The sequence below is a fragment of the Meriones unguiculatus genome, chromosome X (assembly GCF_030254825.1).
Source record: "Meriones unguiculatus strain TT.TT164.6M chromosome X, Bangor_MerUng_6.1, whole genome shotgun sequence".
NCBI classification, from domain to species: domain Eukaryota; kingdom Metazoa; phylum Chordata; class Mammalia; order Rodentia; family Muridae; genus Meriones; species Meriones unguiculatus.
In genome coordinates, this window is record NC_083369.1 from 102433347 (window position 1) to 102505435 (window position 72089).

The following is a 72089-nucleotide window of genomic DNA, read 5'->3' on the forward strand; positions in this document are numbered from 1 at the left end:
ACTTCTCTTCTGGGTGGCATCAATTCTTAACTATGATTGCTACAATTCTACACTGAACAGCAGCTGATTGGTGTGTCTTCACTTCTGGTTGGTGCAAATACTTCATACCACTTTTGCCAAACCCACATCCATATCCTTCATCTAGGACCTTCTTCTCCCTTGTGTATGATTTCCCCCATACCTGCAAGGTTTCTCCTCCCCACCACCTGCACTCTTGTCTACAAAATCCTAGCTAGGTAAACTGTGTCTACTACGGGCAATTGTGCCCTTGGTCTCTGACTACCAATAATGAGCTGTTGGAACAGATTGTATCATACTACTGTGAGTCAAACCTTGCTCTTGGGATGCCTTGACAGGTCACTGACTCCCACCTGCTCAATGGGAATAGTCCATTCATCCGTTCTTCCAGATTCTTCTCTGGGATGTCTTCTGGAGAATTTCAGATTTCTACACTTAGTGACAACTTTAAGGGCCTCTAATCTCACACACTTCTGTAACAAACTTAGCCTCAATTTCCTTAGATGACAGATCCAAAGCAAAACATATTTAATTACTGCCCGTGATTGGGTAAATGGAGGTTTCCTCAGGTAAATGGAGGTTACCATGATCAAGTCTCTTTGATCCAAACCTTCTACCTCTGTTTGCTCTCCTAAAAGTTTTAAATGTACATCTAAAGAAAATTTCTCTATAACCTATTTAACTTTGTCTTCTGCTTATATATATGTTCGAGTATCTTGCCAGACCCAGGTGTTTCCTACATCCATGACAGTGCCAAAGCAGCTACCATAGGTGTTCCAGTCTGACCTCACAGACTTCCATCAGTCTGGACCTGCATTTTCCCTCCCAGCCATGGGTGTTCTCATAGTCCCTTGACACCATCAAAACACCCTGTTTTTCCTAGACTTGGCCAACATTTCAGTCTTTTGACCTCCATATATCACCCTAGTTTCAGGAGGAAGTAGCCAGAAGAGGATCTCTTCCCATTATTCACTTATTATTAACAAAAGGCTGGAATGGTGTGCTTCAGGTCCTGGAAAAGTAGCTCCAGGTTCTCCTGAGAGAGCAAGAGCAGAACTAACTCCATCTTGTTTTTCAGATACCATTTTGAATGGCCCTGTCAGGAACTTGGCAAGTAAAAAAACAACAGAAGGAATTTGGCTGGAGCAGATAGGCCCACAGGAGGAACTTGGCAAGAATAATTAAGCCCTGTACCTGGAGCCAACCAATGAAATAAAAGTACAGACACTTCCCCAGGCCAAAATGTTTTCTTTAGATATCCTGTTTCCTCCTTGAGGTTTGGCCAACTAGCCTGAACCAACCAACTTAAAGGTTGCTTCACTTGCTGAACCCTGACCCAATCCTCTAATGACAAGAATTAGAATTTCCTGTTTGTGGTTTTTCCTTTTAAAAACTCTGCCCTCCTGAGGCTTGGGGGCACTCTTTCTGAACTGCTGCATCAGAGACAATTAACTGCCCAACCTCAAGCTTGAATAAAAACCTTCTTGTGTTTGCATCAGATTCGTGTTCCTGGTGGTCTTTCAAAAGTCTCACGATTTGGGCATAACATTTGGGTGCTTGTCCTGGATCCCCCAGAGTCCCCTCCCCCAGGACCCCAATCCAGAGGTTCTTGGTCTGGCTTGTAAGTGTTCTTTTTGTTGTTTGTGCATCTTCTGTTTTTGTTTTCAATTTAAAGCCTCGAGGTGTCTGAAAAGTGGCAATAAGTGGCTAAGAGTGGATACGCTGGAGGGTCACAGCTACGGGGATCGAGAATGTTAGAGGTCTAGGAGATATTCTTGATCCTGGGGAGAGGATGGAGAGCCTTTCAGTGGAGGACAGAGAGCCCACATTCAGTTACTCTTAACCCCCTGTTGGTCTGACCAACTCTGGGGGCTTGTGCTGAGCGATTGTTTTTGGTTTTATTTTCAGTTGCGTTTTTTGCTATAGAATCCATTTTTGTCTTTCTGTTTTGCTTGTTAGTGTCTTGTGTGGTGTTGTCTTTTTGACGGTGATGGACGTTATGGGACAGATTTCCTCTAACTCCCTAAACTTGGTCCTGACCCACTTCAAGGAAGTCAGGACCCAAGCCCACAATTTGTCAGATGTTAAGAAAGGTAAAATGATGACTTATTGCAGCTTGGAATGACCAGCATTCGGCATTGGCTTGTCTCCAGAGGGGACTTTCCATCTCCCCATTGTGTTAGCTGTGGAAGACCAGGTATTTCAGAGGGCATATGGACATCCAGATCAAGTGCCCTACATTACTGTTTGGAGAAACTTGATTACCACACAGTCCCTGTTTGGGTGAAACCTTTCCTTCTTCCTCCTTTGACTGACCAGTTTTCCCCTTCAGGAGACGTGCAAGCTTTGGTAACTGAAGATAAAGAGACCCCGAAGCTGTCTGCTTCTATATATCCTGTCCTGTAGGACTCAACACTGGAGGAGAGTATTTTTTTCTTCCCCCTCCATATAGACCCCCTACAGCTCTGCCACCTCCAACAGCTCCAGAGCCAGAACCTGCTCCTGCCTTGCTGTTCCTGCCCCTGCTCCCTCACAGGTGCCAGATGTCCAGCCCAGGGAACTAAAAGCCAAAGAGCTGTCCCCCCCTACCCCCTGTGACCTCAACACCGGGGACCAGGAGGCAGATTCTACAGTTCTTCCCCTCAGGGTCACAGGTCCCATCGATGGTAATGGAAACCAGCCTCACCATTACTGGCCCTTTGCCACTGCAGAACCCAAAATGCCTCATTCTCAGAAAATCCCAAGGACCTGATCAGCCTCTTAGAAACAGTTCTTTTTACTCATCAGCCCACTTGGAATGACTGTCAACAGTGTTTGCACATATATATATATATTTTTTTATGACTGAAGAAAGGGAGCACATTCTTTTGGAAGCCCGGAAAAATGTGCCTGGAGCCACTGACATCCCAACTCAGAATCCAGTTGACATAGATGCTGCCTTTTCCCTTAGAAGACCCAACTGGGACTATAACACAGGTAGAGGTAAGGGACACCTTCAGATCTACCTCCAGGCTCTGTTTTCAGGTCTTAAAGCAGCCTCTAGACACTTCACTAATTTCACTGGAGTGAATGATGTTAGGCAGGAACCTAATGAGAGCCCAGCAACATTTCTGGAGAGGATTATGGAGGCCTTTTGGCAATTCACACCCTATGATCCAGAGCATTCAGACAATAAATCCTCAGTGGCCCTGGCTTTCATTAATCAACCGACACCAGATATTAAAAAGAAGTTGCAGAAACAAGAAAGACTAGAAAAAAAGTCTCTCAGAGATTTGGTCCAGACAGCTGAGAAGGTTTTTAATAATAGAGAAAGTCCAAGAGCAAAGCAGATTAAGGCTGAAAAGAGACAGAATAAAGATTTGGCCAGTACTTTTAGCCATAATGGCTGAACCTGGAGAAGAAGGTGACAACTTAAGCAGACAGCAGAAGGAAAGAATCTGCGAGGAAGAAGCAGGACAATATTAGGTAAGAATCAATGTGCCTATTGTAATGAGGAAAGGCATTGGGCTAAGAAATATCCTAACAAAAAGCCTAAGCCCAAGATCATGTTTGCTGAAGGAGACAGGGTCAGAAGGGGACAGGGTTTGGACCCCTTCCCTGAACCCAGGGTAATGCTTAAGGTAGAGGGGAAACCCATGAACTTTTTGATGGACACTGGAGCCCAACACTTGATGCTCCTAGAAGCCAGCAGCCCTTAGCTTCAAAGAATTCCTGGGTCCAAGGAGCCACAGGGACTAAATAATACCGCTTGTTTCCCCTTTAAGTAAAAGAAACTATTTGTAAACAAAAATGAATACCTTATAACCACAGCTGAAAGGCATAACTATAAATGTAACAAAATGTGAAGAAGGATCTATATGCAGAAGACTAAAATTCTGATGAAAAAATTTTTAAATTATTTATATGTATGGAGAGATATGGTTTGTTCATAGAGTAAAAGACTCAGTGTTGCCTGGTCTACAAAGAAAGTCCAGGATAGCCAAGACTACACAGAGAAACCCTGCCTCGAAAAACAAACAAGCAAACATTCAGTGTTGTTCAGAGGTTGCTTCTTCTCACCTTCCCCGGTAGCTTCAGTGCAATCCTAATTGGAATTCCAACTATTGTTGCTATTTACTGACTTATTCTAAAACTGACATACACCTTAAATCACAAACAGTCCTGAAGAAGAACAGAACTGCAACACTTAGACTATGCCTGTGATTTCAAGACTTACTATAAAGTGACAGAAAACAAGATATTATAAAATTAATGTATGAATAGATAAACCAGGGGAACAGTTGTTCAGAAATGAACTTAAACAAATATGGGCAGTTAATTGTTGGCAAGGAGCAAAGTCAATTTTGGAGGAAGTGCTAGAACTATTGGATCTCTACATGAAAAATTAACCTGAGTTTGGCATGCTTATAATATCATGCTTGTAATAGCAGCACTTGGGAGGTGAAGAAAGGACAGACAAATTTGAGTTCGAGGTCATGTTTGGTTACATAGTGAGTTCATAACCACCCTGGGCTTTTTGCGTCCATATCAGAAAACTAAATTCACAAAAAAACTGCAACAATAAAAAATGTGGATAAAGACTTTTTTTTTTGAGGGGGTGTGGCTTTCTTTTTAGTTCTTATCATACTGAGGTTCTGGGTCTCAGAGAAGGCACTTAATTGGGAAAGTCATCTGATCCAGTCCATCCATATCCTCTCTCCCTTCACCATCTCCCTTGGCTCTTGTTTGTGGGTCTACTTAACCCTCAAGTTCTGGGGAGAAAGCACAAAGGCTTTAACTTCAGGCTCAACAGGTATAAGGAGGAGCTTTAGAAGCAGAAGTCAAAGTTGGCAGAGTGACCTTGGAGCTGCCCCAGCGAGCAGGGGACCTTGGAGGATGCTTCAGGGTAGATGGAGAGGGGATGAATACTGTATAAAGACTTTTTGTCTTTCAGGCAACTGCTGGTTTCTGAGAGAGGAGGAGTCTGAGAGTGAGCCATGTGTGGTCCTATAGGAGACATGGAGTAAATGCCTGGATAGCTAACTGGGTGAGTACTCTTTGAGAATGTCTGTTCACAAAAAGATACGGCCTTGATAGTAGAGAGATTCTAGGTCTAGACGGATGCCTGTTTTCTCTTTACAGAGTGTAAAAAGCTAGTCATAAACCATGGCTGTCCCTTCAGAAAATGAAGTTTTCAAAGGAAGCTGTAAAGGAGTCTTCAAGATGAGAAAAATATTCCTGTGCCCCCTCTGCTGGCCATACTGGAGAATAACAGGTGAGGAAATGACCAGACTGATCTTAAGAAAAATGCAGACGTTCCTAGGGGCAATTACAGAGCTCAGACAGCCATATGTCCTCACCTATTCTTGCACATAAAGCACATACAAGTACATTCTAAGCATAAGAAATGCCTACATTAGCACAAGGTCGTTAACAGTACCTGCTGTGGCCTTACACAGACCAACTATATGTATCATATTTAGGGTGTTATAATCCTGAACAGATTTCTTTTTTGTTGTTGTTGTTTTTAAATTTAATTTCATTTTGCTAATTTTAATTTTTGAGGAAGGGTTTTACCATACAACCCTGGCTGTCCTGGAACTCACTATTTAGACCAGGCTGGCCTTCCTTTTACTAACAGAGATTCTCCTGCATCTGTCTCCTATTAAAGGCATATAGTACCATACCTAGAATGTTTATTATTTTCAAATGTATGCCTATAAGGACATAGGCATATGAATATCTAGATATCTATCTCTTATCATAATGAATAAAAGCCTATTTTTGTTTTTGTTTGGTTTGGTTTGGTTTTTCGAGACAGGGATTCTGTGTAGCCTTGGCTGTCCTGGACTCACTTTGTAGAGAAGGATGGCCCCGAACTCATATCACTCTGCTTCTGCCTCTTCAAGTGCTGGAACTAAAGGTGTGCAGCACCATGCCAAGCTAAAAAAGGCCTAATTAACATGAATTAGGCCCACAGTGAATGGGAGCTATTGTCCTTCTATTATCATTGATGCTTTACCAGATTCAGAGTCACAGCTCACTTATACATAATTGGGGAGTGATTGATTGAATCAAATGAAATGAGCTAATAGCAAGATGAAGCTATATTATATCAATGTAGATTTCCTAGGAACAGAGGGGGAGGGGGAGGGGAAAGGAGAAAAACACGAAAGGTGCTTGCAGAGAGAAGGGAGAAGAGGAGAGACACAGAAAGAGGGAGAGAAAGAGAGAACAGAAGAGAGGGGAAGACAGAGGAAAGGGGAAGGGAGAGAGGGGAAAGGGCAATGGCAAAGGGCAAAAAAGGGTGAGAGGATTGTTCTGGATGCAGCAGGTAGAGACTTAACAGGGAGTATTAGCGAATATTACAACAACTCTATGAAGTAGGACTTATTGGGTTTTTGTTGTTATTCAGTAGGAGGAAAATAAGTATCTAAGGGGAGGAGGTATGATACTTATTCTTGGTCATACAACTAGGAATTGGAAGAATTGGGAAACACAGACAGTCTGGTTATATGGTATTCTTAACAGCACACTACTTCTGCCACATGGAGTGGATTAAATATGTTTCTTGCAAAGTGCTCAGTACAATAGTATTCATACCATAAGCACACAACAAAAGCCCATGCAAATGTCAACTATGTCCCTTGCTACACACATGCAAGCATTATGCATCTATCTATGGGTACACATATGAACAGATAGTTTAATATTAGCTAAGCATGTGTATGTAAACATATACATACCTAAGTCTTCACATAAGGAATATTGTACAAATTGCATCCCATGCCATTTGTTGAGCACACGTTATATTATGTTACTGAGAATTTTCTAGGCAGTACAGATGAAGCATTTAGCAAAGAGTTAAAAATCTCTGGTTCTGTGGATCTCACATCATAGTAAGTGAAAAGATGATGTAAGTAAAAAACATATAATTGGTTAGATAGTGCTATGTTTATAACAAAGTACAGATAGCAAAATGAAAGATGAAATGCTAGGTAAGTAACTGATATTTGACTAAGAGTGGCCAGGAAAGGTGCAATTAAATAGGTCTTTTAAAATATTATTATTAAAAGGGTAGAAATGTGAGACATACAGCTGCTTGTATCAAAATATTCCTGGGCTAAGGAGACAGCAAGGTGAGTTGCCCTGGGACAGGACAATGTTGCATATTAAAGCAACAGTGAGGAAGCCAGTGTGTCTGGTAGGCAGCTATCTGAAGGGAGAGAATTGTGATGGACAACAAGTTATTGGTCTTTTTAGTTGCTTTTTAGTCACCACAAATTCAAGGCCAGTCTGGGCTACACAGTGATTGATGTAAACCTTAGCTATAGTCAGACCTTGTTTCAAAAATCAAAGCAAATGAAACAATAATACAAGTAAATAGTGAAAGTAAAAAACAAACCTCAAAATATCTGAGTTTTGCTGTGAAGGGAAGCAAAAAATGCAACAAAAGCTGCAGGGAAATTTGGGAATGTATGTGTTTGTGATGCTGGGATGATTCCTGTGGCCTTGTACATAATAGGCAAGTGCTCTACATTGGGCTATTCCCTAGCCTGTAATAATTTGTTTTTTACAATGGAGACAAATCCTGGTGTAGCTAATGATTGGGATGTTCTACTGTATCCCCAAGATAGGAGCTAATTGATAGTGCTGAGGATAGTCTATTAGCTATCCTGCAATAAGAGGAAGGAGTGAGATTTAACTCACAGGCAAAGTTTGATCTTAACTAAGAATCTTGGATTTCTATCTGTAATGAAAGTAACATCTATTGGAAAAAAGGCTGAAATATTCTTAAAGAAACAGGAGGCAAAGTCATTTGCTGAGTATGGGAGTAGCTGCCAGAGATTGGAAGGAGAAGAGAGTGTGAAATGTTCTTCAAGGAATGTCAGAATCAATAAACTAGGAGACTATAATAAGATTAGTACTCCTGGGGTTGAAATATGGTGCTTAACAATGTAAAGTTCAAACCACTGTGTGTTCCCTCAGGTCATTCATGCATATAGGTGCAAATGCCGAAGAGATGGAGAGCTTCAGTTACCCAGGAAAATAGCCACAAGAAATTCTAAGGAGTGACTAAAATAGTTGAAAATGTGTAAGGAGAGGTATGTAAACAGTGAAAAGGTGGAAAGATTAATAAAATGATGGTCAGTGGGTAGAAGGGCTGATTGCTTGGTTTGTAATGTAAATTAGTACATTGTAAAAGTAGGTAGGGATGGTTTGGATAATTAGGAATTTGAGATGTGGAAAAAGGACAGATATTGCTTACAGCAAAGCATTGGTATAGGTGATTAGAAAGGATCACATGTTCTCTGCAAGACAAAAATCACTCTCAAGAACCTTGGTACTATCGCTGGACATTAACGCCAGTTATGTCAGATGTATACTCCACAGCCTGTTTCCTCCCAGAACTTGGGCTATTCCTGTAACTTATTTTTATCAAGAGAAAGAGGTTGATGTAGAGCTGTAAGATTTTGAATATTGATCTGAGAGCCTGGTATTTTCTGTTTTGTGTTTCATGGTATGCTGTCACCTAGTTCACATCACAAGCCAACTGGAAACAAAACGAACAACACCCATTGAAATGAACCGACAACACAGTCCCCTAGCTAGCCTACTACTACAGGCATGGATATGCCTGGGGGTATACAAGCAAATTTGCTGCTAAACAGTTGAGAGTTGCAGAAATAATACATTTCCTTGTTGTTTTAAGCTGTTGAGTTTTGGGATATTTTGTTATGCAGCTATGAGTAAATAACACAGGAAAGTGTGACTGAAGTGGTGAGTGAGATTGGTTCAAGGAACCAAGAAAACAGAATTGGGAAGATCATCATCCCTCACCATGACTGAGGCCATTGTGTTGGAGTGTATGATAAAATGCCAGGGTGGAAAATATTCAAGACATGAACTGATTACCAATATGGTCTAACAAAATGAGATTCTAAGCAAGAGATTTTAATGTAGCTTGGTATTTTTAAAAATTTATGTGTATGTATGTATTTTTTTAGCATTATAATATGTATGTGTGGGCATCAGCTAAGACCAGAAGAGGGTTGTCAGATCCTTTGGAGCTGTAATTATAGGAAGTTTTGGGTCATTTAATCTGAACTCAAGTCGTCTTCATGAGCAGCAAGTGCTCTTAACTTATGAGCCACCTCTTTAATCTTTTGTTGGGTATTTTTTATAAGCATACACAAACATGCATAAATTCCACATGAATTAGGTTCCCCCAAACAGAATGTATATTGCTGTTATACAGATATGTCCTATAGTTCTGCAGATATAAATAAAGCAAAGAATCACATATACAAAAACTTACTTCAATATACATACTTGAATAATTATATATGAGCACTTAAACTCAAATTACAAATGCATCAACATTCACACACACATGCTACACAGAAATGCCCCCAAGCACATACAAACATATATGCAAATGTACAAACACATAATTGCATAGATGACTACTGATTACATAGGCACATAGCACACATAGAGACAAACAGATAATACATTTAAGTACACTTGGACTCACACTGATGTCCAGTGACTTGGACAGAGTCAAATGCACACATGTACCTCAACATACAATACAGCTTCACCTATGTATAACAATAGAATATTTACGTATGAACCTAAACACAAGATACATGTTAATTTTTTTCTGTACATCACCATGACAGGAAAATGCATGTGTACATAAAAATATAACCACCGAAACATTTGTGTCCAAATGCAAATACGTTTTGTGGGACTCTGCTAGATAAGATTCAAGTCCCATCATCTCTGGAGGTCTTTGATGATAGCCTCCTTTTTCTCAGCAGAGTTCTCTGCTCTGCTCTGCTCTGCATAATTTCAGGTCTTGTAAGGAGGTCACATAGGCCTCAGGGCAGATTACAGGCCAGACCCTTCCCGTAGATAAGGAAACTGCTCTAGCAAGCATCTAGGAATTCCTAAAAACACCCCACCCTGCTACTGATCTTAGTCCAGCAGTGACCTTCAATTTTACTTGGAGATCCCCTTCCCCCATAGGATAATTAATTGCTGTATTTTCCTTCTTGTGATAGGACCATTTAAGTATCCCTAACTCCCTGACCCCATGGAATCAAACACATTCACCCTTGGTATTTATCCCTCTGCCCAGGGTTTATATTGTCCTTGATTTCACCTGAATAAAGGTATGCAGGTTTTTGCTTTCTCGCTTCAAGACTGTCAGAGATTCATCATTCATCACCCCTCCTCCGTCCCCTGCCACTGTAAACATCTCACAGGGTATGTGAGAACAAGATTGTTTTATGTGTGTGTGTGTGTGTTTTGTTTTGTATTGTTTGCCTCTTTGTGTCATCAGTGCCTAACTCAGAAGATGACTCAGAGTAAGACCTCAATAGAGATGTACTAAACATTGTTATCAATCACACTGACGACCACTTTCTCTCCTTGTTGACATTTGTGATATTTGTTGTCTAGACCACACATTGTGTCACAATTTTGGCACTAAGCCATATTCCTCCTGGTGTTGATGGCTCTCAAATTGTTTCATACTTGTAACTATGGGATTCCCCAAATGATTAGGTTGCATAAAAGCAGGGCATGTTGGATCTATTTCTCATTCTGTGGGATTCTTGGACCTATAATAAGTTTTCAACCACCTCAGTTTGATTGTGAAATGGCACTGTGCTATTGGGATGCCATCATTTCAATGCCTTTGTATTGACAGCAATTTGCCAAAAAAAAATATAGGAAACCAAGCTGTGGTGGAAATGATGTCGCCTATGCTTGGGGATTCTCTCATCTCTTCAGCTGCTTTCAGTGGATTCATGAACACCAGCAAAATTGAACTTGCTGGATATTTGGACTTTTGCCCAATGCTGATTCTACTTTGTAGGCATTAACGTCTTGATTATACAAGCAATTATTTCAGACATTGTGAAGTTCAGTATGGACAGGAAGATATTAGAATATGTAGTAATTCATTAAGAAGCCAGTCCATAGAGTAGTTGGGTGATTTAAACATGTAATGAATGAGAAGTTATATAGATTATTCAATGAAAGAATCAAAAGGTATTCTGCATATTTATGCATTTATAAATATTTACAGATTTTTTTTCAGCTGTTAGGAACTTTTTTTTTCCTTCTACCCTTTTTCCCTTCGCTCAGGTGTCTGCAGAGGAGTTTAGGACCACACTGTGGTGGTTCCAACCCACTTGGTGGCCTGCACTGTGGGAGCTGCTGACCAGCCCTTAGTAGCTGGCTGGGCACTTCCGTCTTAAGTAGAGAAGTGCTGGATGGGTACAGAGGGTACCTGCAACACCCTCAGACCAGTCTGCCACCTCTGGCTGAGCAGCAGTGAACTTAGGAGCTGGCACAGTCCATTCTCCCTGGAAGTCTTCCTTGGTTACAGCCTCCTCAGCTGCAGCCTGCTCCTCCTTCTCAATATCCTCTGAGTCTCTGTAGAAGATCAGCACTCCCATGGGTGTTCACGGGAGATAGTGCCATGCATTCAGAGTACTTTCCCGGACCAAAATCCACACATCAGACCCACTGAGTGAGCTCCCTTGTTGTTGCACAAGACGGCAATGTCCATAAGACACAGGAAAATCTGTGTTGCACAAAATGATGGTGGGCAGGTTGATGTAAGAGGCCTCTGTGAGGGGCTGGTGGTCAGCTCTGGGATCAGTCACTGCTAGAGGCCTTGGCTCCCTGAAGGCTGCTTGGATCTGGTTAGTGAAGTTTCTAGGCAAGAAGCAGGCAGCAATTGAAGTGGCTCCTGTGGCAGCAGCAAACTTCAGCACAGCCCATGGCCAGTGTGTCTGGAGTAGATGAGGTATCAGCAGGGTTCTCAATGGCAACAATAGCCCAAGCCACAAGCAACAACTTCCTCCAGGTCCTCTTCAGATTCATGATGTAGACACCTTTTGATACCTTGCAACTTCCAGCATGTATTCTACTCCCAAATAAAAAGAACATGGATCATTGCCCCAGAAAGTAACATTTCTCACATTCATACCTAAATAAATGTTTTTGTTTTCCTTTTCCTTTTAAAAGACAGTAGGGATAAGGGAAGTTGCAACAGTATTAAAATGCAGGTCACATTTGCACTAATAATAAAACCAACTTTTGGCTACAAGTACTACCATTAATGCTAACTGTAATAATAACTAATTGGATGAACTCTGTGAAGCTGTACAGATGAAGAGCGAGACAGTAAGAATGAAAAAGGGAAATCTAATGAAAGTTTAACTACAAATATAAGCATACCATGCTTGCCATTGCAACTTCATGAAAAGAATTGGCGAGCCCAGTTATATTTCTTACAATGAAAACTGGCAGAAACTTGTTTTATGCTTTATATTACATCATTTGAAATCCAGCTTTATCCTTTTACATTTTAGTGCATTCTCTTTGAGCTAAGATCTCACTGTATAGCACAAGCTAGCTTAGAAATTACTGTCACGCAGGCTGACCTTGAGCCTATGATTTTCATGCCACAGCCTCCAAAATAGTAGGATTACATTTATGTGCCACCATATTTGGCAGTATTTGCTGGTGCATTCTTGTCTATGTGTTATATGTATGTGCGCACGTGTGTGTATATGTGTGTGCAAGCCAAAGGTCAATATCAGCTGTCTTAATTTGTTAGTCTCTACCTGATATTTTGAGACAGGATCTCTCACTGAACCTGGAGCACACAGATTCTGCAGGGTTGATGACCAGTTGAGCTTCCAGGATACTACTGTCTCTATTTCCTCAGTTCTAGAATTACAAATGGATGCTACTGTGCTTGGAATTTTAAAGTGTGTTTCAGGGACCCACACTCAGGTTTCATTTATTTATTTATTTATTTATTTATTTATTTATTTATTTATTTATTATGAACTACAATTTACCCACTTTGCATCCCAGCTATAGTCCCCTTCCTCATTCCCTCCTAATCCCACCCTCCCTCATCTCCTCCCTTCCCCTCTCCAAGTCCACTGATAGGGGAGGTCCTCCTCCCCTTCCCTCTGACCCTCACTTATCAGGTCTCATCAGGAGTGGCTGCATTGTCCTCCTCTGTGGCCTGGCAAGGCTGCACCCCCAAGGGAAGGTGATCAGAGAGAGTCTGTCACTGAGTTCATGTCAGAGATGGCCCCTGCTAGGGAACCTACTTGGAGACTGAGTCTATACATCTGACCCTGGGTTTCAGGCCCTTGGTTGGGGTATCAGTCTCTGTAGGGTCCCTAGGACCCAGTTTTGTTTTGTCTTGTTTTTGTTGTTGTTGTTTGTTTGTTTGGCTCTGTTGGGCTCCTTTTAGAGCTCCTGTCCCTCTTCTTTCATAAAATTCCATGCACTCTGCCCAAAGTTTGCCTATGAGTCTCAGTATCTGCTTCGATACCTTGATCAGTAGAGTCTTTCAGAGGCTGTCTGTGGTAAGCTCCTGTCTTGTTCCCTGTTTTCTGCTTCCAATGTCTATCACATTTGCCCATCTGAATTGAGCATCTTCCCTGAGGTCTTCCTTGTTGTTTAGCTTCTTTACAACTATAGATTTTAGTATGTTTATCCTATACTATGTTTAATATCCACTTATAAATGAGTATATACCATGTCACACACAGTTTTTTAATAATTTTTATTTTTTTTATATTAATCACAGGTTATTTATTTTGTGTACCAGCCATAGCCCCCTCCTTCATTCCCTCCCAATCCCACCCTCCCTCCTTCATCTCCTCCCTGCCCCTTTCCAAGTCCACTGACAGGGGAGGTCCTCCTCCCCTTATATTCAGTTTTTAATGCTTGGCTGGCAATCACTTTACCACTGAGCCATATCTTTATATCCTGTCTAAAAATTCTTTTTACTGATTTGTTTGTTTTTAAAGACTTATTTATTTTTATCTTATATGTATCTGCATATGTATGTATGTACTGTGTGTGTGCCGGGTACCTGTGCAGTCCAGAAGAGTCCAGCATTAGGGCCAGATCCCCTAATGCTGGATTTGTGAATTGCCAGGCAGATGCTAGGAAATGAACCCTGCTCCTCTCCAAGAGCAGCAAGTGCTCTTAACAGCTGAGCCACCTCTGTAGTTTCCCTGCTACATTATTAATGACAGCAATTCATCTTTAATAATCATGAACATTTTTTTCCCAATCTGCTTTATATGAGTAAGACTAACTGAGCTTTGTTCTTAGATCAGTATCTGGAACATGCATATTTTGATTTACCACACTTATGTAGTACTCATTACGTTCTTTTTAAAAGGAAAAGTGAATGCTATAGAGTGACTGACACCTGTAATCAAAGGTGTAGTTCTCCTTATGAACTACACTGTAAGTATGCACACACATATATGTATATATATGTAAGTATACATATATATATGCAAATACACATGTATATAGTATGTATATATACATATAATGTCTCCATATTTACTGACTTGAAGTTAGGCTGAGCTGAACATCAGTGTTATAGATTACTGCATTCTCTTCCCTAGAACTGCTTAGGTGTATAATATTGTGGGCATCTCACAAGACATGTGCCCCTATGAGCTGACTTTCTAGTGCTTATATGGTGTACCTGGGTGAATGGTATGATACTTCTGAGACAGTACAAAATCACACTGTATGGAGTCTGAACAAAACAGTGCACTGTGAAATTCCACCAATCAGATCTCCTAAATGGACAAATTTACAGGTTTTGACAAAGGGTTTTAATTCTAGTCACTCAAACACATCTGGATAAAAGACTATAATGGTGGAAATTATAATCTCTAGGTGTCTCACACATGGCAGAAATTTAATGAGTAGTGGAATGAAATAAAACTTTGGATAAAGCAGTATGCTTTTGCTCAGCAGTTCTAACATGATCCATGAAAGGTGGGGGTCCCTCAAATCATTCCAAGGAGGTTATGAGGCCAGAATTATTTTACACTAGTAGTGATATTATATTTGCCTTTTCACTGTTATTTGCACTGAAGGTACAGAAGCAATGGTGGCTAATGCTGCTGTCTTGTCAGCATAAAACTAGATAGTAGCACCAAGCTGTTCCAGCAGCCATTATATTCTTTACTGCTGGCACTCACAGACAATAAAGGAGGCAGTTCTAATAAGGATGTCCTTGAGTAGGCAGTAAAAAAATAGTAATTTTATTGAATCTCGACCCTTAAGTACTTGTGCATAAATCACCTCTGCAAATTGAAGTGTGAGGGTTGTCTTGAGAAAAAGTACTTCTGCTGTTGTTTGAAATGCATGCTAATCTAGCCACTTCTTTTCATGGAAAAGCTGCCCGGCTCGTACTAACTAAAAAGACAACTGGCAGACTGTGGTTATTCAGATTTGGGCACCTGACAAACGTTTTCTCAAATTTGAGTAAACGTTGAGCCTGTCACTTCAAGGAAAATAGCTGGCAAGTATTTGTTGCCAATAATGGAATTTGAGTTTTCAAGCTAAAATTGGAAGTTTAGAAAAATGTGTATCCATCTCCATGAGCTTGCTAGTTTCCTAACACTTGCAGACTTTCCTAATGAGTCTAGTGGCAGATACCATTAACAAATGTGACGCCTAAAACAAAGGAAAGTTAAAAGTGTAAATATTTGGAAGATTTTTACTACTCGGAAATGGATATGCATTTTAAATTATTATAGCATATTGAGCTGTACACATTAACATCAAATTGATTTGAAGTATGCATTTTAGCTTTTAAAGTGTTTGCACACAAACATTCAGTAATCATTACAGTAATAAAGAAACCCATGTGCTTTCCCTTGTCTTTGCATCTCCCTCTCTCAGTCCACAGTCCTGGTTAACTGTAATCTGTGTCATAAGATATTTAGATCTCCCTATTGCAGACTTCATATGAATGGAATTCAACACTATAAGTTTTTCAAAGACCACCCATGCTAGATAGCATGTATCACTACTTAATTGCTCTCGTGGTGAAATTATATTGCATTATATGATTATTACTGATTTTCTTTTTTCTTTTCAGCCAGTGATAGATTACAGTTGTCACTTTGTATACTCCGATTTTTCATCAGAAGTTTTAATTTACCTGAAATTGTACATTATATTACTAGGCTTGTGATTGTTGTCTCATGGACTATGTACACACTTTTCTTTTCGTTATTCTATAAACAATACAGTAATGTAAAGCAAGTATGTATATACCATTTACTGTATAGGAGATATTGGAAGTAAACTACAGATTATTTCAAGAACATAAGAAGAGACATCCCAATTCAGTGTTTTTTGAAATGATCAATACATAGTGTTAGTATGTCACTCCTGAATCAATGATCAGTTCAAAACACAAGATAAAATCAATGAACTTTGGCATTACATTATAGGGGTCTAACACCACATTGCAGCTTACTACCGTTTGTAGAGTTTGTGCTCAAAATTAAAACAAGATATCTGCTATTATCTGAAAATTCAATTAAAATAAACCTCCCTTTTCCAAACATATATACATGTAAATAAACTTTTTAAAACATATACATCATATTGCAACCAATTGAAATCAAAAGTAGATATGAGAACCCAGCAGCTTTAAATTAAGCTAGACATTTTTTTTAAAGACACATTTTTTTGAAACACAAACAAAGTTTATAGTGAGCCCCTTCTTACTTTTTCATACGAGAATATCTTCCTCTGTAACCTAGGCTTGCCTCGAACTTGCAAGTATTCTGTTTTAGCCTTTTGAGCATGGGAATTGTAGGAATGTACCAGCACAACAGGCTGGTTTTCTTACCTTTTTAAAAAGAAAAAAAATATTGATTTTCAAAAAACATTACATGTGAACATGCAATAGTGTTATTATTATTTTGAGAAAATTAAATGTATTTCAAATTTTCTGGTTTTCATTTTAATATGGTACACAGATGTGTACTATAGCAAAATAATCAGTAATCATGATTATTGTGAATGAATCCAGAGACTAAAACTTTTGAGTATTGTTGTCTGTGTCCAGTGTTTTCAAAGAGGGATATGTAGATCACTACCATTGCCACCACCACAACTACCTGGATCATATTAAAAACATCAATTCTCAGACTTTATTCCAAAGCTCTTGAATACTTGTCTGTCTGGGGCTCAGCGTGCTCCATTTTTAAACACATATTTATTTTAATTTTTAAAGATTAAAATATAACTACATAATAGCCTCTCTTTCATTTTCTCTCTCCAACCCCTTGCTTGTTCCTTCCCCTTGCTCCCCCTCAAATTTGTGTTCTCTTTTCCATTAAATGTTACTGTTACACACACACACACACACACACACACACACACACACACACAAATACAACCTGCTGAGTCTTTTTAGTATTACTTGTATATATATGATTTCAGAGGCTACCACTTGGTATTGGATAACCTATTAGCAAGCTCATGTCTGGGGAAGTCTAATTTTCAAGATCTCAGTATTCCTTAGTTTCCTGTAGGGTTTTTTTTTTTTTTTTTTTTTTTTTGTCTAAGTGGTAGGGCCCATGAGATATTCTTCCCTTTACACCTGAGCATCTTTATTGGTGTTGTTCTTGCCTGGGTCTCATTTAACCAGCCATATTTTTGAGGTATAGTGAAAGAAGCTTCTCTGTCATTTCTAGGATATGCAATTGCACAGCAGATTTCCTGGTTCTCTAGCTCTTACAATTTTTCTGTCTCCTCTTCTGCAATGTATTCACAATCTCTGCATTTTCATTGATTGTAATTTTCTGAAATGGTTTCAATCTATTGCAAAGGCCCTTGGTTTCTTCAGCTGTAAAGGAAACAAGATTGTCATATTAACGCTAATGTTACATAATCTATAAAATTGTTTCAGTATCTTGTTTATTTATTTGTTTGTTTGTTTTTGATCCAGGGTCTAATGTAACTAAGGCTACTCACAAACTCATTGTGCATCCAGGATGACCTTTCATTCCTAACCTTACTGCCTATACCTCTGGAAGTACTGCTATTATAGGCATACACCACCATTCCTTCTGCCTTGTAAAACTGTTAGTATATATACTTAAAAAAAAGAAAGAAGAGAGATGCGTAGCATTGTCTGAACTATTCATTTCATTCTAGGTTGTACTCATTGTGCTCAAAAGTACAGCTTCAAACAGGCATTAGTTCAGGCTCCAGTTGTCTTTTTGGTTGTTTGGTGGATTTCTCACTTTGCTGCCATCTCCTCCTCTCCCTCTTTTTCCTTCTCTCTCTCTCTACCTCACTCTGTGTGTTTATGTTTGTGTATGCTTGTGTGTTCTAGTGTGTGCATTTTCTACCACATTCTCTATCTTTGCAAACAAGGAATCTTTGCTGATTGATCAAATCACATTGTTCTCTTGACTAAAACTCTTCAGTTCTTTCACAGTGCCTAGAGAACAAAGTTCAGACTCTATGCCGTGGCTTGTTATGAAGAGACAGCCTTTTCCTCAGTAATTCTTCATTTAGACTAGATGCCCTGGCTGTACTGAGTTGTTTTAGAATATCCTGCACAGTGTTCTCAAATTTTTCCATCCTAATACCTTTACTGCACTAATAAGTCTTTTTCAAGATTTATTTTTCTTTATGTAGTGTGTGGGGGAGACAGAGAAAGAGAAATGTGTGTTTGTGGTTTGTGTGTGTGTGTACACATGCCTATGAGGCCAAACGATGGCACTGAGTCTGTTAGAGCTCTGATAGCCTGAAGCTGGAGGTATAGGTGGCTGTGAACAGCCCCAGGACAACAATGCATTACTCTCTTTGCATACCTGGCTCTCCAAATAAATTCTTTTTTACACTTTTTTTACATATTACTTACAGTTTATTAACTCTGTATCCCAGCTGTATCCTGCTCCCTCATTCCCTCCCAATCCACCTTCCCTCCCTTATCTCCTCCCTGCCCCTTTCCAAGTCCACTGAGAGGGGAGGTCCTCCTCTCCTTTCATCTGACCCTGGTTTATCTATCTTCAAATTTTATACCTTCATTTTTCTTAATATTTGAATAATATTCTGTTGTATACATGTGCCACATTTTCATTATCCAATCATTGGTTAGTGGACATCTAGGTATTTCTAGTTTCTGGCTACTATGACTAGTGCAGCAATGAACATGATGAACAGGTATAAAAATTGGTTCCTGATGTAATGTTGAAGATTAGTTTCTGATGTAATGTTGAGTTTGACTTCAAATGGGCTTCATAGTCCAATTCTGCTGTGGATTATGAGGCTGTGATCAATTGATTTTGACACAGCACATTATATGTCAGATCCTGAGGGTCCCACGTTCTTGGTAAGTCCTATAATAGTAATATGTGTGGCAATCCAGGCAGGTTCATAGACGAGAGCAGAATATATGGGGTGGCCCCTGTGATTAGTCCTTTAGTCTCATCAGCAATGTACATCATGAAGGAGTTTAGTATATTGTCAGCTGTGTTTGTTAGTTTTGTTTTTGTTTGGGTTGGTTTTTGTCAATTTGACACAAGCTGTGGTCATGTAGGAAGGGTTAACTTCAAAGGAGAAAAATATATCAATCAGGTTGCCTGTAGACAAACCTGTAGGGGCATTTTCTTGATTAATGTTTGATGTGGATGTCCATGTGACTGGGGTCAGCACCAGTGCCTGGATAGGTGTTCCTGAGTTGTACAAAAAAGGAAGATGAGAAAGCTATGGGAGGCTAGCTAGTAAGAGCTCTTCAGTGGAGTCTGCTTCAGTTCTTGCCTCCAGTTTCCTGCTTTGACTTCCCCTGATGATGATAGACTATAACCTGTAATCCAAACATACCCTTTACTACCCGTTACTTTTGATTATAGTCTATCACAGCAATAGAAAACCTAACTAGGATATGACTAATGTGCATGCTGAAAAAGGTTTAGGAATAATCTATACTGAGATTGGTGGTAGGGTCTGTGTCTTCAGAAGTAGTGCTATTTCTATCTATTATTGATAATGGAGTATCTAAGAGCATACTATAAGATTATCCTACCCTTGCTTGGTCATCTGCTACCTTCTTGGTGGGTTTGTTGTTCCCTCTATTCTTTAATTTGAATTATCTGCCAAGGTTTGAGTGGTTTAGTATGTCTAAAGTACGGTGCAATTTTTCTCACCTGGGCTGAGAATTTGGCTCAGCAGCAAAATACCCACCCTACATGCTCAAAATACTTCCTAGTAAGGAAAAGAAAACCATAGTACCACTGTGACCACAGGGGAAAAAAGAAAAAGAAACACAGCATCTTTCAATTGCAAATAATAACAGTAACAACAGAGATGAAAGGGGCTAGTACAATGTGGAATAAACTAAAAAAAAAATGAGTAAAAGTGAAATTATTAACAGTCAACATGGAAGACAACAATGAAAAAAGGGAAACTGAGAAGTAAAAAAAGATTAAAATATGTTTCAAGAATAAAATAATTTATCAGAAGAGGGCACCAGATCTCATTATAAATGGTTGAGAGCCACCTTGCTGGGAATTGAACTCAGGACCTTTGGTAGAACAGCCAATTCTCTCAACCTCTGAGCCAGGAGTCTACTGAGCGCATCTGAAAGACTCTAACTAGCAGTGTTTTCAAAGCAAAGACTCATGACCAAAGCTTTGGCAGAGTACAGGGAATCATAAGAAAGAAGGGGAGTTAGTCTGATGGGGAAAGGATAGGAGCTCCACAAGGACCAAATATATCTGGGCACAGGGTCTTTTCTGAGACTGACATTCAACCAAGGACCATGTATGGATATAACCTAGAACCTCTGCTCAGAGGTAGCCTGTGGTAGCTCAGTAACTAATTGGTTTCCCAAAGTGAGGGGAACAAGGACTATTTCTAACAGGAACTCAATGACTGGCTCTTTGGCCTCCCCACCTCCCAAGGGAGGAGCAGTCCTGTTAGGCCACAGAGGAGGGCTTTGCAGCCAGTCCTGAAGATACCTGATAAAACAGGATCAGATGAATGGGGAGGAGGTCCCCCCCATCAGTGGACTTGGAAAGGAGCAGAGAGGCAATGAGGGAGGGAGGGAGGGACTGGGAGGGAATGAGAGAGCAGGATACAGCTGGGATACAGAGTTAATAAAATGTAACTGATAAGAAAAAAATAAAATTAAAAAAAGAATAAAAATAATTAAATAAAATTATATAAAGAAAGAAAAAATATCACCCTAGGCAATTTATTTGGGTTCGAAAAACTTTTTTCTGGTTTCTCTCTTCTCTTTTATTAAAACCTATCACATATGGGGGCAGCAGCAGGTTGCAGGTGAGGTCTTTTGTATTCTTCTCAACTCCCATCAATCAGACTTGTCAAAGACTAAATCCCAAGTTTGTTCCCACCAGGTCTGTTAATGGTAGTGTGTTGGACACTCTTGCTCCAGAGGCCCTCAAACTGTGAGCATAGATGTACATCTGAATGGAAGCTGCCATTAGGCACAGGATATTCAGGGGCCTATGGATTGGGCAATTTCTCATTTGCTGCAGAGGCTCTCCATCTGTGCACCAAGAAGCATGGCAAATGTCCATGCTAAATGATTATCAGAGAGCAAAAGGAACAAATAGGGTATGGCAATCTAGAAAATTATCAACCCCTGCTTGGTGATAAAGCACAGTTATGACTGCTTCCATTCTTCCTCATGGGATGCATGGCTCCTGACCATTGCACCAATCACTATTCATTCTCTCCCTGCCTAAACTTCTTAGTGTGTCCTTGCTCAAGCTCTTCCCCTCTTTATGTCTTTTGTGGCTCTCTCCCAACCAGTTATTTTACCAGGGTGCCTCTGGATCTCTGACTTGTGATAATTCCTTGTTTTGGGGGCCTCAAAATAGTTTCACCTGGAAAAATAAGGCCCTTTCTCAAGATGACTTCTCACTATAGCAATCCATGGATTTCTTCTCTAGTGCTGGCCTGCTAAATAGGAGGAGTCATTGTCATACCACATCTACCCACTGGATTTCAGGTTTGTGTAGGTTTCTTCTGCAGCTGGAACTGCTGGTCTATTGGTTTTGTCCTTAATGTGCTCGTTTACCAGGGATTTGTGGGATTGGGGCGTGACTGTTCTTGTTCTTCTAAGACAAAGTCTCATTTGGCCCCAGTGGGCAAGGACCTGGGTCTGACCAAGGATGACCTTGAACTTCTGATCCTCTCCTAGTGCTGAAATTCCAGTCCTGTGGGCTACCACCTAGGTTTATTAAGTTCTAGGTATTGAAACCCAAATCGCTGACATACTAAGCTGGCACTCCATCAACTGAGCTGCATCCTCAGCCTGAGGTTTGGTTTTAACTGGTTTGAGGACACTTTTTTGCAGGCCTATGGAAAGGCAGTTTGGCCCAGTGTATTGAAAACTGAACAGGAGGCCGGATTGCCTCCTACCTTTGTCACTAACAAGTTGTATGATCAAGGCAAATCAATTCATTGCCTTGGTTCTGCCTTTCTTCAGTCAGGAAGTGGACATAATTAGGCCTGTCTTGCTTAATGGGCAAGATTCCTATTTAGATAACATATTTATTCTTTCCAAGCCAACCACAGTGTCTTGCCTGTAGCAATGGCACCAATCATTGCTTAGAGATGAATAAATGGAACTGTTTCAGACATGAGAAAGTATTCTATTAAAGTAAGTAATAATAAATTCAAAAGCTGGCTACTCCAGTCATTTGGACTTAATAGTAACTTGATTCAAACTGGTTTTTTTTTTTTACAGGAAAGACCAAATCACCTTGAGAGATCTTTGTTTTCAAATGTAAGAAAAGGACAACTTTCAGCGACCAGTCATGTCTGCAAGATATCAAAAGAGGCAGCTAATTTGGTTGATTCATAGAAAAAGCAAAGCCAACAATATTGGACATTGTGCATCAAAGGAAGCTAAGTGGCTCAGAGCCCTTTGCATTGCTGCTCATTGGCTTGGTGTTATGTACACACAGCCATCCTTTCACTTTTAACAAAATAGCTTATTTTCATTTTTGAAATGGCAGCCACGTGGGAGCCTCTGATTGCTGTAGAGAAGACAGGGAGAGGCCCAGCTGGTTGATAGCCACTGCGCTCCTTGAGCCCTCCTCTTTGCCTTGGCTGCTGTTGAGAGGCAAGAGTCTTAGGGGTTTTCAGTTCTTCTTTCGAATTAGTGCCCACAGACTCTACAGCTATGAACATGCAATTAGTCTTTGTTTGTGAACAAAAGGTAGCTTGACCCTTACCCGTCTTTGATTGGCATATACAACTCTTATAGCTACTTACCTAAGGCCCTCTTTAAGGAGTGCAGCGTCTTGTTCCTGCACCTGCCTTCAGCTTTTCTCTTTTGTGACTTGTTCCACATAATATTCAGACCAACTCGCAGCAAGATTGCAGGGAGGTAGGCATCATGCAGGCACAGTAAGATTTCCTGTTTTTTTCAGGGAGCTGGGGTGGGGGGAGTGGAAAAGAAGGAGGCAGGCTGTGAGGGAGGTTTGAATCTATAATCTGAGTTTGGGGTAATTGCTGAGCCCCAAAACACTTAGCAGGAGCCAAAAGAACTACTTTTTTCTTAATAAACTAATGCTTTGCTTGCTTTCAAAAGCAGACCTCCCCTGTCATGGAAAACAAGCTGCAAGCACAAAGCTTTACATCTCTTTTCCACCTCACCTGCTTTCTCACCAACACAGAAACTTGCTAGTTTTTTGAAAGACAATAGCTGTGAAAGACACGTAATTATTATAGTCTGATTTTTTTTCTCTAAACCATGTTTCCTGAGAAGAGCATTTATTAACAGCCTGAATGAGTTAAATACTGGGGTATTAGATTTGGGTTTTCAAGAAACGTTTTTGAGGAGTTGGTTTTGTTTTTGAAATACCCTCCTTTCCAATTACTCATACCTAATATGCACCATGTTATGTTAGTATAAGCCACCCAGATATGATTCTTGGGGCAAAACTCCAAAACATGTACAGTTTGAAATAAAATCCATCTCAAACTCCCAATTCTAGAAAGAACAAGTAATAAATTATTCAAAATAATAAGTTTCCTTTTGGGAAATGCCCATTAGGTTTGGAGGTGTTATTGGTTACTTTATACATTTTATTTTCTTTTTGTCAAAATGTAATCTTCTATGTTGTGATTTATTTAATTCATGAGAAAAACTGATGTTGAGAGACTCAAAGGACTTAATGATGTCCAGTTGCTGAAAGACAGAGGAAATAAAGGAAATAAATAAAAAGTGGTCTGTTTGTTCTTTCATGGTACTGAAACCTTAATTTTGAAATATGCATATTAAAGTTTACATAATCAAGAATTTTTGTCCTTCGATGAAGTCATCTTAGGAGCACAGATGTACCTTCCAGAGCTTGTTATCATTGTCTTTGGGATACTATTTCTGACCGAAGTCATGTATTTCATGGGAGCATGTGTATCACACCATAGTCACACTATCTTGTTGACCATCTTTACTTACCTACCTCAGTCATTACCTTTTTATCTGATCTGAATTTCAGATTTAAAAAAAAAAAAATCACCAAGCTCTGAACAAACAATATCTTACCAGTTCTGGAGATGATACATAAAGAATTCTTTCTTCTTAAAATAGTGTGACAGCATGATCAGCATATGTGTACACTTTTTTAAAATTTATTTTTATTTTCTGTGCGTTGGTGTTTTGCCTGCATGTGTCTGTGTGAGGGAGTCAGATTCCCTGGAACTGGAGTTACAGACAGTTGTGATTTGCCATGTGGGTGCTAGGAACCAAATCCAAGTCCTCTGGAAGAACAGCCAATGCTCTTAACCACTGAGCCATCTCTCCAGCCCTGGTGTGTACATTTTCAAAATGACAATCTTCCATGGGCCTTCTGTTCAATAGACATCTGAGTTCTGCAGTATGGAACACGGCATAGAATGCTAACAGGGATTTACAATTTTGTATCACACTTCCTGTGTTTGAATCCTGGCTCTACTTTATAAACAGCATGCATTTGAGAAAGCTATTTAACCTCTCTAACCTCTTTCCATAAAATTAGGGATAATACCATCTACCTCCCTCCCCCTAAAGGTTGCTACACAAGTTATATAGGAGTATGTTCAGTACCCTCGGCATAAAATAACTGTTCAGTAAATATTAGTTTCCTATACTCACTGCTTCTGTTTGCTGAGTATGGTTCCAAAAACAAAAATTTTACTTTATCAAAAAAAAAAAAAAAGAAAGAAAGAAAAGGAAAAATTCCAGTCTCCATCGATTTATGTCATCCTGTCTGATGTGTTTTCCCAATTTCTTAAGCTATTAGTCACTCTCATCCCTCTCTTGTCTTTTTTTCCCTGTCAAGTAAAGAAAGAGTATGTGTGTGTGTGTGTGGGGGGGCTTCTTTCACATAGTTAATAACTCAGAATATGCAAACATTAAAAAACCTTTAGATTAGGTAGTAATAACATCTGTCTGGTAAAAAAATGCAGAGAAGCTGGTAAATTTTGGTGACCATACTGTTTATTTTTTAAAAGTCATCTGGAGAAGCTAGCATTAAGAACTTATATCTAGAGTCATAGAAATACTATAATTTATAAAGAGGTATAATTGAAGGAAAATATTCTCAAAAGGTTTTGAGAATATATTGGGTCAAATCCAAATGAGAACAAACAACAGAACATAGCAGGAAAATGTAAGAAGTCTGGGCCAATCTTTTTCCTGCCTTTTGAGAGAGCATTATTATGTATGTGTGTTTGAATAGCTCATTACCAAGTCCAGGAAGTTAGAAAGGGGATAGTCATCAAATGAAGTAGTACTGTCACATGAGCATTTTCAAGTAGCTAGAGATTAACATGTTAAACTTGCTATATTATTAAAAAAGCATTTAAGCTCTACAGAAAGTGTTATTTTGAATTCTAAGTAGGATGTGTGGATTACTAATGTACATTAGTCCTTTATATGTGATTATGGTCCATGAATGACTATTAGAGATGAGACTGGAAAGGCTTTTATTTGCTCTGAGATCTGATGGGGTTAACCTTTGGAGGACTGAGTTTCACTATATTTGTCTTTTCAAACATCAGACCTACTGGCTCATAATCAGTCTATACTCAGTATTTAACTGATAATAAAGAAGAGATTGTATAGCTTCTTGATGGCAGCAGACCTCAAGTTTTGGATCTAGGTAAACTGGTAAAAAAAGCTGGAGTGCCTTTCATCTTGATCAAAGAAAAGCTTTGAGTCTTTTGAGCTTTGTAGAAGAAGTCTCAAGGAATAACAGAATGACACATTCTATACAAACAAGGCTTGGCTCCTCATTTGAAGAGGGAATGGTTTGTAACACTTGTGCACAGAGCAAAGCTTCTGATGGGGAAAAAAAGCAGATATATATATTTTTTGAAGGCAGCAACAAAGATCATAGCATATTTTGTTAATGCTTATTTCTACTAGTGGAACACTTGTGATGGTTAAGGAGGGAAACATTTTACTTGAACAAAACTTTTGAAGTATTAATCATTTTTTCTACAAGATATTTTCAAAGATTCCTGGGTGAATTACTTTCATAAAGTCTACACTTCAGTAGTGTTCTATTCCCTCTAGATTTATGACAACAAATATGAAGAGAAATTGAAAATCTCTGTGAGAAGGAGCTGTAATATATTTATTAAATAAAAAACAATTTTATTGGGTTGGTTTCCATGTGAACATGTGATCTGCTAAACTTTATCTTACATCATATCACTTACTTTTCTCATTGTTTTGACAAAAGCAACTTTCTCTTTTTGTTTTTGTTTTGTTTTAAAAAGAATATGTTTATTCAAATTTTTTTTTTACAAATTCCTTATTGTTCTTAATGTTCCCTCACTACTTTTTCATCATCTTATCCTAATCTAACGGAATACAATTCTTTTTATTAATTTTCATTTTTGTAATGATTCATTCTGAAATCCAAAGATATATGTAATAACTCAAGTCTCAAAATATTTTGAGTACCCATCTATTTTGGTTTTCTAGAAAGTCAATTTTCTTGAAAGAAAATTTCCACACTCTCTCAGTAGTATGCTGCAAGCTATCTTAAATGCACTGTGATATTAGATATTATTAATTAAAAATGTCTCAAATTGGGACTAAGAAGAATCAACATGACATTCTGCATTACATCTCTTAGCTGTCTTCACTTTCATTCTCTCTAATATAACTGTCTGTGAAGTGTTGGAGACATAATCTGGTAAAAGCAACTTTCAAAAGAGCTTCTTTTGAGGACAGGACAGAGTCCATCATGGTGGGAAACTCACTGTGGTAAGAGTATGAAGAGTGTGGGTCATATCTCACCCACACTTTGGAAGGAGAAGATAAGAATGCTGAAGTCTAGATAGCTTCTACTTTTTATTCAGTCTGAGGCCCCAGCCAATAGGGTGCTACCCACATTCAGAATGTGTATTAACTATTCTTTTTTTTTTTTTTTTTTTTGAGACAGTCTTGCTATGTAGTCCTGGCTGTCTAGAACTCAGTATACTGACTGGACTGGCCTTGAACTCACAGAAATCCACCTATCTCTGCTTCCTTAAAAGCTCACCATGCCCAGCTTTCTACTCATTTAAACCTTCCTGGAAAAAACCTTCATAGAAACACCAGAGGTATGTTACCACCTTGATTCTAAATCTCATTAGTTTGACAAACAAGATCAACCATGTATATGTGTACATATGTATGTATATATCACATACACAAATACATATATACATATATATATATATATATATATATATATATATGCACACATACTATGTATGGATACTTTAAAAACAAGTTTGGCGCTCTGGTTCTTTTTCAGAAATATGACCTCCTTGAGTGTCACTGTTTCTCGCTTGCAGTGTGACTTATCTTTAGTATATTGCATTGGTTTGTAGTTGGGCTGTAAGCAACTTGTTACTACTACTATGGATCTGAAATATGTTAGTGATTGACTGTTTTAATAAATTATACCTAATTCAAGCTCATTCTTAGGACAATGTTACTCTCATTCACTTTGCATCCTGAACTCTTGGCTGTTTGGGAGAGAACAAGGGCACACTTGTATAACTTCTGTGAGCTGGCCTGTTCGTTATGTGAGCTTCTTCTGTCATGTGCATTAGCTGATACTAGAGGGTGCCCATGCTATTTCATGAAAAATTCCAATGTGAATTAGAAGCTACTTCCAGGATGGGCATTTTTTCAATGAACGTTTCACAGGAGTCACCTAAGTCCATCAGAAAACAGATTTTACTTTACAATTCATAGCAGTAGCAAAATTACTGTTATGAAGTACCAAAGAAAATAATTTTATGGTTACAGGTTGCCACAACATGGGGAACTGTATTAAAGGGTCACAGCATTAGTAAAATTGAGAACCACTGTCTTAAAGAGTTGAATTGCCATAGCTATTTACTTGTTCAGTTGTTCAGGAAAAACTCACTAGGCCAGTTCTAGGTATTTGAAAGCACTATTCCACATGAAAGAGAATTTGCACCTACTACACTTTGAAGTTAAATCTTAGGTTTAGTGGAGGACTCAGCATGAACAAAGATGAGTGCAAAAAAAAAAAAAAACACGTTTTTATAGAAGAAATAATCGCTCTTTCAGCAGAAGCTGCAGTGGCAGATGCCTGTGGAGCAGAAAGCAGATTCCTAGTTGGGGAAGCATTAGCTCCTCTTGGGGCAGGAAGGAGGAGGATACTCAGGTGCAGTAGTTCTAGTGGCTTTTCTGTTCTGTTCTGAGACCCAGCAGCTGTCATTGGTGAACTACTTGGAGGGTGAATTCTAAGAGCTTGTAGGAGCTTGAAACCTTCACAGTCTGCTCCATCTCTTTTTTAAATATATATATATATATTTATTTATTACAATTTATTCACTTTGTGTCTCAGCTGTAGCCCCACCCTCATCCCCTTTCAATTCTTCCCTCCCTCTCACATCTCCTCCCATGCCCCTCCCCAAGTGCTCCAATAGGGGAGGCCTTCCTCCTCTTCCATCTGAGCCTAGCCTATCAGGTCTCATCAGGACTGTCTTTTGTAGTCTTCCTCTGTGGCCTGGTCACATCCTTACTCCTCAGGCAAATGCAAATTAAAACAACCCTGAGATTTCACCTTACACCTATCAGAATGGCTAAGATAAAAAACTCAAGTGACAACACATGCTGGAGAGGTTGTGGAGAAAGGGGAATGCTCCTCCATTGCTGGTAGGAATGTAAACTTGTACAACCACTTTGGAAATCAATCTGGTGCTTTCTCGGAAAATTAGGAATAGTGCTACCCCAGAGTTCAGCTATACCACTCCTAGGCAAACATCCAAAATATGCTCAAGTATACAACAAGGACATTTGCTAAGCCATGTTCATAGCAGCTTTATTTGTAATAGCCAGAATCTGTAAACAACCCAGATATCCCTCAATTGAGGAATGGATACAGAAATTGTGGTGCATTTACACAATGGAATACAATTAAAAACAAGGAAATCATGAAATTTGCAGGCTACTCAGACTCTTACCAGCTGGAAGAAAAGATGGTTGAGGCAGATCACCCAGGAAAGCTCTTCTTTGGTGGGCTTAATACAGGAACAAATGAGAAAACCCTTGAAGCACTATTTGACAAGTATGGACAAATAGTGAAAATACTTTCGATGAAAGACTGTCAAACCAACAAATCAAAAAGATTGGCTTTTGTTACTTTTGAAAGCCCAGCAAATGCTAAAGATGTAGCTAGAGATATGAATGGAAAGTCCTTAGATGGAAAAGCCATCAAAGTGGAGCAAGCTACCAAACTATAGTTTGAAAGTGGCAGACATGGACCACCTTGACCTCCAAGAAGCAGAGGCCCTCCCAGAGGTCTCTAAGGAGGAAGTGGAGAAATGAGGGGACCCCCTTCACATGGATAATGGTGGTTATTCCATGATCTTTAGCATGAGTTCTTCCAGAGGACCACTTCCAGTAAAAAGAGGACCACCACCATGAAACAAGGGTCCTCCTCCTAAAAGATCAACCCCTTCAGGAGCAGTTAGAAGCAGCAGTGGAATAGGAGGAAGAGCCCCAGTGTCAAGTAGAAGGGATAGCTATGGAGGTCCATCACGAAGGGAGCGGCTACCATTGCATAGAGATACTTATTTTTTTCCCAAGAGATGATGGATATTCTACAAAAGACAGCGACTCAAGCAGAGATTACCCAAGCTCTCATAATACCAGAGATTATTCACCACTGCCAAGAGATTATACTTACCATGATTACAGTCATTCCAGTTTCCGTGATAACTATCCATCCAGGGGGCTATGGTGATAGAGATGGATATGTTCAGGATGGTGACTATTCAGATCATCCAAGTGGAGATCCCTACAGAGATTCATATGAGAGCTATGGTAACTCATGTAGTGGTCCACCTACATGAGGGTCCCAGTTATCTTATGGGGGAAACAGTCACTCTGATGATTACAGCAGCTCAAGTGACAGCTATGGTGGAAGTCAAGACAATTACTCAAGCAGCAGAAGTGATCTCTACTCCAGTGCCTGAGATCGCGTTGATAGACAAGAACAGGGTTTTCCCCCTTCTATGGAAAGGGGGTACCCTCCTCCACGTGATTCCTACAGCAGTTCAAGCCTTGGAGCACCAAGAGATGGTGGCCATGGAATAAACCAATCTGACAGAGGGTGAGGCAGAAGCAGATACTAAGAACAAACAAATCTTTGGATCAAGTTCTTCATTTAAAAAAAAAAAAAAGGAAAGTCTTCTGCTGTAACTACCCAAACACTAAGAAGAGAAAAGTTGTGTTACCTTTTTAATTTTTTTGATTTTAAGGTCCCTTCCCTCAGTTTTGTTTTCTTGTAAAGAAAAAGTAAAACATGATTCATTTTAATATTATGAATTGCTTTCAACAAGCAAATGCTAAATGTGTAAGACTTGTACTAGTGTTGTAATTTTCCAAGAAAAAGTGACCTAAAGGAAAAAAAGAAAAAAAGAAAAGAAATCAATGTCTGAAAGTCAGAGGATATGAATAGGTCTTGGTGTATGCTGTTGTATATACTGTTATTGCTGTAAATGTGTTTTTTATTAGTCTGATGTAATTGTTGTCTTGGAGACATACTGCCTCTGTCTGCTAACCTAGGCATAGCCCTGGAAGCTCCTAGCCTCTGTACAATCTAATCTAGGCCTAGAATATTTTCAGCCTCTAAGATTTACTGCAGAGACTCCAAGATGGTGGCGACTAGTAAGCACCTTATCTGATGGGCAGAAGATCAGAAACTCCGAAACTGGTGAGTGGAGGGGCAGCTGAAGCCAGACCATCGATTGGAGGTTTCCCAGGCTAGAGGTGACAACCCTTGAGCTGGGACAGATTGGAACCCTGTGGACATCTCCAGGATCTGAGAGTGACTGACTATCAACCCCTTTCACTTTTGGCTACACCTTCACTGGCTCCAGCAGCAACAGCTCCTGTGACAGCAGGGAGTGAATGACCCCAGGTAAGGGACCTCCTTACTCTAAGGGCCAAACAGGGGAGCGAAATCTGAGAGTAGAAAACTGTGGGCCCTCTGAGTTTACTGCATATGTCTGCAAGTGGCCTCCAATGTGTTTATTCTGTGGGGTGGAGCCTGGGAAGGCTGATAGAACTGGTAAAATTGGCATAAAGCCACTGAGGACCAAATGGCAAAATATATTGAAAGGACAAATGCTTTCTAAGTCTAGGAATACCATTTCCTTTTATTTTGAGAATTCCTCTTTGATTCCTCTCTTCACAGAGAATTCCTCTGTGAAGTGAACATACACAAGAGGATATTCATTGTTATATTGTTTTTATTTTTAAGAGTTTGGGCAATGACACATTACTCCCTACTAATGTGCTTATCCTGTGTACAGCACTGGCTACAAACAGCAATGACAAAACAAACAAACAAACAAACAAAAAACATAGATTGAAAGGAGGTCAATGGGGATTAGGGATTAGTTTGAGTCTAAATTTCAGAGCATTATATAGTTGCATAAAAGAAAGAGATCTCTGTGATAGGGGTGTGAGAAGATGACCAAGATACATTGCCAGACAAGAAAAAGAAAAATTTTGTAGTGTGCATAATACATTTTTCTATTTAAATAATAATATACAAAGAGGGACAAACAGCTCTCTCTCTCTCTGTATACTCTGTGTATTCTGACAATGCCCAGAAAAAATACTGGAAAAAGATACAAAATCTAGTTGAGAAACACATGCAATTACAAATACTGTTAGTCTAGATCCTATAAAGGTTATCGTATATTGTCAACTTGAAAGGATCTAGAATCACCCAGAAGACATATCTCTGGGCATTCCTAAGGGGTTATTTAGATAAAGTTATATCTGTGGAGAGACCCCCCCAACCTCAACTGTGGGCTGCACCTTTCTACAGGGCTCTGTCCTGGAGTGAAGAGGGAGAAGAAAGTGGAGCTGAACACCGAGCTTCCTATCTCTCTGCTTCCTATGGCCAGCAAGATGTAACCAGCTGCCTCAATCACCTCACCATCATGGTGAACTCTGGGCCAAAGTCATTTCCCCCTAAGTTGCTTCTTGTCAGGTATTTTGTCACAGTAGCAACAACAACAGTAACAACTAATTAATACAGATACTAAGAAATGAAAATACAAGTGAGTATTCAGATGAACTTGACTTTGCTTTTTATTCTTTGACTATTCCTTCTCTTCTCTGAAATTACCTTGCCTAACCATACGGTTTGATTGTTCATTATAGGAAATTTCCCACAAACTCACTAATTTCATTGGAAGGTATACTGAGTTTATGATGGAGTTCTTTGACTCTCTTGGTCTCAAATACTTATCTTGATGATTCCACCAATCTTGGGCTGTTGTATCACAGTCTTTCTTCATCCTTATGAGGCACCTTCATTGATAGATCAGTCTTAAATCATACTTTAAATCTTCAGTAAAGTTTTACTTCATTTTATACTCTCTAAGATGCTACAAGTTTTGTGGTGTGATGTTTTCTAGTAAGGCATTACCCAACTCATTTTGTTAGTCTTTTGAAGCAAAATAAAATGATTATTTTGAGGGTGTGTGTGCATGTAAGTTTCAAGATAGATGATGGAAGAGACATGAGAAGAGGTATAATTTCTTTTTCCTTTTTCTTCATGGAACATTTTTTTTTATATTCTGGAATAATGCAAATAAATATATTATCTATTAAAATAAAGTGAAGTAAAAAATATAACGTAAAATAAATTAGGGGTTATGATTAAATCATCAGATTTCCTTAAATTTTCCTAAACTGATACCTGTGGTTCTATTATAATTTCATATTGTACACTGGGAAAATAATTTCCAAAAGTGGTGCACTATTGAAAGTTGCTGTTCAAGTTTTTATACTCACTCTATTGCAATACCTTTCACACACCCAGTTCATTGACCATAGGTATTTCTAGTGCTGCTTTTTTTTATTAATTTTTTATTTTTTACTATTAATTACACTTTATTCATTTTGTATTCACCCATAAGCTCCTCCCTCATCCCCTCCCGATCCCATCCTCCCTTCCCCTTCCTCATGCATGCCCCTCCCCAAGTCCACTGATAGGGGAAGTCCTCCTCTCCTTCCTTCTGATCTTAGTCTATCAGATCACCTCAGGAGTAATATTGTCATCTTCTGTGGCCTGATAAGGCTGCTCCCCCCTCAGGGGAAGGAGAGCACCTGCATTTGTAAATGAAACATTATTAAATATCAAATCACACACTGATCCCAACACCTTAATAGTGGGAGAATTCAACAGTCTACTCTCAGCAAGGGACAGATCATCTACACAGAAGCTAAATAGGGAAATATCAACACTTACAGAGGTCCTAAATCAAATGGACCTAATAGATGTCTACAGAACCTTTCATACATACTCAAGAGTATAACTTCTTCTCAGCACCCCAAAGAAACCTTCTCCAAAATTGACCATATAGTCAGACACAAACCAAGCCTCAACAGATACAAGAAGATTGAAATAATCTATTGTATCCTATCAGACCACCATGGCCTAAAACTAAACCTCAACAACAACAGAAATAACAAAAATCCTAAATACACATGGAAACTAAACCACTCTCTACTCAACGACAGCTGGATCAGGGAAGAAATAAAAAGAGAAATTAAAGATTTCCTAAAATTCAATGAAAATAACTTATACAAACTTATGGCACACAATGAAAGCAGTGCTAAGCGGAAAGGTCATAGCACTAAGTGCCTTCAGAAAGAAGTTTGAGAAAGGGGAGCCCACCTCCATTATTGATGGGAATGCAAACTTGTACAACCACTTTGGAAATCTAGTGTTTTCTCAGACAAAAGGAATAGTCCTTCTTCAAGATCCATCTATAGCACTTCTAGACATATATCCAAATCATGCTCAAGTACACAACAAGGGCATTTGCTCAACCATGTTCGTAGCAGCTTTATTTGTAATAACCAGAAACTGGAAACAACCCAGATGTCCCTCAACTGAGGAATGGATACAAAAATTGTAGTACATTTACAAAATGGAATACTACTCAGCAATTAAAAACAAGGAAATCATGAAATTTCCAGACAAATTGGGGGAACTAGAAAAGATCATCTTGAGTGTGGTATCTCAGAAGCAGAAAGATACACATGATATATACTCACTTATAAATGGATATTAGATATATAATATAGAATAAACATACTAAAATCTATACACCTAAAGAGGCCAAGCAAGAAGGAGGACCCTGGGTAACATGAACAATCCTCATTCAAAAAGGCAAATGGGACAGACATCAGAAGAGGGAGAAAACAGGCAACAAGACAGGAGCCTACCACAGAGGGCCTTTGAAAGACTCTACCCAGCAGCGTATCAAAGCAGATGCTGAGACTCATACCCAAACTTTGGGCAGAGTGCAGGGAATCTTATGAAAGAAGGTAGAGATAGAAAGACCTGCAAGAGACAGAAGCTCCATAAGTAGAGGAGGGCAACAGAATCAAGAAATCTGGGCCCAGGGGTCTTTCCTGAGACTGATACTCCAACCAAGGTCCATGCATGGATATAACCTAGAACCCCTTCACAGATGTAGCCCATGACAGCTCAGTGTCCAAGTGGGTTCCCTAGTAATGGGAACAAGGACTGTCTCTGACATGAACTCTTTTTTATTACCTCCACCTGATAGGGGTAGGTACCAGGGCACAGAGGAAAACAATGCAGCAAGTTCTGATGAGACATGATAGGCTAGGGTCAGAGGGAAGGGGAGGAGGACCTCTCCTATCATTAAACATGGGGAGGGGCATGGTAGGAGATGAAAGAGGCTGGGATTGGGAGGGGGCCACAACTGGTATACAAAGTGAATAAACTGTAATTTGTAAATAAATAAATAAAATAAAATAAATAAATAGACTTTGGGACATCTCATACAAGCAAATTAACAGCACATCTGAAAGCCCTGGGGGCAGGGTGGGGGGAGAAGAAGCAGACATACCCGAGAGGAGTAGATGGCTGGAGATCAAACTCAGGACTGAAATCAATAAATTATAAATAAAGAAATCAGTTCAAAGACTCAATGAAACCAAGAGCTTGTCCTCTGAGAAAATCAACAGGACAACAAACCCTTAGTCAAACTAAAAGGCAGAGAGAAACTATCCAAATCGGCAAAATCAGATACCAAAAGAGGGACATAACAACAGACACTGAGGAAATCCAAGGAATTATTAGGTCCTACTTTAAAGCCTATATGCAACAAAATTTGAAAACCTAAATGGAATAATTTTTGTGATAGATTCCATTTACCAAATGTGAATCAAGACCAGATAAATTGACTAGTCCTATAACCCTTAAGGAAATAGAGGCTGTCATCAAAATCTCCCAAAAAAAAAATAAAAAATAAAAAGCCCGGGATAGGACCGTTTCAATGCAGAATTCTACCAGACCTTCAAAGAAGAGGTGACACCAATATTCTTCAAACTCTTCCACAAAATAGAAACAGAAGGAACATTACCAAACTCATTCTATGAGGCTACAGTCACTTAGATACCTAAAGTACAGAAAAACCCAACCAAAAAAGGGAACTTCTGACCTACTCCTCTTATTAACATTGATGCAAAAAAAAAAAAAAAACAAAAAACTCTCAAACACTAAATACTAAATACTAAAACACTTGCAAACTGAATCCAAGAGCACATAAACGATATCATCCACCATGACAAAGTAGGCTTCATCCCAGGCTTGCAGGGGTGGTTCAATCCATCGATGCAATCAACCACAAAAAACTAACAAAAGGAAAAAAAAAACAACACATGATCATCTCCTTAAATCCTGAAAAAGCACTGGACAAAATTCATCACCCATTCATGTTTAAAGTTTTAGAGAGATCAGGAATACACAGAACATACCTAAACATAGTAAAGACAATAAAAACAAGCCTATATACAATATCAAACTAAATGGAGAGAAACTTAAATCAATCCCACTGAAATCAGGGACAAGACAAGGCTTTTCACTCTTTCCACATAATTCTTGAAGTCCTAACTACAGCAATAAGATGGCTAAAAGAGATCAAGCCAATGCAAAATGGCAAGGAAGAAGTCAAAGTATCACTATTCACAGATGATATGATAGTTTACATGAGTGACCACAAAAATGCTACCAGAGAACTCATTCAGTAGATAAACACCTTCAGCAAAGTGGCTGGATACAAAATTAACTCAAAATATCAGTAGCCCTCCAATATACAAAAGACAAGAGGCTGAGAAAGAAATTAGGGAAACAACACTCTTTACAATAGCCACAAATATCACAAAGTACCTTGTTGTGACTCTAACCAAGTAAGTGAAAGACCTGTATGAAAACAACAACAACAACAACAACAACAACAACAACAACAACAAAAAACCTTCAAGTCCCAAAAGAAAAAAGTGAAGAAGATATCAGAAGACGGAAAGATCTGCCATGCTCATGGCTTGGCAGGATTAACATAGTGAAAATGGCCATCCTACCAAAAGAAAACTACAGGTTCAATACAATTGCCATCAAAATACCAACACAATTCTTTTCAGACCTTGAAAGAATAATTTAATTCTCAATTTCACATGGAAACACACACACACACACACACACACACACAAAAAAAAAAAAACAAAAAAAAAAACAGAATTGCTAAAGCAATCCTGTACAATACAAGATCTTCTGGAGGTATCTCTGTCCCTGATCTCAAGCTGTATTGTAGAGCAACAGTAATAAAAACTGCATGGTACTGGCAGAGAAACAGTCTGGAGGAACAGTAGAATTCAATAGAAAACACAGAAATAAACCTACATACCTATGGACACCTGATTTTTCACAAAGAAATCAAAATAATACAATAGAAAATAAGATAGGATCTTCAACAAATGGTGATAGTCTAACTGTACGTCTACATGTAGAAAAATGCAAATAGACCCATATTTACCACCCTGTACTAAACTACAGTCTATGTGGATCAAAGACCTCAACATAAAACCAGACACACTAAACCTGTTAGAAGGAAAAGTTGGGAAGAGCCTTGAAATCATTGGCACTGGAAACAACTTCCTGAACAGAACACCAACAGCACAGGCTCTAAGAACAACAATCAATAAATGGAGTTTCTGTAAAGCAAAGGACACTGTTGTCAGAATGAAACGACAGCCTATAGATTGGGAAAGGATCTTCACCAATCCTATATCTGACAGAGGGTTGATATCCAGAATATGTAAAGAACTAAAGAAGTTAAAAAGCAACAAATCAAGCAATCCAATTAAAAAGTGGGGTATAGAGCTAAACAGAGAATTCTCTGTAGAGGAATATAGAATAGCAGAGAAACACTTAAAGAAATGCTCAATGTACTTAGGCATCAGGGAAATGCAAATCAAAACAACCCTGAGGTTTCACCTTACATCTACCGAAATGGCTAAGATAAAAAACTCAAGTGACAACACATGCTGGAGAGAATGTGGAGATAGGGGAACCCTCCTCCATTGCCTGTGGGAATGTAACATGGTACAACCACTTTGGAAATCAATCTGGCACTTCCAGAGAAAAGTAGGTATAGTGCTACCTCAAGATCCAGCTAAGCCACTCCTAGGCATATATACCCGAAATATGCTCAACTCTACCCCTGGGGGGTAGGGTACAGCCTTACCAGGCCACAGAGGAAGACAATGCAACTAGTCCTGAGACTTGATTAGCTAGGGTCAGAGAGAAGGGGAGGAGGACCTCCCCTATCAGTGGAGTATGGGAGGGGCATCGGGGGAGAAGAGGTATGGATGGTGCCATTGGGAGTAGATGTGGGAGGGGGCTACAGCCAGGATACAAATTGAATGAATTGTAATAAATGGTAATAATAATAAAGAAAATTTTTAAAAAGACTGCTGAATATGCTCACCCTTTTTAGCTCTTTCTGTACTCTGGCTAGCTGGTTCCACTCAGATCTTCTGGCTCTAACTCCTCTCTTAGCTGGCTAATTCAATCCAACTTCTCTCTTGATCTCTAACTGATTTTTTCTGGTTTTCCTCATAGTACCTTTGGCAATGTGTCCTAATCTTCTGGCTCATTTTCATTCTCTCACTCATTCTGTCTTCACTTGATTCTAGCTTGTTCTCTTTCAAACTGTCTTTGTAAAACTCTCCCGGTTAAACTGTCTCCTCTCTCTTTCTCTTCTCTATGCTGCTCTTCATTAAGTCCTCTCTCTTCTTATGAGATTTGGGAATATCCTATTCTAGTAAATCTTTCTCTGATTAGTCACTTTGTCTGTCTCTCAATTAGATATTACTTTCAAACAAGAGTGCTGTCTTCCACAAACTAACTTTACCTTCATCGTTTGGATGTGTCTATATTACAACCAGAGAGATTAAAGGTGTTTGCTAAGGATTTGTCTGTAGTCTAGTCAGAGTAGCCATGTTGTTGGATTAAAATCCATCTACAAATTACAACTCAGAAACACCTTTATTTTTGTTGTTGGGTGTGCATGTGGGGAGATCAAAGGACAGCTTTACAGTTGGTTGTCTATTTTCACCTTTAAGTAGAATCTGGGATTAGGATTTAGGTCATTAGCCTTTTGAGTCAAGTGTTTTACCTGGTGAGCCATCTAGCTGGCCTTAGAAGTACCTATTCTTGTTTCAGCTTTTAAAATACACATTAACCTTTCATAGTATGTACTAAGAAGATCTCAACCAAATATTCATCATTAATAACTTAGGACAAAGTAAAGAAAATATTATTGGCTAAAATTTAATAGAGTGCATTTCATATCATAGATGATGCATTGGATCGTTTTGGATAGTACCTAAGGTATTGCCTGGCTTCACATCTAGCAGGTGAAATCAGGCGAGATTTATGAAACTGGTCCTAAGAGGTAGAGCTAGACTTTGAACGTAGAAACGTTGTTGTCGTTGTCTATCACAAGGCTACACAAAGGCAGCAGTTTTATTTTCAGTACCTCTAGGCAGTCTATGTCATGGTCAAAAATAAAATCCTATTAGGCAAAATAACCCAAATGCTAATTAAAACTTCTGGAAGTCTGTTGGAATATGTTGGGTTATAATAAATCAACACATATCAAATAGACCTTGAATTTAGCAAACAGGTGAAAACTGGCTCTCACTGGAAAAGGACCTACCTGTATAAGAACAAAAATCTTTCAGAAAAGATTGTGAGATAGAAACTTTGTATTTATGAGAAACCATACAGTCCTGCAATGTTTTCAGAAAAATGTAATTCCTTTCTTGCCAAAGTAAACAGAGAACCACAAGTCAGGTTCTAATAGTAGTAGGGAGTTTCTTTATCATATCATCATTTTTTGTAGCCATCAACGGACAACTTCTTCCCTGATATGCATTGTGCTACTTAGCCTAGGCTGTATCTAGCTGTACTCCCTTGAGACTCGGGAGGACGGTTCCATGACTTTGGTTGTGCCCCAGGTCTTCGTCTTCAATTACATATACATATGGGGCTTACCTCGGACTCTAACAATGATTTGTTGTATGGTTTATAGGTAAGTCCCCTTAACCTCTAAAAATGTTTGGCCAACCATGTAGAAATATCAGTGCTCCCCTTGCCTACCTCAACAGATGGGAAAAGAATGAAATATTCCAATACAAAGGCTAGGGCTTTGAAAAAGCAAAAAACATAAAATAAATATAAAGGGTTATTATTATTCCCTGTTCTTTTGCCTTATTGCCCACAATGACATTTCTAAGCCCATTAAGGACAAGAATTACTATGTCTTACCTTTTGGAAACCTAAGAATCTTTTAGCTCCAATGAGCTTTTGTAGAGAGAGTGGGGGGCCATCTTTATGCTTCTAGCAGCTTCTTTATTAGGCCTTAGCAACTGCGTATTTCTTTTATATTATTATAATTTCATTTTGTCTAATTTCTGGAGAGTGCTTTGCCTCCCTTCTTTTGAGAACAGAGGCTCTTGGTTGTTGTCAGAACTCTTACATAGTGAAAAGCAAAGGCCCCAAGTGGGCTTGAGCAGACTCCTTTCACTTGTGTGGGCAAAGGCACTAACGACAGTAATTGACAGGGGTGGAGAGAGGCTTTGTAAACTGAGGACAAGTGTACGATTCATGGGACACATGCTGACCTCCTCACCTGGTCAGCTTCTGAGGACACCTGCCTAGGATCATTAAGGCTTCTTGCCCAATTGACATAGTGTGACTGCCTCTGCTCGTGGAGATGAACAAAGCCAAGCATTTACTGACTGGAGTGCAGAGATGAATACAATTTGCCTCTTTGGCCAAGCCAGGCACAAACAGCTGCTCATGCAAAAGGGTTTCAAATAAACGTGTTTCTATTTAGAATGTCCATGTTTTGATTGAATTTGAAGAAAAGCATGAGGTGGCTCCCCTTTGGAAAACAAATTAATTATGTACTCCTATGTTGTCTAATGGTTGGAAGCCAGACATGTCCACAACAGCACTTCATAGAAAAACTTTTCTTCCCAGATGAGTGTGAGACTCTTCTGTAGGACAACAGCTGGTGTTTTTGCAAAGTCACATGGCTGCTGGCCCAAAAAGGATTTTTTTAAGGGAAACTGGGAACAATATAAATATTCTTTTTATATTGGGTACAGCTACCCCATGATTTGTTGCTGTTGTTTTCTTCATTTTGGATGGTGCATTTAGATTTTTCCCTGGAGTACTTTGGAGTTTGGATACAGGCTCTAAGGATGGTGATTTGCTGTTGAGTTTGCAGTTAAAAAGGTCCCAGGGAGGTAAGAACTGGTAGACCAAGTGACAACCCCAAACAGTTATTGGACTGAACCATTTGCATTTCCATTCAGGTCATGCTGTCTCAGCCAAGCTGTTGACTTAGCGCTGTTGTGACTTGGGTGGCTTTGACTCTTCCATTCAGGCTTTAGAAACATCATTGAGTTAACAGGCCACACACCAATTCACCCTTTTCCCTCCCTACTCTTCAGCTCCTTTGTGTTAGATAAGGAGGCCTTTCCCTGGTACAAAAAGGTAGTGAACCTAAGGTTCCATGAGCAATGTGCCCCTTATACCACCCCCAATTTGGTCTTTGTGTGTTGCAGCTTTTGTTTCCCTCTAAGAATTAAAAGTTAATTGATACCTCAAATGGACGTTGTTCACAATGCATTTCACCATCCAATGCAGTCCTGCATCCCATTAGATTAACCCTCTTCTGCAGTTCATTGTAAATAAACATCTCACAATGAAAAAGCTTACCTACCTGAAGCATTGTATTCCCTTGGATTCTGCAGTGAAGCTAAAATTCTATGACAATGTCACTGGGTTAATTAATTTAGATTAATGACTCTTGGAGCCCAGTTTTTCTTTGCTTTTTCTATTTGTCACAGACTGCTGAACAAGTATTTCCAAATGTCCGAATGTACCAGCCTATCCATCTCAACCCTAGAGCTCTAACTACAGTACTGCAAATTCTTCCAAATGAATCCAGTGTTACAACCCAAGTGGTAATCTAGTGTCAGTGGACTGTATGTTCATCTCATTCTTATGATTAGAATTTATTTTCATAGAAGAGAAATGTAAGTTTTCCTAGCCATGGCATAAAAACAAAAACATTCCATGGGGTCAACTGAAAGCTCAATTAAGTTGAGAAATAAAGAATATATCAAAGTTAGACTTTTACTGTTACCTTGAGGTGGGGGAGATGTTAGAAAGATCTGACATGCTTTGGCAGAATTTGGGTTGTAATAATATGTCCTTGAATTTTGATGCTTAGAAGCATATAAGTTGTTCTTAATGTTAAATAACTAGTTTCTATTACATTTCAGGCAAGGCCATGCCTTATGAATAATAATTGTTCCATTAGAAAAACTTTTCCCTCTGGGTCAAGATAATGAGTTTAGCAATGTGGTGGATGGGTTTGGTGGAGGTTTAATATATACTCTATTGGAGTTCCTATTTCTATTTACACCTACCACATAATGCACCCCACACTTCTTGCAATATCACAATAAAAAATGACTTCTTTACCAGGCATTGGTGGCACATACCTTTAGTCCCAGCGTTCACAAAGCAGAGGCAGGTGGATCTCTGAGTTTGAGGCCAGCTTGGTCTACAGAGCAAGTTCCAAGATAGCCAAGAGTACACAGAGAAAAACCAAAACAATGACTTCCTGAAAGAAGATTTATAAATGTAAATTGATGTTACTATTCATGTGAGAAATACACACCAAAGCCACAATGAGAGATTACTGCTCACCTTCTAGGATAGCTTTTTAAAAGTCTGAACAAGGATATAGTACCTTTCTACCATGTTTATGGCCCCATGTTCAATCCCTGGCACTACAAAAATTCAAAAAATAGGAAGCTTTGGCCAAGATGTAGAAAAATTTAATACTTCTTACATAGCTATGGGTTCTACAAAGTGCTACAGTCACTTTGAAAGCAGTCTGGCCATTCTTGAAATGAAAACACTGTGTTAACCTATGACTTGGTTAATCTAGCTGTATACCAGAAAGCTGAAAACATGACAAAGCTCAAATTTTGTACATTTTGTATTTATTCAGCATTACTCATGGTAGCTAAAAGGTAAAAAGAGCCCAAATGTCTATTCCTGGACAAATGGATAAATAAAATATGATATATCCTTATAATGTAATATATTTCACTTACAGAAAGGAATAAATAAAAAGAATGAAGTGTTGAAGTGTTGATAAATGCTATCTATCCTTGAGAATACCATGCTAACTGAAAGAAGCTAGACACAAAAGGGCACATATATTGAAATTATTCCAGGTAGGTAAATCTGCATACCCAGGAAATAAATGCTTACCAGAAGCTAGAAAAAAAAAAAAGGAAAATGGTGGCTGAGGCAGTTGTGAGTAATAGGTGATAATAATAGGGATACAGAATTTTTTTCTTTTTGTGGTAATGAAAATATTGTATTATTATTGATCATGATAAGAACATAATTTTGTAGATATACTAGAAGTCATTGAACTCTGCCCTTTAAATGGGTAAATAATGTGGCCTATAAATCCTGTCTGGAAAAAAAAGCTGTCAAAAATCAAAAAGAGTTTGAAACGCGGTACAACTGGAGTGGGTGCTGTGGTCTTGCTGTGTGCCCACCTGGCCTCTTTTTTTCTTCCCTTGTCCAAGCTTCAGCACTGTCTGTAGTGGCTGGCAGTAAGTCTGGAAAGGACTCCGCAAAGGCCAAGATAAAGGCAGTTTTCCACTTGCATCGAGCCAGTTTGCAGTTCTCTGTGGGCCCTATTCATCAACACCTGAAATCTCGGACAACCAGCTAGGGGCATGTGGTCGCAGCAGCTGATGAGTACAGCACAGCCATCTTGGAGTACCTCACAGCAGAAGTACTTGAATTGGCAGGAAATGCATCCAAAGACTCAAAGGTAAAGTGTATTACCCCTTGTCACTTACAACTTGTTATTTGTGGAGATGAAGAGTTGGACTATCTGATGAAGGCTACAATTGCTGGTGGTGGTGTCATCCCACATATCCACAAATCTGATTGGGAAGAAAGTACAACAGAAGACAGTTGAAGGATGCCTGGATATCTTATTATCTCAGGACTCTAAATATTCTTAACAGGTATCCAGTTTTGGTGATTCCAGTGGACCTGTATCTCTGTGAAAAACACAATTTTGCTTTTTTGTAATTCTATTTGAGCAAGTTGGAGGCTTAATTACCTTTCCAGCCAACCACATTTTTGCATTCAAGTCTTAACCATATTTAAATGTTCCTGTGGCTTCAAAGAAGCTATTGATTCTGAAGTAGTGGGTTTTTGACTGAGTTGACTGTTTTTAATAAAACTGTTTGGATTTTAATTGTGATGCAGAAGTTAGAGTAGCAAACATTGGTTTGTACAGACATTATTTCCACTCTGGTGGATAAGCTCAATTAAGATCATATTCCCCCCCCACACACATTTTTAAATAAATAAATACATAATAAAAATAAAAAATAAATCCAAAAGTGTTAGGGAGTCTTGTGAAAATGTGGGGGGAAGGATAGAAAGACCTGGAGGTGACAAGAGCTCCACAAAGAAACCAACAGAGCCAACTAACCAGGGCACAGAGGCACCTATGAAGAAGCATCAACTAAGGACCATGCATGGACTGAACCCAGGTCCCCTACACAGATGTAGCCGGTGGACAGCTTTGTCTTCATATAGGTTACCTAGTAAGGGAAATGGGGGCGGTTTCTGACGTGGAGTCTGTTGCCTGCTTTTCAGTCACTTTCCCCTGGTGGTATGGCCTTGCCAGGCCACAGGGGAAGAGGATGTGCTCAGTCCTGATACAACTTGATGTGCTAGGTTGGATGGTTTAGGGCAGCTACACTTTTCTGAAGAACAGGAGATGAGGGATGGGAGAAGAGGGAAGGTGGGACCAGGAGGAGAGGAGGAAGGGGGCTATGATTGGGATGTAAATTGAACAAATAAATGAATTAATTAAAAAATAAATTTGTGGATCTGGAGAGATGGCTCAGAAGTTAAGAACACTGTCTCTTCTTCCAAAGGTCTTGAGTTCAATTCCCAGAAACCACATAGTGACTCCTAATCATCTATAATGAGATCTAGTGCTCTTTCGGCATGCAGGCCCACATACAGGCAGAAGTCTGTAAAATAATAAATAAATCTTTCAAAAAATTTGCCTAGACAAACAAAAAAATATCAAACTATCGCAGGGCTTGGTGGTGCATGCCTTTAATCCCTCTACTTGTGAAGCAGAGGCAGGAGGATCTTAGTGAGTTTGAGGCTAGCCTGGTCTACAAAACAAGTCCAAGACAGCCAGGGATATTACATAGAGAAACCCTGTCTCGAAAAACCAATAAAATAAAATAATAAAATAAATTTAAAAAAAGAAAAGAAAAGAAAAGAAAACATGACTTTGGATGCAGATAAGCAGTACTTTTTTATCATTCAACCACTTAATGAAAAGCTAACATAATTTAAATACAAGAGAGCTATATATTATTTTCATTGAAATAGACATCCAAGGGTTTACATGTGTTTCAATACATATTTTTGATATTTTATTTTAGTTAAAATTCAACTAAAACAATCTTAACCCTTATTAATGTATTAAATTAAGTTTAAAATTTGTGATGCTGGGACTGGAGAAGCAGTTTCTACGTGTGTTCCTGTATCCTGGTTTGCATATATGATCTTACCAGGGTCCTTGTGTGATCTGTGGAGGTCCCAGAGTCTTCAATGCCTACTATTGTAAAGAGTGTACCATGCTGGAGAAGGATAGAGTCAGTTGCCCAAAGATTGTGAACTTGGGGAGTTTTAAGACAGGCCTCTTCTACAAATGTAAAAAAATACAGCTTCAAGAAGAGGTGATAGGTGGGTGGCTCCTTCCTCCTCCATCAAGCTGCAGCAGCTGCTAGAAAAGATGCCTGCTACCACCACCAGGAAGAGAATGGAGCCCAGAGTGTCCACCAGAACAGCCTGCTGGTGTTAGTATCCTGGCCCCCTGCCACCTTTTCTTTGTCTAATCATGCTGGTGGGGATGGAAGAGGGTTTTTCATAGAACACTAGCAGATTGGAAGAAAAATTGCTAGATTAGTTCATAGTTATTTTTTAAATTTTTTTGGGGGGGTGCATGGTTATTTGTTGGAAAAGCAAGACTCTGCTCTGTACATTGATTCTTTCCACACCAAAAGCTACAAAACAAGTCTTCTGTCTGCGGCCTTGATGATGAAGTCGCCAGGTCAAAAGCATGGTCTTGCAGCAGCCATGATGGTGGTTGTCCTCTGTAACCCTCTGTGTAGCTATCAGAACAGTAATGTGATGTGACACTTCCCAGGTGGCTCTGATTTCATGTTATTTTCTCTTTTACAAATTGGAAGTTTCTGTTGTAATAAAGTTGGTGTTAACTTCTTGGTAATAAATAAGTAAGTAAGCAAATAAATAAATAGTTCAAACTTTGTGATGCTGTTGAAATTCTAATTGCATCTTATATTTTAAGATTTCTAGTTTATTTGTTAAAAATGGTGCAACGTGAAGTACATGGGTTGAGGTTTTCAACATTACAACAAATATTTTCTCTAAATTGCAGTCAAGTTTGCCAAAGCACTAAACCAGCAATGACAAACATTAAGACTTAATTACTAAAATGTCTAATCACAGAATTTTTCCTCCTCAAGAAACAGTATTTGCCTATGCTCACATCCAGAAGATTAAACCATTGAAACTATCACTCCCTTCTTTTTTTATATATAGCACTAGTCTCCCTTTGCTCAGATAAATGTGACTCTCCCATACAAAATGAAGGAAAAGAAAGTTTGCCCTGTCATTGATTATTTCCCAATAACAAGAGTGACTAGTGTTTTAGAGGTCTTGCCACATATAATTGTGGTAAATAATTGACATAAATCATTGTTCAATCCTAGTAACCCCATATTATTATTATCTCTGCTTTACAAATGGTAAAAACTTAATCACATAAGATCACACATTTGTGTTTTTCATTTCATTATCTCCTCCCCCCTCATTTTCATCATTCTTTGAGAATTTTTTTTTAATTTTTTAATTTTTTATTTTTTTTATAAGTTACATTTTATTAACTCTGTATCCCAGCCGTGTCCCGATCCCTCATTCCCTCCCAGTCCCTCCCTCCCTCCCTCATCTCCACCATGCCCCTTTCCAAGTCCACTGATAGGGGGGACCTCCTCCCCATTCATCTGATCCTGTTTTATCAGGTATCTTCAGGACGGGCTGCAAAGCCCTCCTCTGTGGCCTAACAGGACTGCTTCTCCCTTTGGGGGTGGGGAGACCAAAAAGCCAGTCATTGAGTTCCTGTTAGAAATAGTCCCTGTTCCCCTCACTTGGGAAACCAATTGGTTACTGAGCTACCACAGGCTACATCTGAGTGGAGGTTCTAGGTTATATCCATATATGGTCCTTGGTTGAATGTCAGTCTCAGAAAAGACCCTGTGCCCAGATATATTTGGTCCTTGTGGAGCTCCTATCCTTTCCCCATCAGACTAACTCCCCTTCTTTCTTATGATTCCCTGTACTCTGCCAAAGGTTTGGTCATGAGTCTTTGCTTTGAAAACACTGCTAGTTAGCGTCTTTCAGATGCGCTCAGTAGACTCCTGTCATACGTTCAATGCACATCCCATCTGTCTTTCTAAATGAGGATTGATCATCTTACCCCATGTCCGCTCAATTGATTATCTTTTTTAGGTGTATAGATTTCATTATGTTTATCATATCTTATAGGTCTATATAAGTGAGTATATCCCATGTTTGTCTTTCTTCTTCTGGGATATTTCACTCAGAATGATCTTTTCTAGATCTCACCATTTGCCTGCAAATTTCATGATTTCCTCCTTTTTGATTGCTGAGTAGTATTCCATTGTATAAAAATACCATAATTTCTGTGCCCATTCCACCGTTGATGGACATCTGGGTTGTTTCCAGGTTCTGGCTATTACAAATAGAGCTGCTATAAACATGGTTGAGCAAGTGTCCTTTTTGTGTACTTGAACAAACTTTGGGTATATACCTAGCAGTGGTATAGCTGGGTCTGGAGGAAGCACTATTCCTAGTTGTCTTAGAAAGCGCCAGATAGCTTTCCAGAGTGGTTGTACCAGTTTACATTCCCACCAGCAGTGGAGGAGGGTTCCCCTTTCTCCACAACCTCTCCAGCATGTGTTATCGCTTGAGTTTTTCATCTTGGTCATTCTGATGGGTGTATCTCAGGGTCGTTTTGATTTGCATTTCCCTGATGGCTAATGAGGATGAGCATTTCTTTAAGTTCTTTTCTGCCATTCGATATTCCTCTGATTCTTTGAGAATTTTATACACTGTGTTTTGATCATATTCATCTCTCCTCCTGCTCATCCCAGATCTATCATTCTCTACCAATTCAACAGTATCCTCTGTTTGTATTAAACACATCAAGCCCAATTTGTGCTACTCATATATATTTGAATGTATGGCCTTCAGTGGAGGGTGGTCAACTTACCATAGGCTGTTTCCTAAAAGAAAACTGACTTTTCCTTTCTTAGTAGGTCTCAAATCCTCCTTAATTAAGGATGAGACTTTGTGTCTGCCTTTCCTCTTCATGCTAGAAATTTGTCTGGCTTGAGCTTGCACATGTCCTATCAAAAGTTTTCTCCACTGTTGTGAACTTGTATGCTCCTATCAGTTTTACAATATTTCTGTACCCTCTTCCACAATGACCCCTGAGTCTTGAGAGGAGGGTATATGATATAGATGCCTTATTTAGGGCAAAGATTCTACAATCTCTTAATCCTTGCACTTTGACGAGATGTGGGTCTTTTTGTTAATTACCACTACTGCAAAAGAAAACTTCTCTGATAAGGACTGATAGGTGTATTAATCTATAATGATAAGTCATTAAGAGTTGGTTTAACACTCTATCCATTTAATAGAGTAATAATAATAATAATAATAATAATAATAATAATAATAAGTAATACCCTAGGGCCTGTAATCATTATAGCCACAGGTTCTTGACCCTAATAATAGTGCCAGGTATAGATATTAACTTGTAGAGAAGATACTAAATCTAACCAGAAAGTGTTTGGTAATTCTCATGATATTTGTTCTGCAATTGCACCAATGCGGTGTTTTGCCAGGCCAGTCATTATCACAGTTCTCAGGGTTCAAGCTAAATAAAAGTAATGATATCTTTTTTCCTATGGTGGGATACATAGCACCTTCATAGCTTCTTTCATAGTTTCCTATGAAAGCTAGCCAGTAGGTCCCAGCTGAATAATAGCTTGATTTCTTCATCTTCTAAAAGTCGAGTGTATAGTGTCTTCAATACAAAGAATATTGGTAATAGCTCATAATGTTTGGGGATCTATGAAAGCTTACATTGCCAACAACCGCAAAATGGATAACCCATTCCTAGAACTGAGGTTATTTGTTATCCTATGATGTCTAGTAAGGAAATTATTGGACCTATTAATAGAGTGACTCCATTTAACTTTCTCTTTCTCTCTCTCTCTCTCTCTCTCTCTCTCTCTCTCTCTCTCTGTTTCTCTGTCTCTTTGTGAGTGTGTGTGTGTCTGCATGTGTGTGTGCATGCACATGTGTTTAGGAAGCTTGTACAATATTCATTTTCCCTACAATTTTTTTCACCCCCACTATGAAATCTTGTCCTTCTCCCCATTTAACTTTTCCTGTACTCTTTAACACTTTATACCACTGCATTTTTATCTCTCTCCTTTAAATCTAATTCCATGCCCCCTTTACTAATTTTCTGACCTCTATAGGTATTCCAAATGGAACATAAATATACAGAAATTCAACGCTAACATCTACAGCAACAAAAAACGTTTGGCGTTTTTATTTCTGGGTCTGGGTTCCCTCTTTAAGAATGATTGTTTCTGGGCAGAGTGCATGGAATCTTATGTAAGAAGTGGGAAATAGTAAGATCTGGAGAGGACAGGAGCTTCACAAGGAGAGCAACAGAACCAAAAAATATGAACACAGGGGTCTTTCCAGAGACTCATACTCAATCCAAGTACCAGGCATGGAGATAACCTAGAACCCCTGCACAGATGTAGCCCATGGCAGCTCAGTGTCCAAGTGGGTTCCATAGTAATGGGAAGAGGGACTGCCTCTGACATAATCTGATTTGCCTGCTCTCTGATCACCTCCCCCCGAGGGGGGAGCAGCCTTACCAGGCCACAGAAGATGACAATGCAGCCACTCCTGATGAGATCTGTTAGACTAAGATCAGAAGGAAGGAGAGGTGGACCTCTCCTATCAGTGGTCTTGGGGAGGGGCATTCGTGAAGAAGGGGAAGGAAGGTGGGATTAGTAGGGGAGGAGGGAGAGGTTTATGAGGAGATACAAAGTGAATAAAGCGTAATTAATAAAAGTAAAAAATAAGTTGGGAGACAGTATTTGTAGTTGATGATGAATGAACTAGAGCATACAAAGTAGAATGTGGACTTGATCAAAATACCTTGTATGCATGTAAAAATTTCTCAAACAATAATAAAACAATTATTAAATTAAAAAAATGATTGTTTCCATTTCCATCTATTAACCTATTATTGTAATGATTTGACTATTTCTTGCTTTCTACTCCTTTTGGATGTTATTTCTTCTTTTCGTTCTAAAGCTTTCAGGTGTGCCATTAAGTTACTAATATGACATCTCTCCTATTTTTTATGTAGGCACTTAGTGCTATGAATTTGCTTCTCAGAACTACCTTTATTGTGTTCCATAAGTTTAGGTATGTTGTGTTTTCATTTTCATTCAGTTCTAAAATGTTTTTAGTTCTTTTCTCAATTCCTGTTTTCTCTCTTTTTTTTTTTTTTTATTCAGTTGTGTACTCTTCAGTTTTCATGAGTTTGTGTGCTTTCTGTTGTTGATAGTCAGCTTTAATTCATGGATGTCAGATAGGATCTAGGGCATTATTTAAATTTTCTTAAATCTGTTGAGACTTGCTTTGTGTTCAGATATGTGGTCAGTTTTGGAGAAAGCTCAATGAGGTGCTGAGAAAGTATATTCTTTTGTGTTTGGGTGAAATGTTCTTTAAATATGTTAGGTCTGTTTGATGTATGACATCAGTTAGCTCCAGGATTTATCTGTTTAGTTTTTGTTTCTGTGACCTGTATATTGGTGAGGGTGAGGTACTGAATTGTCCCACTATCAGTGTGTGAGAGTCAACTTGTGACTTAATCTGTAGTAGTTTGTTTTTTTTTTATGAACTTAAATGTCCTAGTATTTGGTGCATTAATATTTAGAATTCTAATATTGTCTTAGTGGATTTTTCATTTGAGTATGTAATATCCTTCTTTATCGCTTCTGATTAGTTTTGATTTGAAATCTGTTTTGTCAGATATTAAAATGACTAAACCTGCTTGCTTCTTAGATGTATTTGCTTGGATTACCTCTTCAGTCCTTTTACCCTGAGGTGATGTCTATCCATGGTAGTAAGGTGTGTTTCTTGGATGCACCAGAACAAGTGGATTCTCTTTTCTAATCTGATATGGAAGTCTGTGTCTTTGGGGTGTGCGAGTGTGAGAGACCCTAATACTGAGAGTTAATAATGAGTAGTAGTTACTTATTCCTATAATTTTTTTGTTATATTGTGGGGATTTTTTCTCCCTCTTTTGACTTACTCTTCTGGGACTATTTATTCCATGTGTTTTCTTGAATGTGGTTAATTTTTTCAGATGCATTTTTTTTTCTCCGTCAGTTGTGACTGATAGTTTTGCTGAGTATAGTAGTCTGAGTTGGTATCTGTTGTATCTTAGAGTTTGTAGAACATCCACACAGCCCCTTCTGGCTTTTAGATTGTCAATTGAGAAATCAGATGTTATTCTAAGGGATGTGTCATTATATGTTACTTGTCCTTACTCTCTTGAAGCTTTTAATATTCTTTCTTTTCTTTTATCTGTACATTTAGTGTTTTGATTATTATGTGTCATGGGAAATTTCTTTTCTGGTCTTGTCTATTTGTGTTCTGTGTACATTTTGTACCTTGATAGGGAAACTCCTTCTTTAAGTTAGGGAAATTTTTCCCATAATTTTGTTGAAAGTATTTTCTGTCCTTTGGCCTGGGTTTCCTCCCTTCCTCTATTCTTTTTTTTTTTTTTTTTTGTCAAATCGGTTGTGTGTGTGTATCCTATATTTCCTGCACGTGCCTAGATTTTCTTTTATTTTTTAGATTTAACATTTTCTTTGACGGAGGTATCCATTTCTTCTACTCTGTCTTTGAAGCCTGATATTCTTTCTTCCAATTCTTGTACTCTTTTGGTGAGACTGACCATTTAGATTTTTGTTTGACATACTAAATTTTTCATTTCTAGTTTTGCCTCAGTTTAGTTTTACTTAGTGATTCTATTTCAACTTTCATGTTTTGAATGGATTTCTCTGTGTTTTCATAAATTTCAGTAAGGGATTTATTCTTATTTTCTTTGAATTCCTTGAACACCTTCCTAATTTCTATTTTGACATCTTTGTCTTGTTCTTCAGCAATATTACATTTCTCCGGGCCTACTATAGTGGGGTTACTGGATTTTGGTGAATGCATATTGTCTTGGCTGTTAATATTTGTGGTTTTGAGCTGGTGTTTAGGCATCTGGGTTTGGGATAGTTGAGGTGATTCTGGCCTTGCTTTTGTTGAGTGGGTATTCTGTTCCTTGGTTTCTATTGCTCTTTTAGATCATAGAGAAGTGTGGAGCCTGTGGGTTGCCTGCTTCTCCAGGTCAGTAGGTAGCAAAGAGCAATAGAAGTTGTTAGGAGAAAAGGCTGAGAGGGGATTCAGGAAGGATACAAGAGGATCCTATCCAAACAAAGATGCAGGGTCTTTGGAGAGTTGAAGTTGTGGTGGGAGGAGGGACTTCTTCAAGTAGGCTACAGTAAGTCAAAGAATAATCTGGAGAGATAGGGATGAAAGGGCTAGGGGAATGCTGGGTCTGAACCAGGAGTTGGAGTCTCCAGTGAATGGAGTTGCAGTGGCAGGTAGCACACCTGAAAGCTGGTTGTTATACAAGGCTGAGGGTGAGAATGGAGAGATCATAATGGAGCACAGGAAGGACAATATGAATCACCTACTTGAGTCCCTGCCAACTGTAGCTACTTAGAATCCCTGGTAAGAGGTGTTTCTAGGTATCAGGAGCTGACACAAAGGAATGGGGATGGACTATAAGAGGATGCTGAGATGGTCCATGGGAAAGAGAGAAAGATGAGTCTACACCAAGGTTTGGTGGAGTCCTCCCAAGAATGGAGGTGATAGAGTGGAATGAAAGGCCCTGGTAAACAGTCTAATTATTACAGGACTGAAGATTTGGCTGGAGAGATTATAATGAAGGACAGAAAGGAGAGTGGAAATACTGACAATTTTTAAAAGGATTCTTGGTCATTTGTATTTCACCTTTTGAGAACTCTATTTACTTTTATGCCCATTTTATTTATTAATTTTAATATATTTTAATTGAAATATGCTTATATCATTTAACCCTTTTTCCCTCCAGACCCTCACATGTCCCTTCCCTCTAATTCCATCCATGCTGCCCTCACTCTCAAACTGATAGCTTTTCTTTAATTATTTCTGTTGTGTATGTGTGGTTTGGTATATATATATATGTGTGTGTGTGTGTGTGTGTGTGTGTGTATACATAGTGTGTGTATTCCTTGTGTAGTTTAGATATACGGCAGACATATGGCTGGTAAATTTTTCTCATTGAGAAGGTTGTCTCTGCCTCTATAATAAAATGATGATGTCCTTTGCTGTTCAGAAGCTTTTACTTTCATTAGACCCTGTTGCAGTGAACCCAATTCGGTACCCTTGGGGGTTGGGATAAGATAGTGCGGAGTAGATGACACAAGCTTGAGAGTCAGGTAAGAGACGAAAGCAGACTCATTTACTGAAGAAATGAAGCATACCTTTATACCCCTCTCCCTGAGTCCCACTGGCTCCCAGGCTGCTCGCCATGACTGTGGCTCTTCTTCATTGGCTTTGCTCCATCACCCGACATGCTGTCATTAATCTCTGGGCTCTTTGGCAGGCATCAGGTTGGTCTGAACCATGAATGCACATGTTGCTTAGTAGCAAGCCTTGTTCCTCCTGTAAGATCCTATTTATTAACCATTCGTTTTAATGTCTGAGGTATTCCCCCTGCTTGTGAGTTTGTGTAGCATGAGAGATAAGGATCTACTTGCATTCTCTTACATGGAGCTATCCATTTTGATCAGCACCATTTGTTCAGGATGATGTCTTTTCTACAATATGTATTGTTGGCCTATTTGTCAAAAATTGAGGAATTGTAAGAATTTGAGCTTATACATAGGTCTTCAGTTCTGTTTCATTCATCAGTATATCAGTTTTTATGCCAGTACCATGCTGGTTTTTATTAATATAGCTTTGCGGTATAACTTGAAATATGGAACGGTGATGCCATCAGCCATTCTTTTATTGTATGAGATTGTTTTGGTCTCCTGGGTCTTTTGTGTTTCATATGACACTTAAGTTTTTTGTTTGTTTGTTTTAATTTCTGAAAGGAATTGAAATTTTGATGGGGATTGTATTGAATCTATAAATTGTTTTTTGTAGGATGGTCATTTTCACAATATTAATCCTACCAAACATGAGCATGGGATGTCTTTCAATCTTCTGGCATGTTCTTCAGGTTCCTTTTTACTGTAATGAAAATTTCGTTTCCTTGGCTGTATGTATTTCATGAAATTTTATTGATCTTAAGTCTGTTGTAAGTGGAATTATCTCCCTGATATATTTTTAAGTATGCTTATAATTTATATATAAGAAGACTATTGATTTTTGTATGTTAATTTTCCATTATCCTTTGTTGTTTATTTTAAATTTTTTTTACAATTTATTCATTATATATCCCAATTGAAGCCCCTCCCTCAACTCTTCCCAATCCTACCCTCTCTCCTTTTCCCACCCTATCCCCTTCCCCTAGTCCACTGAAAAGGTGAGTTATTCTCCTCTGCCATCTGCCCATAGTTTATCAAGTCTCATCATGACTGCTTGGATCCTTTTCCTCTGTGGCTTGGCAAGGCCAAATCACCAGGGGCAAGCGAACAAAGAGCAGGCAATTGAGTTCAGGACAGAGGCAGCCCCTGCTCCCCTTACTTGAGAACCCACACGGGGAATAAGCTGCCAATCGGCTGCATGTGAGCAGGGTGTCTAGGTCCTCTCCATGCAAATCAAAGGAAATCAAACTGGCATTTTCTCAGAAAATTAGGACTAGTGTTGCCTCGAGATCCAGCTGTACCACTCCTGGGCATATATCCAAAAGATGTTCAACTATACAACAAGGACACTTGCTCAACTACGTTCATAGCAGCTTTATTCATAATAGCCAGAATCTGGAAACAATCCAGATGTCCCTCAGCAGAGGAATGGATACAGAAATTGTGGTACATTTTCATAATGGAACACTACTCAGCAATTAAAAACAAGGAAATCATGAAATTTGCAGGCAAATGGAAGGAATTGGAACATCCTGCATGAGGTAACCCAGAAACAGAAAGAAGTATATGGTATACACTTCATTATCCTTTCGTGCTCTCTTCTCCTTTACATCCTTTCGTGCTCTCTTTTCCTTTACACCATTTCATGCTCAGAGTCTACTTTTTACTTTCATATCATATGATACACACATACATATGCATACATTATCTTTTATCACAGCATAAAAATAAAAATAATGTATATACATATATATACATTAAATCTATAATCCACAAGCAAGAGACACCTGCAGCATTTGTCATTCTGATCAAGCTTACTTTGTTTAATTCTATCTCCAATTCCATTCATTATGCTAAGAAATGACATAATTTTCTTCTTTACAGCTGAATAAAACTCCGTTGTGTATACATTCTCTATTTTCTTTATCTGTATATTAATGGGCATGTAGGCTGGCTCCATTTCCTGGTTTTTGTCAATAGTACTGCAGCAAACATGGATGTGCACGCATCTCCGTGGTATAGTGACTTGGATTCCTTTGGTTAGATACCTAGGAATGATTTATCTGGGTTATACAATAGGTCCACTTTCAGATTTATCTTGAAATATGGGATTTTCATAGTGTTCATAGTAGTAGTTCATAATAGGGAATGATTTCACCCTCCAGCAGGCATATAGAAATGTCTCATTGTATTTTTGGTGATCACAGTTTATGTAGAGAATGCTACTGGTATCTTGCTAAAAGAGATGAGGGAAGCATCTAAATGGGTAGTAAGGATTTGCTGAATAATTTTGTGCCCTAAGGAAAAGAGGAATAGCCACAGTAACAGTCCTGTCTGTATTTATAGTCATAACATTTTGTTCCTCATGGATTTGGGGTCATTAATTATTATTCTTAGAATACATTGAATATTATTTAATGTTGGTTACTGAGCTTTTTGGTGCTTCCTTACAGTTTGTGTCCAAAGCAACTGCCTCTCTCAACTCACCTGTCTAACCTAGTCCCAGCCTGTTGCTCATAAACCTGTTACCCATGGGCCGGTCCCTGAAACCAAGAATTATCTAATCCAATGTCAGTAGTGCTGAGGATGAGAACCCTTGCTCTGAATTTCTAAGAGAAATATCCCCATGGGAGGAACTGGCAAGAACAAAAGTAAGCACAGTCATACACATCAAAACAGCAGGTGCTCTTCACTGTACTACTGTGGCTTTGCAAGTACTATGTGACACATGTTGATCTATCTTCTGCCAAACCCATCTCAGGAGCTACCAGACTGTGTACCGCATTCCAGTATCAGGGTTTTCCCCAGCCATGAATTAATTCTAGCTTTTTTTTTTTTTCATGCTTTGATAAAATACTGTGACCAAAAGCCACTTGGATGGAGGAACAATTCCAGGTCACAATGTATCACCGCAGGAAGTCAAGGCAGGAGTTTAAAACAGGAACTTGAAGGCAGGCCTGTTGGCTATTCTACACAGCATCACCTCTGACCAAGGATTCGTGGAGAATGGCACTTGCTAACTGCCAGCTTATACTCAGATAACTTTCTAATACAGTTCAGTACCATCTCCCTAGGAATGGTGTTGCCTAGAATGAGTGGAGCCCTCCTACATCAATCAGCAATCAAGACATTCCCCATCCCAGACAAGTCCACAAAGGTTAATTTGCAACTGCTTTAGTCTTCTCTAATAGTAAGGGAGGTTGTCCTGTAAAAAGTTAAGGAATGCAAAGGTAGACATATTTAAATTCAAATCCTCCCACTTTTTACTCATCCAGAATCCTAAGTAAATTAAGTTAACCTCTATGGGCTGTGTTAAATGATGCTACTAACAGTGTTACTTAAGCTTAGCATTAGAGTGAGAATGAAATGTCACGGGTTATGTTGTATAACAGATGATGAATATTAGGTTTTATTTTTTTCCTTAAAAGAGTATCAGGACTCATTTAAATTTTTTTATTTATTACAATTTATTCACTTTGTATGCAGGACTCGTTTTTATTCTTATATTTATTTTTAGAGATGGGGTGCCAGGGATCTCAGGCTAACTTCACACTCTCTGTGTAATAGAGAACAACACTGAATTTCTGATCCTCCTATGTCTACATTCCAAGTGCTGGTATTACAGACTTGTGTCACTATACCAAGTATGTATGGTGCTGGGGATGGAATTCAGGACTTTGAGCACACTAGTAGAATGCTCTACCAACTGACTTATATCCCAAACTTAAAACTTTATTTTACTTGGAAAAAGTAAAGATTCCATTACCTTTAGCTTCAAGTAATAATAATAGTAGCAAATGGTAAAGATATACATATGAAACTTGGGAAATTCTTTGTTTCACTATGAGAATCCAAGACAACATCTTCCCATCTACACCTCATCACCACTTTAAAGCTAGAAATCTGTGAATTTGTTTCTCCATTTTTTCCTCACATGTGTCTTTGCCTTGTTCCTAAAGCCAGCTGGGAAGTTTTCTTTAGCTCTGTCAGAGCAAAGAGTTAATAAAGATAAGGTCAGAACTGTATCCCCCTGGAGAACAGTTAGTTTTGTTCCATTCTTTTGCCCTCCCCTACTTTTCTACCCCTACCACTGGCTTTCTCCTGGTTTTATTTTTCCCCAATGGGTGTGAGAAAGAGTGAGTGTGGCCTTGGACTTGCCTTCATACCAACAGCCGAGTCTTCATATTAGAGGGCAAGCACATACAAACTAATCCCCATTTTATTGGGCCTTGAGAACACAGGATCAGTACTGTTAATCATATAATGCCCACAATTACAGTAATGGGTTATCATTATTTTCATTGTTAATGTATTGTGCTATATTTTGAATGGTCTTATCAGAGAGAAGCAGCCATTTCTTGATGATCTATTATGGTACTTGGGTATTTAAGAACATGGAATGCCATAGCACAAACCTTTTTATAAAAGTTGAAATCAACGCTCCATGTTGTTAGGAGGCTCCTGTTGGTGGCATCTCATTATTGTTGCTGTGAGACATTTGGAACACTTACTACAAGACCTGAACAACAAAAGTCTGCAATCGAAGTTGGAGACAGCTTTACAGAGAGCTATTGATTTAGTTTCTTTTGTGTGTGTCTTTGCTAACCTACTATGCCTCTCTCCCACAGCGGTATGAATTTTATTATTTGGTTATAAAGAGAACAGCATCGGCAAAAGTCTTCAGTACAGAGGTATTTTCTCTTAGGACTTTTTACCTATTTCATTCTTACTGTCAAAATCAGAATGACATGGAATTGTTTTTAAGCATACTGCCTAAATAGTGCTCAGCTGTCAGAACAAGGCCTGCAGATTGTTTTGGAGTGAGTTTAAGGTTTCAAGGTATTCCTTCAGAGAGCCAGAGGCTTGGAAAAACCATTCCATATTTGTGCTTTGACTATCTGCCTGGAAGCTTAGCAGATTCACACCATGTCCTTGTGACTAAATAATCAAAGCCAGATGATGATATCTTGCTTGCATGTGCATATGCACGTGTGTGCACAGTGTGTTTGTGTGTGTGCATGTACCTGTGTGTGAATGGGGAGGAGATGGGGGTAGTAGGGTGGTAGTACATGTGGATATATAAGAGGCAGGATGTCTTCCTGTTAATGTTTAGCCACTACAAAAATCTAATGCACTCCAAGAGCAAGCTTCCAGTGTTCTAGTAAGTCTTGTTACTGTGGTAAAAGGCAGGCTGATGTACTTTTGGAGGTGTATTTTTCTAAATTTTAAACAATGGGAAATAATTCCTATTTGCTTTCTGGCTGTTAGTGTTTGAATGTGAAATATACCTTGTAAGCTCATTCATTTGAATACTTGGATCTCAACTAGTAGTGTATTTTGGGAAGGTTGTAGAATCTCATGAGTGTGGTCTACTTACAAAAAGTGGGAAAATAAGGGCAAGCCTTAAAGATGCTATTTGCTTCGGTTCCAGGCAGAATTCTTTGCTTATTGATTTGCCAAGATATGAACAAGTCATGCTTTAACCTCCCACTGATCATAGACTTAGCCTCCTCTGCTATGATTCCTTCCTCATGATGATAATTTGTATTCTCTGAAATTGTGAACCAAATAAACCTTTTCTTCCTTAAGAAATGAGGAAAACTTTTTAAGGTATGCCCTTGAAGCAACAGATATAACAGAATACATTCATTGTGGTTAAATGAAATTATATAGTCCAGGCTAAAACTTGAGAACATTTCTAGGCATAGTTTTATTATGAAGAAAAAATGTGACATGTTAAAATGTAGAGTAATATAATAAAAATCTCATGTACCCACAATTTATTTTGATGGGCATTTCTTTTTCTACCTCAACTTTTCCCAACTATTTTGAAGCAAACCTACCCTGTCTTATTACCTTTATAATTAATATAGTGGAGAGTACTACAACATAAAGACATCAATACAATTTTTTTTGTTTTCTTACATCTATCTGTCTGTCTATCTATCTATCTATCTATCTATCTATCTATCTATCTATCTATCTATCTACCTATCTATCTATTTGTGTGTGTGTGTGTTTATACTCATGTACATGTGCACACATCACAGCACTGAACAAACTCAAGTCATCCATCAGGCTTTTTGCAGCAGATGCCATTACCACAGAATAATCTCCCTAGATTGTTTAAACTAGATTTGCAGAAAGGCAGAAAACCTTGTGATGGAAAAGAATCTCATCCTGAGTAAGTGTTAGGTCTTCTGGTATGACAATTTTGAGTCACAAAATCTTTTAACAACTGAAGTCTGAAGGGGACGAAATGTTTGAGGCAAAGGTGCTAGTATTCAGAAACAGTCTGACATCAAACTTCCCTACAGCCTACAGCTGGGACTAATTCAAAACAGAGTTAGATCAATGATAAGAACAGAATGCACTGAAATGGAGTATACTAAGTGAAACTTGAGCACTGTCTGTATTCCATGCACAGTTCATGAATCTTCTATAATCCTGAAAATATTTGTGGTAGCAGCTAAACAATAGGCTTAGCTTGGTGAGTTCTGTGGAAGAGTGGGAGGAAGGATAGAGGAAGCCAGAAGCAGTCAAGGATATCACAAGAAAACCTATAGAGTAAAATAACCTGGGCCCGTGGAATGCCTATAGAGACTGAAACACCAACAAAAGAGCATGCAGGGACTGGACCTAGGTCCCCTACACATATGTAGCAGATATACAGCCAGGTCAACATGTGGCTCCCCTAACAATTAGAGTAAGGGGTGTCTCTGACACTGTCCTGCCCCTGGATCCTTTTCCCTAGCTGGACTGCCTTGTTGGGCCTAAGTGGGAAAAGATGCTTTTAGTCCTTCTGTAACTTAAGGTGCCAAGGTGAGTTGGTACCCTTGGAGTCCTCCCCTTCTCTGAGAAGGAGAAGGGAAAATGGAGAAGGGATGTGAGGATGAAATTGGGAGGACAAGAGGGCGGAGGCTGGGATAAGTCTATAAAATATTGGATGGATGGACGATTCAAACATTTTGGTTTAGGGTAAGATTGCCTCTTTGAAAAGCAAATTCTGTTAAAGCTAGACTCTGCAGTCATTTGGTCCATTTTTGGTATAAATAACAGAGGTTTAGTGCAGTTGGCGTAGGCATTCAAAACTTTCTTCTGGAGAGTCTTAGGTTGTCAAGGAACTGAGAGGTAAGGATGTAGCCAGATTTTTAAGAACAGTATGACCAGATACTTGGTATATGACTGAGGCTTTTCCATTTGTTACATTTCTGCCATCTCTAAACATCAGCTTGACTTACTCTCTCTTTCTGTTTCTCTCTCTTATATGGGCTGAATGATATTATATGGCTACTACTAGTACTAGTATCTACATTCAGATTATAGGCCCAAGCTACTTAGAGTGAGACTAAGTTTTCTTAGTATCAAATCCAAGTTTACAGAGAGCTGAGTACCCATGAATCAGTCAACTGTGGCTAAAGTGGGGATAATGTACAAATATAGATACCAATATAGCCATCCTTTTAAGCATGAAGATTTAAGAGGGAGGGATAGTAATACCCAGGAAAGGAAGGCAAAGGGAGATCAAGAAGACAATCTAAAGGCCTTCACTGAAGCAACTGCTAATAGATACTTCAGAAGACTGTTAAATTGCAGTCATTCAAGATTTTTATACTTCTGTTGGAAAAGAGGCTAAATCAAATAGTACTCAAATATCTGCCATTTGTGCATAGATATGAATGTGGAAATAATGTCTTGGGCCAATATAAATTGGATAATAAAATCTAAAACAAAACAAAAAACTACCTCATTGCATACTGTCCCCTCTGTTTCAAGTGTCTGCAAGTCCCTGAATATAAGAGTCAACAACTTATATTTTATTCATGTTTGTACCAATAGTCACAAAAATTATGACAGAGAATCAGTGTAGATGCCCATTTGCAGATAAGTAGAAAAAATATGATACATATACACAATTCAGTTTTCCTCATCCATAAAGAAAAATGAAATTATGTCATTTGTAGAAATATTAAATCATATAATCTGTAGGAAAATGAATGGAACTAGCTAAATAACCTCGATTTGTCCAAATTGTACAGATTAGCTAAACCTATTTCATGAGTCACAGAAAGTCCAGTATCATATAGTTTATCTGATAACTGAAAACAAAAGCACTTCTTAACCTGAAAACAAAATAAAGAATTAGGGAAGGAAGGAGTCCAGGGAGAGAGAGTTCAGGAGGGAGATTACAATCAAAGTCTGGCATAGGGCATACATGCAAATATTAAAACAAAACCCACTAACTTGTATAATTAATAAGGCTGAGTAATCATAATTTTTAAAATCTTAGTTTACATGAGGTTTTTGATACTACAAAAGGTATTATTAGCCGAGTCTGCAGGGTATATGGCAGTGGCAGAGTACTTGCCTTGAGTATGTGAAGCTCTGTTTTCTAACCTCAGAACTGTAAAACAAAACAAAAGAAAACAAAGTAACTAACTCTTTGCTTTATTATTTAGGAGAATGCAGTGAATGTGCATGCATTAGTCCAATGTAGTGGTGATTATACATAAAAATGTTTGCTTCAAATCATTTTCAAATGCTATCTATTATCTGTAAAATCAATCCATTTTACAGATAAGGCAATTGGCCTGAGGAAGAATAGTAATTTGGCCTTGTTTACACAGTCAGTCTAAACACACACTTCAATTTTTTGGTACAACTTTCACATTTTGGCATTAGCTATTATGTTGTTAGGCCCTGTAACAGTGTGTTTTGGAATTGGCATAGGCCATTGAAGGACTCAAATGCTTGGTGAGTAGGATCTGGTGCAGTTAAGAAGATGCAAGCGACATAAATTGAACTGCCTGCTTATGTTTCCCAGTCTTCTCTTGGGAAAGACCCATCTTTTGTCAGGAGAGAGGGAGGTTCAACGATTCAGGAAGGAGCTGTGAAAAAAAAAATAGGAGCTGATTTTCTACTTAGACTCATGAAAAGTCATTGAGAGGATGCATGTAAATAAGGGTTGCAAGGTCAGTCCTTTAGTCTTTAAGCCAGAATGACGCTTGACATTCCAGACCACGACCTACTGCAAACCACCAATACCCTCTTCAAAGGCCACCTTTGCCCTGTTCCCAGACTACTAGTACAAGGTGGTGATTCCATTTTGAGTCCTATAGTAAGAGAAATCAATACTATTTTTATACTGCTTTCCCACTTACAAATTACTTCCATGTGAATTTTCTTATTAGGTCTAATCAATCCATTTTACAGATAAGGCAATTGGCCTGAGGAAGAATAGTAATTTGGCCTTGTTTACACAGTCAGTATGTCACAAAATTAAGGTTTTTTTTTTCATATCCTGACACGGCACATTCCTACTTCATAGGGCTATGCTGTTGGAAACTCTGCAAACCAAAAGATAGCATGGCATCCTGCTTTGAGTGACAGAAGATTTAAAGATAGTGCAAGGCAGAGATACAGAAGTTGGTAATTCACAGCCTTGAGTTTTATTTGAGGAGTGAGTGGCCACAGTGGGTGATGTTCAGATGCTTTATAATTACATTTTAAAAAATGTAGTTGGGAATTTGAAGACCTGCTATATACAGAAAAAAATAGAGCCTATCAATATGCAGTGTTTGAAGACTATAATCAGTATTTGCTTCCCTTACATCTTCCTGTCCTCCCTCCCTCCCTCACTGTGAAGTGGGAAATATACTGGGGTGTTAAAAAATCTTTCTTTAATACAGATGTGTCCCAACAACAGATATAGGCTGTAGGTTGGAGGAGCTCCTCAGCATCACCTTTGAATAGGAAGCTCCACTCCATAAGTTTGAAATGATCCAATTAACATCAGCCTGGCAGTATCTCTAGGAGCAAAATGACAGTGGGAAAAGGGACAAGCCTGCAGCTGCAACATGGTTCTCTTACAAGTTTGTGCTTTGTTTCCTTGTTCTCCTCTACCTTGTAAATGTTGTAGTAAAGATATTACTTGCCTGCTTTTTACTAATGTTTAGGGGTACACCAGAGGCTCTGTCTTACTTAGATCCTCTCCTTCAGATTCTGAAGTAGATACTCCACTGAGAATACAGCCAAGACATGATATTGAATTTTTCTAGTCTCATTGTCATTAATTAAATGCCAACCTCATGGCACCCTTCTGCCTTTGGACAAAGAAAGTGATGGCACTTGTGCAGTCACATAAATCTGAGTGAAATAGGACTGGGATTCTAATGTGTGATAATAGTAGCATTATGATCACTTAGTGGTCTTTTGAATTTGTGTCACGGTGAACAGTTTGCTTGATGCATTCCCACCTGAACCAAACACTGTTATCTTCTTATTTCTTACACCCTTTCCCACTCACCCGGAACAGAACACTTCCCTTTGTTGTATCTTATCTAGGAACGAGGAAATGCCACTAACTATAGGTAAATATGACCTCTGTGAACTAGCAGAAGCCTTTCTCAATGGGATGGCTTACAGCTCTAGTTTGCAACATGAGATTCATTTCAAAGTAGCCTAAATTAAGTATATACCTAACCATTATTTGTTGATAATTTCTAGTGGGTTATTAACGCATTTATTCCTTATATTAGAAAATGCAATCATATGGACTTATAAATGTCAAATTTTGTTCTGATAGACTGAAATCCCATAACATTTTAAAAATATTTGTGATAGAAAGTACTAATATTGTTTGCTAAATTTATATTCTTTGTTATCAAATTTGTATATTTAGAATGTTATAAGTAAAGATGAACATAATAGTTGTATAAAAACACAGTTGCCAAGTAAAATACAGGATGTTCTGTTGAATTTGGATTTCAGATAACATGTAATGTTTTAACCTATGTTTGTGACCAACTTATACTAAAACAAGCAAATAAACAAACAAAAATACACTTATTTGTGTAGTTTATCTGTGATCCTGATTAAACTGGTACCCTGGACTTTTACTTGCTAAATTTGGCAAGACGAGTAAAAAGCACTGCCATTTCCCCATGACACAGAACCAACAGCATTCATTTTTAACACACAGCCTAATTGAAATAAGTCTGTTAATAATGAGCAACCAACTGGAGAGGAGTGCATTTTAGTGGATCTCTATTAGATGGTCTATTTTACAAATAATGTCAGAACTGTGTATAAAGATGTATATGCTGCAATACATCATCTGAGTTTGAGGATTCCATATTGTGATTAACAGGAAAGCAGCAGAAGGAATCTTGGAACAGTGTGTCCTCCAGCTGTAACAGAGAGCCAGGCTGCAATTAAGAAGAATCACAAGAGCTTATCAGGCATATGTTTGGATTTCTTTTGCTGCTATTAGGAAAGACCATAGATCTGTAAAGGTGATTAGTCCAAAATACTCCACAGCTTCAGCCAGGATCAGAAACATTTATAGTGTTCCTTGAACTGCTTTTAATGTAAAGAGGATTGGGAGGGATTACTCAATGAAAGGAGTAATTAATAATGAGAACAGCAGCAGCACTCAGTATTTGTTGAAGGTCCAATATGGGCCAAGCACTGTGCTTGGCTATTGGCTTCTTACTGGACTTGGCCTAATCCAAGTCTCCAACTCAGGCCTGAGTTCTTAGCCAGTCTGCTGACATCCTTCCATAAATGACAAACTTAATACAAAAATATCTCATCTTAAAATACAGGCCATTTCTTGACACATTCTTTATACACTTGTGTTATATATTAATTGGGGAAAGAGATTAGTTGTGTTTCTAGAACTCACTAACCAAGTAATATCAGTTTAGGGATATTGAAGTTTTAGAGTAAAAAAAACATCAATTTTATAATTCTTTTCTCTTCCAAATTAAGACAACCTGTTAGCTTTTGTAGTACTTTATATGTGTTAATACTGGATTTTGAATATTTTGTTGGCACAGTGATGTTCGCTCATTTTATTAGCAAACTCTTTTAGAGAATCTCTATGTTTGTCTATTGACATCAAGGAACATCACCTGCCTATGGAGAAACAGGTGAAACAGAATTACTACAAAGTCATTAGCCTTGAAACTTGAAAATAATACAGAAATTCATTGTGTTCCAACCCAACCTGAAACACACACACACACACACACACACACACACACACACACACTGGATTTCATTTCCGCCTACCCCTATCCTTTCTCAGCTGAGAATTTTGATCTTTTACAAAATGAAGACAGAGTTTTCTTGTTTTCCCCTTAACCCCTGAGCTTGGAGAGTTAGTACCCTCTAGGCTTTAACAGTCTCCCTTTTAAGGACTGGCTGCAGTTTCTCAACTGCACCTTATATCACTTCATCTAGGATAAAACAGAAATTTCGAACTTCTGGTAAAGAATCAGAGTCTTGTAAGAGGGAACCTGATGGCCTGCCCTCAAGTGAGAAAATAATCTTTTAGACCAACTGAGGATCTGGTTTAGAGAGGTGGCCCTCCAGCTACAATACTTCCAAGGCATGTTACCCCTGGCTTTTCACAGGATTTCAGCCTGGAATCCTGCCCAATCTTCTAGTTGAGGCTAATGACTGAAGCTCTGAGAGGAAATGGAGTCACTGCTTAGCTAAAGAGGCGAAGTTAGATGCTTTGCTTTCTGATTCTTGGGCTAACGATCTTCATGTCATACTGTACAGCTCTACCTATGCTGACACAATGTGTTGTTTGTTGCCCAGGCTGCTCTTGAACTCTTGGGCTCCAGAAATCCTTCCTTACATGTAGTTGGGAGTGCAGATGTATGTCCTCATGCCTCATACTACTGTACAGCTTCATACTGTCCTCAAGCTTAGTCTGGACCATCAGTCTTTTTTGTTTGTTTGTTGTTTGTTTGTTTTGTATGTCTCCAGTAACAGTGTGACCGTTATGTACCAAAAATAGAAGCATGTCTACTGAGGGGCATGAAATCAATGATATAACCTTCTGGATTAGTTAGCTTTTATACTAGAGAGCATACATTAGAACAACATTCCTCCTCTACCAAAATAAAGCAATTGGTAGCTCCTTATTATTCATAAAGCAAAGGTTTGGAGTGTTCTGAAGGAAAAATTAGAAAGCTGAAGATGGATGTTATAGTAATAATCAGATACAAGAACTGGAATTTCAGGGGCAGGGTGGGGGAAGATCACTACTGGGAATCCATCCCTCAGTCATTTTTGTTTCTTTAAAAGAGGAAATTGCATTTCCTTTTAAAGGTAACTGCATTATTTATTTATTCACTTACTTACTTACATGTTTATTTTACTTTGAGACAAGGTCTTACTCCATAGCTCATGCTGGCCTCAAACTTGGGGAATCTTCCTGCCTTGGTTTTTCAAGTATGTATTCTTTAATAATACTTTCTAAGTGATAACAATTGATCCCTGATTTTAGCTTTGCTCTTTTTGAATAAATCTGAAACTTATAAGTAAATCACTTGAAAATAGCTGGGGGTGGGAAGGCAGAAGAAAAGCAGCACAGTTATTTGATAATGCATACAGAAAACTGAATTTGTGTGCCATTTTTGTAGACCCTTTGGTCAGGCAAGCAAGGATCAATAATTAACATGTCCCAAATGCTTTAAAATTATTCATTGATCACAATAGCACATCTGTAAAGACATTTCCATATGAGAAGCATAAGGCTCTGATCTATTTAGATCAGACCACCTGGTCCCCAATTGACAGCCCCCGATTTACAAATGAATCATGTCATGTTGCAGACATTAGTATGTAAGTCAGTTGGAAATCTGGAGCATGTTTGCCCATTGTAGTGACACTTTTTCATGATGGGTAGTTTCTTAGAATAACCGCTAAACACACATGCTTGCCTTTTAATTATACCATGAGTTTTCTTACAAGCTTATTTAAATGATATTGTAATTCTACCAGTAGTCTAATGAATTAAATAAGAGGACTGAGAACACATACTTTTCACATGATACTTGTACTAATGATACAGGTGATCTGATTTAGACTGGAGAACTCAAGTGTGCATACTAACAGTTTCTCAAAATCACTTTGCCCTAGTGGTTCTTTGTTTGGGAAGGGCTAGGTTAGAAGACCCTGATAAAGTGCTGATAATTTGACAGTTACTGTAAACTACTCTTCTTTGAAGAGCTATGGCTAGTCTTTGCTTAAGGCAGTATCAGTTGTGACACTGGAATATTAGAATTGACTTTCTTTACTTTAGTGGCACTCAGAAAAAGTGGGGTAAGACCCATGAGAAGAGGGTTGAGATTCTGGTTTGTTTCTATACTAGCCCAATGCAATTCACCTATAAAATAGGCTAAAGAAATGGAAAGGGACTCATGAAACAGTAAGGTATCATATTCTTGTTTTAAATACCAATGTGTGATGTGTGTGTGCGTACATACTCGTGCGTGCGTACATACTCACACACAACATAAGTCATTCAGCATCCATGGAGTTTGGTTTCATCACCACACACAAATACCAATATCCTTAGATGCTCCCATCTTTTATTTAAGATAATGCAGAAAGTCCTGGGTGATGATAAAACCCTTGTGATGGAAGCATGAGGACCTGAGTTTGATCCCCAGTACCTATGTAAAAAAGGTGGGTGTGCTGATGTGCCTGTAATAGTGCCTGTAATCCCAGCACCAGGGATGCAGAAACAGGTAGATCCTAGGACTTGTTGGCCAGTTAGCCAGTGAAGAGGCACTATCTAAAAAGAAGAAAAAAATAAAAAAAGGAAAAGTGGACAATCTCTGAGGAATAATAGCCAGTGTTGTCCTCTGGTATAACATGTGCACAGACATGTACATATGTACACATATCTAGAGGCCTGCATAGACATGAACTTGTGCACATGCATACATATATATACAAAGATGAGCCAAAATTAAAAAGATGATATAGTATTTCCCCCAAATATGCACATCTTCTTAATACCGTAAATTGTCTGTTACTGACAATACCTAATGCAAAGCAAATGCTATACAAATAACAGTTGTGCTGAACTGTTTAGACAGTAATTACAAAAGAAATCCAAATAATTTAAGTATATAATGCTATTTTTTATAAAATGTTTTATTGTTTTTGTTTGGATTGGTTTGAGGCAGGGTCTCATTTTGTATCTCTGGCTAGCCTGGAATTCACTATTTACACCAGGCTGGCCTTGAACTCACAGAGATCTATCTGCCTCTGTCTTCCAAGTGCTGGGATTAAAAGCATGTGCCTCTACCCATAGATTCTAAAGCAGTTGATTTGGATTCAAAGATACAGAGCTCATGGATACAGAAGGCTAACTGTATAAACATAGAAACAGATACATGCATATTAATATACAATATGTAACAACTATAAAGAAAGTAATATAGAAATGTTGAGGAAGGAAAAAAAATAAGTTTACATACAACTCTGCTATTTACTAATTAATATTATAGCACATATGACTATTTCTGTGTTTGTGTGTGGAAATACATTTTAAAAAATACAATAAGAATGGGTTTGGGTGTGTATCACAGTGGTAGAGTACTTGCTTAGCTTAACCAAAGCCCCGAATACCATCTCAAGCACAGAATATACCAGGTGTGGTGATACATGTCTGTAGTCCCAGCATTTGGGAGGTAGAAGCAGGAGGATAAGAAGTTCAAAGCTGTTCTAGACTATAGGAGACACTATATTTAAAAAAAAAATCAATAAATACTAATATTGGTTAGTGACTTTAAAAAAGTTATAATAATATACCAGAGATAATTTCCATATTAATAAATGTGTATTTAGTTACTTTTTAAAAGCATATATAAATAAATACAGATTTATATCTGTATTTGTAGTGTTGTGAGTATTAATATTTATTATTGATTTATCTTTTACTTAATTAATGGTTATTTCTAAATCAGTTGTCCAAATCACCATACAGAGACTGGGATTTATTTAATTAATCTAGAGTATAATGCTGGCAATAGTTATTTCATCCTAACCCTCCAAGCCCATATAGTTTCCTACCATTTAGATTTTATCCATTATATTTGCTTTTATTCATATCTTAGGTCCGGTCTATCACTCCATGTGATTTAAAGTTCTCTGCTGTTGATTTCTCTCCTCCCTCCTGTTTTTTCTTTCTCCCTTCTGAACCAGGATGTCCCATCTTATCCTCTCCATTGCTCAGCATTGGGCCTGGTTGTTTAATTGACAATATAAAGAACAAATGGTGGCATGTTTACACAAACTTGAGACAGGTGATGCTTAGAATAAGCATCACAATGCAATGTCCGTATTGAAACAAGATAGTGGGTTAGAGAAATCAGCATTTGAATGAACAAGGGTAAGTTGTATACATTCCAAAAGTACATTATACCAACATTGTAGCAAATGCTTAGTACCCTATTAAATGAATAAACCGTAATTTAGTTAACCACTTCTCATTTTAATGTACTGCATGGACAGTGTGTTGCTGTAGTTGACTTGACTTGTGAAGGTTCTGGAGACCTGCTGTATATGTCACTTCCACTCAGTGAGGACACATGGGGAGTGTGGAATCAGTCACACTGTCTTTACATGGAGGAAATTGGCAAATGCTATTTCTTTTTTTTTAAATCCCAGAGAACTGATATATTGGCATATCATGCAGACTACAGCTTTTTAGCTCACTCACTGATTTGATCTTGCCTAGGTCATCTGGCCTGGTGGGGGCGGGGGTACGGGTGGGAGAAAATGATCTGACCACAAATACTCACAATCCTCAAATCCTGATAACACAAAACCATCTGTGGCTACTGTTACTATGATTTTTTTGGCTTCCTGTTGTCCCTGTTAGTATTTAGCCAGCCTGCTTCTGGGTTGCCTAGAAACCCATGATATCATCATGTGTCCCCCACCAGTTAGCCACACCTGGCAGGTATGGTTCAGTTGCTCCATAAAAGGATCAAGCCGCCACTTTGTCTCTCTCTTGCTCTCTTCCCCTCTTGCCCTCTTACTCTCTAGCTCTCCTGCTCTCTACCCTTTCTCTGTTGGGCGACCCCTCCCCTCCCCCTATCATGTCTCACTCTCTCTTCATCTCCATCCAATAAACCTCTTTCATATAAAAGCTCTGCCCATCACCATTTCATTGGTCCTAACAGTCCCTGTTACAGGAAGAATGCTGACCAAGAGAATAGTCCCTGTGATTTCCAAAAGTTTGCTTATTTCCTGTAGGACTTTAAACCTGTGGAGCAACCAAATGGATTTATAGGTTCAGATTCCCTGTTTGTTTGTTTGCTTGTTAAGACTTTCTCCTTCCCTTATAAGGTTCCAGGATTCAGAAACTGTAGGAAACAATGCCAAGGGAATCTAATACTAAAGTTTGGAGAATCATGGACATTGCTTTATCACATTGCTTTTTATTTTGACAATGCTGTAATGTAGGGCTGAAGGATACCTTGCTGGAATTGGGGAGATAAAGTCAATAAAGTGTTTGCCTTACAAGCATCAGGACCTGAGTTCAATACCCAGAACACACATGAACCAATTCAAGTATGGTAGCAATCAGTATAACTACAGCACTGGGGAGGCAGAAACAGGTCGATCCTTGTGGTTTACAGACCAGCCAGCCAATCCTATTTGGGGAGGCTCTAGGACATAAAAAAAGTCTCTTCTCCCCACTACCATAATACATAGCTCATATAAGAATAACAGTGTATATATTTGTTCATTTTTCTTTGCCTCTACATTGAGTACTTTGGGGAGTGTGTTTGTTTTCAGCATCCTTTTTTTTTTTTTTTTTTTTTTTTCATGAGACTTTTAACCACATAATATGCTAGTGGACAGCCTGACACATTTGGGTTCAAGTTTCAGCTCTATCATTTATAAGCTATGTGACCCTGGGCATATTACCTACCACCTACTGGCCTTAGGTTTTTGTTTGTTTGTTTGTTCTCTTAGAGCTTTGTTGTGAAATTCCAGCAAGGATATATATATATATATATATATATATATATATATATATATATATATATTTATATACACACACACAAGGGTGGTACACTGCCGTGTGTTAAGTGTGAACTCAGCACCATAATGATGTTTTGTCATGGTAGAGTGCACTGTGTAAACTTTATAGAAATATTATCCAAAGGGCTCATTGTCCTCTCATAGCCTTTACAGAACGATCTTTAAAATGCCCAAACTCCTGCTCTCATCATACTCCTGAACATGATACGCAATTTCTATTTCATTTCAGCAGCAGCTTTGTCTCTTGAAACAAAAAAAACTCCTGAAGTTCTCCAAACTTCCTGTTCTTCTAACCCTATCTCATCCAGGGGCCTTCCTTCCCTATTCTAGTCTTCCAAGCTCCCACAACAGATACACTCTAGCAACTTTCCTTCTGCTTCTTCTCCCACACACTTGGCCTTGACCTGTTCTCTGCTATTACAACAGAATTGCCATGTAGCTCCTGTGTCATTGAATCCCTAATTGAGATCCCTGAGGTGGATCAATTCAGCTCTGCTCAGTTATCAGACTT

The 72089-nt window shown here is 38.6% G+C and overlaps 2 pseudogenes; both read left to right on the forward strand.

The window, feature by feature from the left end:
• Window positions 1–29364: 29364 nt before the first annotated feature.
• On the forward strand, window positions 29365–30522 carry LOC110542343 (RNA-binding motif protein, X chromosome retrogene-like; annotated as a pseudogene).
• Window positions 30523–40717: 10195 nt separating this feature from the next.
• On the forward strand, window positions 40718–43864 carry LOC110542344 (histone H2A.Z-like; annotated as a pseudogene).
• The last annotated feature ends 28225 nt before the right edge of the window (window positions 43865–72089 follow it).